Source organism: Dromiciops gliroides, chromosome 4 (genome assembly GCF_019393635.1).
Source record: "Dromiciops gliroides isolate mDroGli1 chromosome 4, mDroGli1.pri, whole genome shotgun sequence".
NCBI classification, from domain to species: Eukaryota; Metazoa; Chordata; class Mammalia; order Microbiotheria; family Microbiotheriidae; genus Dromiciops; species Dromiciops gliroides.
In genome coordinates this window covers 141414827-141486915 of record NC_057864.1, presented here as the reverse complement: position 1 = coordinate 141486915, position 72089 = coordinate 141414827, and the positions used below count along the sequence as shown (strand labels likewise).

Here is a 72089-nt window from a genome sequence, read left to right as displayed (position 1 = left end):
CCTAGCTGCCCCTAATTCAGTTTTTATCATGTGTTAAACTGATAAGAGCAAAAGTATGTTCAGTAATAATAAGAAATATGCTTGGATAAATACAGTGCTAGGTTGTCAAGGGCTTTGAGGAACTCAGTTCCTTAGACAAGGATTGTTTTCTTTTTTGTCTCTGTATCTCCAGTGCCTAACAAAATACCCAGCATAGATTAGGCAGTTAATAAATGTTTATCAGTTAATTGATTGATACTAGGTCTTATTTGGGCAGTGGTGGGCACTAATTGTGCCTGGTCTCCCACTGCTGAGGTGTTTGGGTATTTGTCCACTATATTTATTGCTAGATGCCCATAAATCTCACAATTATTCTAATTGCCCTTTCCTACCCCTAAGCTTCTCTCCTAAGCCATTTTCCTTTATTTTTGGTGTTTAAACAAGAAAAGGAATTATGGAATGATGTGTTGTTTGGCACCAGAAATTTGGAACAAAACTTCTGTATTTTATTCTATGTCTTAATCATGTGAGATTATATTTATAAAGCACTTAACAGGGGCTTGGCACATAATATGCACTATATAAATGCTTCTGTTATCTTTCCCTTTTGTTTTTTTGATGTTATACTTCAAACATATTGTGGTATATATGCTTCTGTCTACCACATCTGGTTTTTAAATTTTTGTTCTAATTTATGACTATCCCCTTTCACATTCCTTTATTTCCAATACTTAGAAAACTTCAGCAGCTCAATTAAAAAGAACTAAATATGTTCCTTCACTTGATTACCTTATTATCCCAGATGCTTTGGAGCCAAGATCCTTGTGAGGCATTTTTCATTTCATTTGAAGTGAGACAGAAGGTGCTAACAAAGAGTGTGCAGAATAAAATTTTTATAAAAGACAGCAGAAAACAAAAGCCAAAAGTATCACATTTACAAATATCAAAAGCAAAGGAGTTGATGGTAAAACACAAACTCTTAAATACTTATTTTGCAGAAATTTGATTAGGAATGTGGTCAGAGAAACCTATAGATAGGGCTGTATATGGAATCAGATGGCCTTTTGTTGGGAGAGATAGGGAGGAATAATTAATAGAGTGCTGCTTTTGGAGTTAGAGTAATAAGTTCAAATCCTACCTCTGACTCTAGATAAGCAACTACAATATTTAAGTCCTTTTCAGAGGCTATAGTGCTATAATATTTGTAAAGTATTTTACAGATTGTAAAGCACTATATAAATGTCAGTTGTCATTATTGTGTTTTCCAGTGCTATATGTTCCACATGTATGTTGGGGTACGTGCTGGTGGTGGTATTGGGGATGAAATTGAAGATCCAGCAGGAGATGAATATGAGATCTATCGAATCATCTTTGATATTACCTTCTTCTTTTTTGTAATTGTCATTCTTCTGGCCATCATACAAGGTATGTGTCCGTATTCTCCCTGTACTTCCTCTACACTGGAGATTATCTTTGAATTTCATCATTAAGAAATATATCATTGGGGACAGCTAGGTGGCGCAGTGGATAAAGCACTGGCCCTGGATTCAGGAGTACCTGAGTTCAAATCTGGCCTCAGACACTTGACACTTACTAGCTGTGTAACCCTGGGCAAGTAAAAGAAAAAAAAAGAAGAAATCTATTAAAACATGCTGGTTTGGGTAATGCTTTTAAGCTATTTCTAGCAGAGTCATCTATATTTCTGCATATTCAATGTAAACAAAATGTATATTATTACCCTTAAAAGGGGTCTATTCAAGGTATATGCACTAGATCAGATATCCTATTCTGTTTTCTCTGCAGATCCTATTTTCTACAGGGATACCTCATCAATATATATTCTGTGGGACCAAGGTCATAAATGTGAGAAAATAGAACTGGAGTTAGGCCACAGAATCCCAACTGCTTTTTCTGATTGGATCAGTTAGTAAAATATAAAGGAGTATGAAAGATTTTTGTGCAGAAATCAGACAACATTCGTTATTGATGGCATAGCTAAAGGAGCTATTATTTTATTTTAAAGTGAGAAGCTGCAGGTATCACTAGTAAAGATTGATGGGTGATAGCTCACTTTGCTTTAAGGCTTTTAATCAGTTTCTGTTCACAACAACCCTTCAGAATAGAACTGAAGTTCTGAGCAGAGGAGGGATTGCCCAAAACAATCCAGTCAGTAGGTGACAGACTCTGGATTTGAACCTGGTTTTTGACTTGTAGTGATCTTTAATCTACTATACCACAATGAATACTGTTTCTCAGTAATAAAATAGGTTATGAAACTGCAACGGTTGTTATCTATAGTCCTTGAAAGCCAACCAGATATGCCAGATTAGAACATAAATTCCCTTCCTGTAACTTCTCATTTTAGATGCGCTTCTAGAAGCTCATTAAACAATTTTATGCTGGTAGAGGCAGCTAGGTGGTTTAGTGGCTAGAGTGCTGGACCTAGAGTCAAGAAGACCAGAGATGAAATGCAGGCTCATTCACTTAATATGAGACCCTAGGCGAGTCACCTAACCTATGTCTGCCTCAGCTTCCTTATCTGTAAAATGAGGCTACAAATAGTACCCACTGTCTGGATTGTTATGAGGATCAAATGAGATAATATTTGTAAAACACTTTGCAAATCTTAAAACACTATATAAATGGTACCTGTTGTTTATTATTATTAGGGTAAAATGCAGTAGAGTACAGGAGAAACTTAATGAAGTGTATCTCCTATAACTTGAAACAGTTCCTTAACATAGTTTCCCTGGTAGAACCAGAAAATATTGTAGTCATGGGTGTGTATGCAGGGTATGCCAGATGTGCCAAAGCACCCCCCTCCCCCTGCAGCCACCATCCACCACCAATTCCTTTCACTGTTGTTGGTGATGCTGCCCAGGAGGTAGAGCACCTCCCCCTCCAGGAACTTATGACCTTTCTCAGGCTGTGGGCACTCTTTGCTAGAGCCATTACTGCCACTCCTGCTTCCTTCTTCCATTCCTGAAGCACTTCCCCTCTGCCACCAACTCCATGCTCTGCTCTAACAACAAGAAGCTCTCTTTGATGCTTGGTCAGTATCTCTACAGCCCTCTTCCAGACTCTCCTCAGAATCATCTCATTGGCTCTGGTGGTCCTGCTACCTAGAGGAGCACAGTACCTGTCATTATCAGGCAGCTTATCTGCCCTCCCCCTAGCACTCAAGAGTCTCCCACAGGAAATTGTAGCCAAGTCAGGAAAGAATCAACCTAGTCACTTTGTTTTCCAGGGCTCAGCTTGTATGAGCCCGAGCTCTGGTTGGTATGGACAAGGAAGATACAAAGGATTTTCTCTTCACCAACAACAACTCTTCTACATATATCCTGGATCCTATCTCGTCCAGTTTTCTCATGTAGATTGTCCCCTCTATCATGCCTATATCTCTCCCTATCTACCGCTTCATTCCCTGCTACTTACAAACAAGCTCAAGTTCTTCCCATCCTTAAAGAACCCTCACCAGACCCTGCCATCCCCATTAACTATCATCCCCCTTCCATTCCTCAGCAAAATTTCTTCAAAAAATGTTTTCAGTCATTGTTTTCATTGCTTTCCTTTAACTCTCTTCTAAACTGTTTGCATTCTGGCTTCCAGTTTTATTCAACTGATACTTCTTTCTCCAGTTACCAGTGATTTAATAATTCATCTTTCTTGACCTCTGTGCAACATTTGACACTGATTACCCATTCTTCGTAGATACATTTTCCTCTCTAAGTTTTTGTGACATTTGTTGTTGTTCAGTTGTTTTTCAGTTGTTTCCTACTGTCCATAACTGCTTTTGGGGTTTTTTTGGCAGACATACTGAAGGGGTTTGCTCATTTTTTACAGATGAGAAACTGAGGCAAACAGGGATAAGTGACTTGCCCAGGGTCACATAGCTAGTAAGTGTTTGAGGCCAGATTTGAACTCATGACGAAGAATTTTCCTGACTCCAGGCCCAGTACTCTATTCATTGTACTACCTAGCTGTCTGACTGCTTGTTCTTACTCTCCTTTCTAGGGTCATCATCCATGTCGCATTCCTAAACTATGTTGTTTCCAAAGTCTCTCTACCCTGACTTGCTTCTTTCAACAGTCTCTCACTTGATGATCTCATAAACTCCCATTGGTTTAATTATCTCCACACACATGCTTCCCAGACTTATATATCCAGTCCAATTTCACTCCCAGATTTTGGTACCACAAGGTTACCTGATAAATATTTTGTTTGTTTTGTATATACCTACCAATTAACATAATGTCTCAGCAATAGAATATGTCTTTTGAGGACAAGAACTTGTACTGTGGCATTTTGTTCTCCTACCTCCAGTGCCTAGCACAGTGCCTGACATAAGATAGCTACTTAATAAATATTTCTTGATTGAATGAATGATTGAAGACAAAAAAGTTAAAATGTTAAATTTGAAAAGGATGTGCCTCTGGTCTCTAGTCCTTAAACTCTACCACCAGATCTTCTTGACAAAATGCAGAGTGTCCAGTTGGATAAAAGATATTTTAGGGGTGAAAAAGACTAAAAAGTCATTGAACCTGTGTTTTAGGGTAAAGGACATAGAGAAGATTTTGATTAAAAGGACCTCTTTTCAAAGTATGTGGGGGTTTTTTAGTAAAGTTTAGTTTTTAAGTTTAAAAAAATCAATTTAGTTAAAAGTTAGTTACCTTAACAACAGCAACAACAATTATATAGCACTTTAGGGTTTGCAAAGTGTTTTTACAGTGATCTCATTTGATCTTCACAACAACCTTGGGAGATAGGTGTTTTAATTATTCCTTTTACAGTTGAAGAAACTGCGGAACAAAACAAGGGAACTAAATATAAAGTGTAGACTTTCTGACTCCAAGGCCAGTGCTCTAACCATTGTGTCACATAGCTAGTTGTCTCTAGGCAATAAAAATAATGGCTGCTATGACTACATATTTAATATGTTTAATAAATTTAAAATTCTCTGGGTATCAACCCTAATGAAATATATTACATATATCTATGGTACTATTAACAAATAACATTTCAGTCACTGACCTTAATGATATCCATTTTTTCTGATTTCTATATTTTCAGAAGTGACTTTGCATTTGATCATTTCTTGATAGGACTTGCAGCTTTAAAACTCATTTAGGGGCAGCTAGGTGGTGCAGTGGATAAAGCACCAACCCTGGATTCAAGAGGACCTGAGTTCAAATCCAGCCTCAGACACTTGACACTTACTAGCTGTGTGACCCTGGGCAAGTCACTTAATCCTCATTGCCCCACAAAACAACAAAAACAACAAAAACACCCAACCTTATTTAATTATTCCTTGTTGATAAAAGTTAAGCATTATCTTTATTTAATGCCAGGTTTAATTATTGATGCCTTTGGTGAATTAAGAGATCAGCAAGAACAAGTTAAAGAAGACATGGAGGTAAGAAATTAGATTGTTGATTCTCTTGACTATAGTTGTAGGTCATTTCTTTCTTATCTTTTCATTAGTGAAAGAAACATGACTATAAGGAAGAGAAAATAGGAAGGAGAGTAAAAGTAATGACTGATATGCCATCTATACATTATGTGCTACCTGTGCCTTGTTCTCTGAAATTCCTAAGTGTAAATTATCCTATAGTAAGTAATGGTTGGGCATGAACAAGAGAAGGTAGATTTTTTTTCAATTACTTGTATTCCAGGACATCATAATTACACTTCATGCTCTTAATGTGAGAGGAAGATATGTAGTCCTGAGCTTCCGAGTTCAAATAAGGACAGTGTGTGGGAAGCTATTGTTAAAAAAAAAAGAAACTTCAGCCATCCTTAAGATTTACATACTTAGATTCCATCAGTCTATCAGTCAAGAGTTTTTAGTGACTGACACAGTGCAGAACAATCTAAATAGTTGTGTATATTGCTCTGGGAGAGGATGATAAAACCAGTTATTTGTTCAGTTTTTGAAATTTATTTCTAATATTGTCCCAAGACTGGGGGGAGCAAAAGAAATAAATTACAGTTGTACAATTTGCTTTGGTCATCCTTATGGGAAAATATGTTCTTCCTTAAAGATGATCATTTTACATTTTTCTTCACATGTTAGAACTATTCAGACTTAGTCTGTGAAATACAGCCTTTCCCCTGTCATGTACTGAATATGCCATATAGCAAAACTCTAAACAAAAGCTATAGTCTCATAGGATGTTTGTTTCTACCTTTTTAGGTAAATTCTCTGACATTTTGAACATTTCTTTTTGTCTTTTAGACTAAGTGCTTCATCTGTGGGATAGGCAATGATTATTTCGATACAGTGCCACATGGTTTTGAAACACACACACTACAGGAACACAACTTGGCTAATTATCTGTAAGTGTACCAGCCACAGACTCTTCTGTTTCTACTGAAATCCAGCAGTTTATTTCTCAGGCTCATCAGGGAGGAAGAGAGACTCTTCTTTGTTTATAGAGTATACATTCTGGCATTGAGTAATTCAGCCCCCCCAAAAATGCTGTTTTTCTCCCTTTGACTATGTTTTGGTTCACTTGAATTTATAGTTACATACATATACATACATATATATGTGTATGCATATGTGCACATGTATGTATAATATCCACACATATATAATACACATACCTATGGTAGTTTGGCTCTTAATTCAAATGATACCTTCTTAGAAAAAGAAATGGAAAAGGGTAGAAACCCTGGTGTCCATTGGCCCACCATCCTGAAAATGCTGGCTTCTCTCCCTATCCTTGAGTATAGAGATTCCCTTTTACTTTGGAAAAACAGTGTGAATCCTGCCATTCATCTTAAATAATGTGAGCCAGAGTTATCGTGGGGGTCGATGAACTATTTTTATGTTAAAAAGGGATCCTCATACCTGAAAAAATGTGGCAAATTCTTTAAAAGAGGAACCAACTGGGCAAATCAGGAAGTGTCACCAAAGTTTTTTCTTTATATGGCTGCATTAAAAAGAAGGTTTGAAGGCATTTGGGAACAGACAAAATTAAAAGAAAAAGCGGAAAAAATGTTATTCTTACCAAGTTTCTGAGCCAATTTTCATATCAAGTAAAAGTGTCTATATGGCTATATTTTGGCATTTGGGAATGTTTATCAACTTTTAAAACACTGAAGACACTAATTAAGGAAAATTTACTTTTTGGGTTTTTTCCCCAGTACCTATTATAATTGGACGAATGCAGTGTGTGTCAATATTTACTTCAATCCATTTCTCTGACATACTTAAAACTGTTTCTGTTTGTAGGTTTTTTCTGATGTATCTCATAAACAAAGATGAAACAGAGCACACAGGACAGGTAGGTAAACATCAGTATATAATAGTAAAGACCGAGGTTGACTTTGTGATTCATCTGTATAGAGCATTCTCAGATGAGGAAACTCCCTCTTTCAATGAGAGTTTGTACTGTCTCTTCAACTTTTAATCTTAGAATGTTACCAAGACCACTGAGAGGTTATGCGACTTGGCCAGGATCACACAGCCAGTCAGGCAGGTCATAAACAAGGCCTTCCTGGCTCCCAAACCTCCCTCCCTCTCTCTCTCTCTCTCTCTCTCTCTCTCTCTCTCTCTCTCTCTCTCTCTCTCTCTCTCTCTTTCTCCTCCCCCCGACTATGCCACACTGGTAGACATGCATTATATACACTAAACTCTCAAAATGGGAACTAAATATGTGTATTAAACATAGAAAGGCTAAATTAGGGACTAATCTGAGCCTCGTTCTATGCTTAAGATAAAATTCATATATCATTGGTAGGGATACATACATCAAGTCCTTTTCCAGTGCTTCAATTTAATGTGAAAGTGACCTTGGGTTCTCAAGAGGTCTAACTGTGGAGCACAAACTAAGAGTTCACTAAGCTGGAAAAACTTCCCATGTAGACCTAGAGAAGGACTCTGTGCTCTTTGTTTGAGGACTATCCTCGATGAGTGCCGATATTCTCATTGTGGCTGAAAGCATGGAACATTAAAGTATGGAAGTTGGTCTTTGGTGTGTGATAGTGGATTGTAGAGACTTTGACTGAAATAGGGTAAACAAATTATTATTGTATGTTCAACTAAAACTGCTCAGGTTATTGAGTTTAGCAATGTCTGCTATGAGAGAATTATACATTTATATCTGATATCTCATGCTGCTTGTCTTTCAAAATACTGATATCATTAATGGGTGAATCAAATTGAAATAATTGAATTGGGGAATGATTGGAAAATATTCAAGATATCTTTTTGTGCCATTTGAAATTTTCCTCACATAAATTTGGATCTCTTCCCTTTGTGCTTCAGTTAGAATTTTAAGTAGTTACGATAAAATAAAGAGGAAAAGTTTAAAAATACACAAAGATTGGTCTAACAAAAGAAGTATTTTATAATAATTAGTTTATGGTCAGGAAGATGGTTCATTGGAGATAATACATTTCTCTTCAGGGATATATATATATGTATATATATATATATATATATATGTTCAGTAGTAAGATGCTTAAAACTAGTTGCCATTTTTTAATTATTTGATGAGATAATGATTATTAAAAACTTGATATACATAAATATTTTATACCCAGGTAAGGAAAATTATTAATGAAATGGGAAATCTCTACCTCCAATTACATGAGATATAGGCAACATAAAACTTGAAGTTTATTTTCGTATCAAACTGCTTTGAGTAATTCAAGTGAAATTGCAATATTAATAAATTCCCTTTAAATTCTTTTAGGAATCTTATGTATGGAAGATGTATCAAGAAAGGTGTTGGGAGTTTTTCCCTGCAGGTGACTGCTTCCGAAAACAATATGAAGACCAGCTCAATTAAAGTCAGAATGTATTCAACTCTTGAAAACAGATTCCTCTCTCTCAAGTCAATTTTGTAGATCACTGAAGTTCTATGCTTTCAGGAATCCCTGAAACTTTCTTTGTGAGGATCTGACTGTACTTTTCCCCCCACCCTGTGTATTTTCTTTGAGAACACAGACTGAAGAACAATCCAAATTCACACACATACACACACAGAAATAGCTCTGGAAGAAAACATCATTCCAGACACTCTCTACAACCATACATAACATATAAACACAGAAAGTTTTCTTCTTCTGAGACTGCCAGAAGACTCTTTGGGCTATGAGACATCCACATTCATTCAGTCTCTTAATTTCATCATCCTGGAAGGAACTATTTATAGTTCACAGAGCACTGGAGCACTGTAATGGATTCTTGTGGACACCAGTCATGATGGGAAATAGTGCCTTACTATATGTGGGTTGAGCTATGCAGAAGATGAGTGCATGAAAAAAAACATCTTTATTTTCTTTATGTCGTCCCTTTCTTCTCATTTAGATTTATTTTGTGAGTTGTTTTGCTTTTCTTTCTTTTTATATTAGTTTTGGTGGGGGAGGGTAACAAAAGAAGTTTGATTGTGCACTTTTTTAACAGATCTATGGTGTGTCTCAGGACAAGCATTGTCGGCGATTCTCATTCAGCTATATTCACTTTGACCCTCCCCATTTGCTCTTGCTCTTTTTTTGGTAATGCTCTGATGCAGCACTGCAACTTTATGAAATCTTTGTATGAAAACAAAAAGACTGCAAAAACACACTTTCAAAAGAAATAATTCATTGCATGTTTATTATGCAAGTTTAAACAAAGAAAAGCTTCAGAAGCAAGTTGATCAACGTGAGAGAATTTTCACAATAATTATATTCATAGTAATAAAGTGTTGTGGGCTTTATTGTACATTTGGAGCCGGTGTCATCAGCCAACAATGTGATATGTTATGAACTTGACAGTAGTTTTGGATTTTTCCCTTTTTTTTGCCACCTGTGATTGGTTGTGGAATAAGGACTTTCTTCGTGTCAGGCCATTTTTAAAAATCAAAGCTGAAGCAATATCCATTCAGGGATTTCATCAGTTGCATCACAGAACATGGATGATGATGATGATGTATACATCATTCCATTTTGAGTCCTTTTAAATTGTAATGCCAATATTTACAAATAAAAAGAAAGATTCAGAATGGAAGCAAGATCATTTTGCTAACATTGGAGCTCTTTTACTACCAAATCTGCCTGTTAATTTTAGAATTGTAAAACTGCTCTGATTAAACTATTTAACTAACTTGGCTCACTCTTCCTTCTCTGTTTCCCATGAAGCAGGGACATACTCTCAAAACTTTTTTTTTTAATGTATTGGGGACTTTGTATTTGGAATGCATTTATAATATTCCTAGATATATTCTGCATTTTAGTCTTTTGATTTGTCACATTCTATTCCTTATAGCTAGGGAGGACCACAGTTAACAAGTCTTTGCTTTGAGTCATGCTCAAGGGATAGATCATTAACATTATTGTCTCATGTGTCTCTTTTTATGTTCCAGTCCATCCATCTGACACAATTATCTCAGACAGTAGAAATAATAGTCTAAAAGGGCAGCATTATTTGACCCTGGAAAGAGCTTCTCATCCCCAATCATGTTCTGTATTACCTGCTTTTCTCTTCTCAGATAATGAGTGGTTATGGGGCCCTTTAGAAGGGCCCCTGCCCCAGTATGTAACAGTATGTGTCCATTTGTTTAGGAGAATTTAATTTGGGAAAGATATAAGTTAAGTGACATGCCAGGGTCACACAGCTAGTAAGTATCTGAAACCTGATTTGAACTCATGTCTTCAGGGCAGCTAGGTGGCACAGTGGATAGAGCACCGGCCCTGGAGTCAGGAGGACCTGAGTTCAAATCTGACCTCAGACACTTAACACTTACTAGCTGTGTGACCCTGGGCAAGTCACTTAACCCCAATTGCCTCACTCAAACAAACAAACAAACAAACAAAAAGAATGAGCCAGGGGGTAGCTAGGTGGTGCAGTGGATAGAGCACCAGCCCTGGAGTCAGGAGGACCTGAGTTCAAATCCAACCTCAGACACTTAACACTTACTAGCTGTGTGAACCTGGGCAAGTCACTTAACCCCAATTGCCTCACCAAAAAAAAATTTTTTTAAATAATAAAAATTTAAAATCATGTTCTAGAAATAGAAATCCCATTCTCAGGAAATGCCTTTTAAACTAGCTATTCCTTTCCTTAATCTACCTTTTTCTTTTGAAGCCCTTGCCTTCAGTCAGTAGCAGTGATGAAAATACCGCCTGTTCCCCAATACCTATAGTTTTGTTGTTATTCAGTTTGTTTTTTTGTTTTGCACAGGACTCCTTAATCTTTAGGAATGCTTTCCAGAAAACAACTTTATAAGACTTTAGAACTCCAATCAAAACATTAGGATCGCAGGTCCTAATGAATTAAGATGAAATATGAAACTCACCCCCTGAGAGAAGTGATAAACTTAAAATGCAGAAAGAAACATACATTTTCACATATCTTTAAGGTAAAAATTTGCTCTCCTGTATTATATACTGAAGAGTTTGTTTTACAGGGTTATTGTTGTGGGTTTTCTTTAAAATTTGTTCCATGGGGAAGTTGTGGGAGAACAGATTAATTCTTTTTAAGACATCCCTGGGTGGAGGGTGGGGGGTGACAAATCCTGCTGCAGATATTTACTAGCTATGACCCTGGACAAGTCACTTAAATTTTCTCAGCCTCAGTTTCCTCATCTGTCAAACTGAGATAATAATAACACCTAACTTAGGAGGTTGCTATGAGGATGAAAAGAAATAATACACAGAAAGTACTTTGCAAACCTCAAAAATGCTCGATAAATGCCAGCAATTTTTAAAAGGAATGCTTTCCATAGTTCTTATTGTTATGTCATTTGCACCCATGTGAATCAGCAGAGATTGGTATTGATGTTCCAATTGGACAGGTATTCAAAGTTGTTGGGTTTTTTAAAAAATCACATCTTGGGTACATGCCCTGGGAAAATAAAAGTTCTTTGTTATTTGGTTAACAAACTGCTATCTCGGTACCCCTTAATAGTAAGTTATCAACCACCACTACATATCTCTTTTTCTTCTGTCCCTTAATGGATTATGTTTCATGTGATAAGCTCCATATATTCTCATCATCATTTTTTGGAGTACAACATCTGCTTTTTTCCCCAGAGGGTCCAACTCTCTATTTTGAGGGGAAAATCTCCTATCTCTTAGTTCCAAGCGTTCAGTGGTCCATCTTTTTCCCTTTCTTCTGAGTCACGTTTTTCTGCAGACTAATCTCCTCAGACAAGCCAAAGTCCTCCTGGATAGCCTTTATTATTTACTTTCATGTTAAAAATCCTCTTCCTCCAAAAAAACAAAAACAAAACATTAGGAGGGGCAGCTAGGTGGCACAGTGGATAGAGCATCGGCCCTGGAGGCAGGAGGACCTGAGTTCAAATCTGACTTCAGACACTTAACACTTACTAGCTATGTGACCCTGGGCAAGTCACTTAACCCCAATTGCCTCACCAAAAACATAAATAAATAATGAAAAAATTAAAATCCTCTTCCTTTTTCAAAGGAACACTTCTTTCTAACTGAAAACCTAGAGATTCAGAGGCATTCATTAAGTCCCTCTACATTCTCTTCTGAAAAGATAATCTTGCCATTGGAGCATTGATGAAATTATTCGACTACAGAAGAAATTTAAATAGAATACACTTTGTGGAAACACTGAAAATTCTTCTAGTTCTCCATATATCCAGGAAGTGAGATCATCAGTCCTTGGTCTTTTTCTACTGGTAGCTCCCCCTGGAGAACTATTGTGCTAAACTGCTTTGGGGTATTTCAACTCTTCTTAAGTGCTTTGATGAACATACTCTCAATTTCTTTCCTTTCTCATACTAAACTTTCCCCTTATTTTAACAACTTGCCTTACTTCCTCCTTGATTCTTTTTCCTCAAACAGGACTATTTACTGATTTGGGGCGAGGGGGGGTGGGGGGAACAATGAGGGTTAAGTGACTTGCCCAGGGTCACAGAGCTAGTAAGTGTCAAGTGTCTGAGGTCAAATTTGAACTCGGGTCCTCCTGAATCCAGGGCCGGTGCTTTATCCACTATGCCACCTAGCTGCCCTTACTGAAATATTTTTGTCCTATCTTTTCCTATCTGTAAGACGCATCTCATCTTTCTTCCTCTTCATCTACTGAAGTTTCTCCCTTCCATCAATGTACAAATCATGATTACCTTGTCAAAGAACTATTTCCTTATCTCCCCAGTTGAAAGTTATTTCTCTGTCCTCCAATTTGTAAAAACTACTTTGCATATACCTCTCCTTTGCACCTATTGCATGCACTTTTGTATCATAGATATTGGTGTACATGTCTTATTTCACCTATTAGGAATACAAGCTCTTTGAGAGAAGTCTGTGTCATGTTTATATCTTTATATCTTCAGTATCTATACCATAGTGCCTTGGGTATAGTAGTTACTTAAATGTTTAATTAATTGAATTAGTATCATCAAAATATTTAATGCCTATTCATAGGGAAAGGCAAAAGAAGAGTCTTTGTAAGTCTGCCATTAATTTCTTACCCTTCAGTGCTACACATGTTGCATGCCTGTATATTTCAGGACTCATACAACAAGGTTTTTTAGCCAAATGAATTAGCTGTCATCTACTTGCTCAGTCATGTAACTGGGAAAATCCTGGAAGAATTACATGTGGGTTTGGTCCTTATGGGTGATTAAAATTATAGTTGTCACTTTACATATCCTCAACCTTACATAGATAACTAAACATACTTTTATATTTGAAAATACCTAAAAGCTCTTAAAATTAATGAATTTATCATGTTTGTAAAAATCTACCCTTGAATATCTGAAAATCCACTGTCTGCTGCCACTCAAGAAAAAGCTATTTTCTATGCTGTACAAAATCAATGATGATCAGATTCTACTGCAGAAGCTCATTCAGAGATTAAAAAGTGGGTACAGTTAGCATCACCAAAGTGAACTTAGAAGTGCATGAGGTGTTTTTACTTCATTAAGAATGGCACAATATATTTGAACTGTCTTTAAATTCTCTTTTTTGCACACATGGTTCCTATCCTAAACTTGTATTCTAAACAAATGCTTATATACCCACTCAAAGGCCAATAACGCAGCAAGTATTTATTAAGCATGTGTAACGATTGGAATAACGCCACCTGCTGGATACTTACTGTAGAGGAGTTCTGCCCACTATGTGCCAGACATTTTACAAGGTTCTTGGTGTACAAATACAAAACCGAAACTGTTCCTGATCTCAAGGAGCTTTTTATTTTTCTGATAGGGAAAAACACACATATATAAGTACTGACAAAATTTACACAAACTAGAGACAAGTTACTTAGAGATTCTGTAAGACTTTCCTCTCTTTGATAGAGACTGTTGTTCCTAATGCTTTCCTTCTGCCCACTCACTACATTCTTTTTGGAAGCCATGTTTACGGTAAGTTCTAGGGGAAAGTAAAATCTCCTTGAGTTAGGTCCCTACAATCCTCACCCAGCAAAACTTTATTCATACAGGTCATTTATTCCTGTTTTTAAAGTCCCACACAAAAGCCACATACATACTTCTGTCCCACTCATAAACAGGGGTAGTCCATGTTCTCTCTTACTGTGGCCCTCTGGGCTACCATTTGAAAAAGTTGAAATGAATATACATTCTGATTTGGTGTGATAGAGAAAGCATTAGGTTTTGAGTCAAGAAGATATGATTTTGAAACCTGCTTCAGATGCTTCCAAGATGTATAACCCTGGGCTAGTCATAACCTTTCTCAGCCAGAATTTCCTGTAAAGTGGTGATAATAATTGCACTTACCTCACAGGGTTTTTGTGAATATCAAAGAGATAACATGTGTAAAGTGATTTATACAGCTTAAAGTGGTGTATTGCTAACTACATGTTATGTTGGTGATGATGATACTATGTGTTGCTCATCATTACCATTTGAGAAAAGAGCACTTGTTGCCCTGTTATCACTTGGGGCCCCTTGAAGAAAGTTAAACAGTGCTGACAGTAGTACTTCTGCCTCACCAACTTATCCTTCTTTCATCATCTCTCAGTATTGGAACACAGCCCTAAATCTATTTATTTATCTAGCCCTAATCTTTTCCCAAATTACAATCACACATTACTATTGCCTGTAGTGTGGTATAGTGGAAAAGACTACCAGAGGTGATATCAAAGGAACTCTTCAAATGTCAGCTCTGCCACTTGCAACTTTTGTCACCCTGGGCAAGTTCCTTATTCACTCTTGGTCTCAGTCTCCTCATGTGCAAAATGAAGGAATTGGAAGAAATAACTGCCAAGGTCCATGCCAATTCTAATCCATCTGGCTGTCTCATCAGAGACTTAAATTTAGCATTCCCAAGAACAAACTCAGAAATATATGCATGAAAGATACAGATATTGTAGGCCATTGATGAGTGTGAAATGAAAGCTAAAAATTCTAATGTTTTATATCATATTTGCTCAACCATCATCTAGTCTGTTGGAAATTATTGTGGAACTCTCCATCATATTGAAGTGCTTTAAGCATGGTCTTACCTTGTGACCTAATTAATACCACTGGGTCTGACTTAATCAGTGCCTTGGAAAACCAACTGAATAAAAATCTGTTTCCCCTTCAAAATAAGTTTCAATTTATTAATATCAGTAGAGAATGACTACTGGAAAAAATAAACAGCAATATTACACTTTTTCTGGATCCTGTTTGAATGTCAAAAGACAAGAAGTGTGTCAGTCATTGGAATCATCACAGAATATTTTGCTACCTCGTATAGGTATTTTACAAATATATTACATGAAGCTGAGAAACCATGATTATTTGATTTAAGTAAGTGTATAAATGACAGAGAAGAGAAAAATGTCTTGCTTTAGAGAATAACATGTAATGCACTACAGAGTTTGAGGCAAAAAATATTTATTTTCCTTTCTTTTGTTCATATTTTAAAATTTTCTGAGGAAGTTTTTCATTTGCCTCTTCTTAGGTCCATTTTACATTTCTTGGCTCGAAAGCCTTAGATAAACTCAAATTTTATTTGCCATGTGCCAAAATACCTTCCTCTACATGAATCAATTAATCAACAAGTATTTATTAAGTGTGTTTTATGTGCCAGACACTGTGCTAGGCACTGGGGATCCAGAGACACAAGTGAAGCATTGAATACCTTCAATAAGCTTCTATTCTTTCAGGATTTGGCATTTTTGGGGGGGAAGGAACAGAGACATAGCAACTGTGGGGATCAATAATGGTTTTGTTTGTGGAATCAAGATGGCAGAGGGAAAGGAAACATTTTTGTCTAGCTCACCAGCATATCTCTGCCAGAATAGCCTAAAATATGCGTCAGACTGAATTCTGATCAGGATAGCCAAGAAAAAGTCACAGAGAGTCATTTTTCCAGCCCAGATCATCTTAGGAACACAGAGAGGTGTGTGTGTATGCATTGGGAAAAGGCCTGGCCAGAAGCAAAGAACTGCAGTATTGGCAGGGGTCATTGCAGCACTCAGGTATAGTAGGAGTGCTGAGAGTGGACACCAGGGAAGAAAATATTGGGGAAGAAATAAATCCCAGGGGATCTCCAAACTACTGCTGTGATCAGTAAAGGGTACCATCTGGCAGCTCTTTCACCCATTACTCTGTTCCAATTCATAGTTTCATGTCAGAGAGGAGCAATAATAAATGAGCAGGGCTCTACCTATATACAGAGCAAGGAACAAGTTTCAAAAATTTAGCCATGTGGCTCTGAATCCAAGAGTAGAGTGGGGACTTGGTTCCATTTTTTTAGCCCTGTACATATGCCTTCAGTGGAATAACCAGATCAGGAGACCAAAACCAAAGGAGAACCAGCAATTCAGTCACTCTGAACGTACAGGAACTTCTTGTGGGATAAAAATGATGGAGTCCAGCAACAGCCCATTGAAACAACCACCTACAAGCCAATAGACCCCAATCTGGGTCAGAAACTTGAAGAATTCAGACCAGGAGGGCAGTGAAGACACTTCTCTCTGGATCACAATTTGGAAGCATAATTTGATAGCTTGTAGGTCCCCAGACTGATTTGTAAAAGCCACAGAAGGACACAAAAAGATGGAAACTCAGACCAGACAATCCACACTCTGAACAGGAGTCAGCAGAGTTCAACAACACTAACTAAAAGTCCAAAGTCAAGAAGGAGACTGAAAGAATAAGACTAAAAAGAACCTGAGCATAAAAGGCTACCATGGCAATAGGAAAGCTCCTGGAAAGACTTATATGAACTGGTGCTGAGTGAAGTGAGTAGAACCAAGAGAAAATTATATGCAGTAACAGCAAGATTGTGTAATGATTAACTATGAGGGACTTGGATTTTCTTAGCAATATAATGATCCTAGGCAATTTCAAAGGACTAATGATGGAAAATCCTATCCACATCTAGAGAAAGCACTATGGAGTCTGAATGAAAATCAAGGCATACTATTTTTATTTTGGGGGGGGTTGTTTGTTTTTTCTTTCTCATAGTTTTCCTTTTTGTTCTGATTTTTCTTTCACAAAATGACTAATCTGGAAATATGTTTAATATGATTGTGTTGTATAACCTATATCAGATTGCTTGTTTCTTGGAGAGGAAGGAGAAAAGGAAGGGAGGGAGAAAAATTTGGAACTCAAAATCTTGCAAAAATGAATGTTGAGAAAGCAGAGTCAAGATGGCAGAGAGAAGCCAGGAAGTTGCCTGAGCTTTCCCATGTTTCCCTCAAAAATATTAAATCAAGCCTCTAAATGGATTCTGAAACTACAGAACCTACAAAAAGACAGAGAAAGACAATTTGAACTTGAGATAATTTAGAAGACTTCAGGAAAGGTCAGTTTCACTTGGGCAAAAGGGGAGCACAGCACAACTCAGTGCAGTGCACCACAGAGGGGATTTGGGCAAGTCAGCAAGAGGCTCTTGGTTGCATCACAGCAACTGAGGCCCCTTGGTCCTGGTTCAGCAGGCTGGTAGCACAGCAGTCCAGTTGTGAGACCCACCAGGAGCAGCTGAGAGGGCAAACTGCCAGCTAGAGAACCACCCACAGGACAAGTGCAACTAAGCCAAGCCATCCCAGCACAGAGAGGGATGTTAGCACAGGGAGCAAGCCCAGGGATGTTAGAAATCCACAAGCCACAGAAGCCTCAGAGCAGAAAGCCAGTGACCCAGCCCCTATTCCCCAGAACAAGAAGCTTGAAACTGGCCCCTTTGCCCCAGGAGCAGACCTCAACTTTAAAAGTTAAAAAAAAAAAAGCCACAATATAAGTAAGAAACAGAAGAGGGCCCTTACCATTGAGAGCTTCTGTGTTGACAGGGAAGACCAAAACACAAACAGAGATGAGAACAATACTCTCAAATGCCTACATGTGAAGCCTCAAGAGGGAAGATGAATTGGTCTCAAGACCAAAAAGCCTTCTCAGAAGAGCTCAAAAAGGATTTTAAAAATCAAATGAGGGGCAGCTAGGTGGCGCAGTGGATAAAGCACCAGCCCTGGATTCAGGAGTACCTGAGTTCAAATCCGGCCTCAGACACTTGACACTTACTAGCTGTGTGACCCTGGGCAAGTCACTTAACCCCCATTGCCCTGAAAAAAAAAATCAAATGAGAGGTAGAAGAAAAAATGGGGAAAGAAATGAGAGAAATAAAAGCTACACAAGAAAATTGTGAAAAAATAATCAACAGCTTGGAAAGGAAGCACAAAAATTGAAGAAAACAATTCCTAACAAACAAAAAAAATAAAACAATTCCTTAAAAAATACATTTGGCCAGATTTAAAAGGAGGTGCAAAAGTTTACTGAAGAAAATAATGCCTTAAAAAATTGAATTGGGCAGATGGAAGCTAATGACTCCATGAGACACCAGGAATCAGTCAAATAGAATCAAAAGAATGAAAAAAATAGAAGAAAATGTGAAATACCTCATTGAAAAGACAACTGACCTGGAAAATAGATCCAGGAGAGGTAATTTGAGAATTATTGGACTACCTGAGAGCCACGCTCAGAAAAAAAGTCTAGATACCATATTCCAGGAAATTATCAAGGAGAATTGACCTCATATTGTAGAATCAGAGGATAAAATAGTCATTGAAAGAATCCATCAATTACCTCCTGAAAGAGACCCCCACAAGGAAAACTCCAAGAAATACTGTAGCCAAATTCCAGAATCAGATGAAGGAGAAAATACTGCAAGCAGCCAGAAAGAAACAATTTAAATATCATGGAGCCACAGTCAGGATTGTACAGGACCTGGCAGCTTCAACATTAAAGGATCACAAGACTTGGAATATGATATACTGGAAGGCAAAGGAGCTTGGATTGCAACCAATAATCAACTACCAAGCAAAAGTGAGCATTCTCTTTCAGGGGAAAATAAGGACATTCAATGAAATTGGGGGCTTTCAAGGTTTCCTGATGAAAAGATCAGAACTGAACAGAAAATTTGACCTTCAAATACAAGACTCAAGAGAAGTATAAAAAGCTAAACAGGAAAAAAAGTTATTCAATAAGGTTAAACAGTTTACATCCCTCCATGAGAGGATAATATTTATAACTTGAGAATTGTATCTCTATTTGGGCAGATAAAAGGAGCACTTTGATGTGTTGATATAAAGAAAAAGTGTGAAAAAGGAGTATATGGGGAGAAGAGGAAAGGGAAGGTGGAATGGGGTTAATTACATCATTTGAAGAGGTGCAAAAACCTGTTACAATAGAGGGAAAGAAGGGAGGGGTGAGCATTGTTTCAACCTTATTCTTATTAGATTTGGTTCAAAAAGGGAATAACATAAATGCTCATTTGGATAAATAAATTAAGCTTACCCTTTAGGGAAGTAAAATGGTAAGGGGAAAAGGGGGATACTTATAGAAGGGAGGGCAGAAGCAGGGGAGGAAAAGGCAAAGAAAAGGGAGGGGGGCTGATAGAATGCAGGGCAGATTGGGCGAGGCAAAGGTCAGAAGCAAAATGATGGTGAGCAGGAATAGGGTGAAAGAAGAAAAAAAGTACAAAGGGGGAAAAATGATGGAGGGAAGTAGTAATCATAACTGAATGTGAATGGGATGAACAGAAGCAGATATCAGTGTGGATTAAAAAACAGAATCCTACAATATGTTGTTTACAAGAAACACATTTGAAGCAGAGAGATACAGAGTAAAGGTAAAAGGTTGGAGCAGAATATATTATACTTCAGCTGAAGTCAAAAAGCAGGGGTAGCAATCCTTATCTCAGACAAAGCAAAAGCAAAAATAGATCCAGTTAAAAGAAATAAGGAAGGAAACTACATCTTGCTAAAAGGTACCATAGATAATGAAATAATATCAATACTAAACATATATGCACCAAGTAGTATTGCATTCAAATTCTTAGAGAAGTTAAATGAGTTACAAGAGTTATAAATAGACAGCAAAACTATACTAGTGGGGGAATCTTAATGTTCCCCTCTCAGAACTAAATAAATGTAACCACAAAATAAATAAGAAAGAAGTTAATGAGGTGAATAGAATTTTAGAAAAGTTAGATATGATAGACATCTGGAGAAAATTGAATGGGGATAGCAAGTAATATACCTTTTTTCTCAGTGGTACATTCCACATACACAAAAATTGACCATGTATTAGGGCACAAAAACCTCACAGTCAAATGAGAAAGACAGAAAGAGTAAATGTATCCTTCTTAGATAATGGTGCAATAAAAATTACATGTAATAAAGAGCAATGGAAAGATAGACCTAAAATTAATTGGAAACTAAAAATGAATGTTGAAAACTATCTTTATATGTAACTGGGGAAAAACAAAATACTATTAAGTGAAAAAAATAGGAAAGCTCCTGACACTAACAGAAAAGAAGACAATGACTTTAAAATATCTACAAGCAGAGCCTCATAAAAAACGCAGAATGAACACAAAGCCAAAGGGAATTCTTACAAAAATTAAGGAAAGAGATGAAAAAGAGGAAAAAATTTTAAAAACCAAATTAGAATGACAGAAGAAAAAATGAAGAAAGAAATGAAAGCTGTACAAGAATGTTAGGAAAAGAGAACTAACAGCTTGGGAAAAGAGGTACAAAACTTTACCCAAGAAAATAACTCTGTTAAAATTAGAATTGGCTAAGTGGAAGTTAACGACTCTATGAGACATCAAGAATTGATCAAAACTGAAAAACTTTTTCCTATCTCATAGGAAAAACAACTGACCCAAAAAACAGACCAAGGCAAGATAACCTAAGAATTGTTGTACTACCAGAAAGCCATGAGCAGTAAGAATCTAGACAGCTTATTTCAAGAAATTATCAAGTAAAACTGCCCAAATATCTTAGAATTGGAAGGCAAAGTAGAACTTGAAAGAATCCACTAATTACCTCCTAAAAGAAACCCTAAAATGAAAACTCCCAGAAATATTATAGTTAAAATTCTTAACTCCCAGGTAAGGAGAAAATATTGCAAACATCACAAAAGAAAGAATTCAAGTATTATGGGGTCAATTCAGGATCACCAAACATTTAACAACCACTACTATAAAGAAATGGAAGACTCAGGACATGATATTTCAGAAGGCGAAGGATGTAGGATTACATCCTATACAGCAGGATTGAGTATACTCCTATGGGGAGGGGGAGGGGGGTTGGGGGAGATGAATATTAATGAAATAGAGTACATTCAAGCATTTCTTTTCTTTCTTTTTTTTTTCTTTGGTGACACAACTGGGGTTAAGTGACTTGCCCAGGGTCACACAGCTAGTAAGTGTCTGAGGCTGGATTTGAACTCAGATCCTCCTGACTCTAGGGTTGGTGCTCTATCCACTGTGCCACCTAGCTGCCCCCATTCAAGCATTTCTGATGAAAAGACTAGAGCTAAGTATAAAATTTGACATAAAACACTGGGGACAAGAGAAGTACAAAAAGGTAAACAGTGAAAAATCAGGAGAACAAAGGATGAACAACAAGGGTTCTGCATGAAGTCTCTACACAGGGAGAAGGACTTTCAGAGCAAATGTTATGAGTTAAATCTTGTCACACATATTTCTTTTTTTTTTCTTTCTTTCTTTTTTTTGGTGAGGCAATTGGGGTTAAGTGACTTGCCCAGGGTCACACAGCTAGTAAGTGTGTAAAGTGTCTGAGGCCGGATTTGAACTCAGGTCCTCCTGAATCCAGGGCCGGTGCTCTATTCACTGAGCCGCCTAGCTGCCCCTACACATATTTCTTAAATATGTTCCTCACTAAAAATTATGGTGGTCTAAGTTTAAGGTTACCCTCAAATGGAGGGTGTATTTGTTGGAAGTAGTGAACTAGGTTTTTAGGAAAATGTCTGAGACCCAACCTGCCAATTTGAGAAGTTGAGGAATAATGCTGCTGCTGCTGCTCCTCTGCAAAAGAGGTGGGAGTGGGGGACAGAAGGCAGCACTTTAACTTCACTCATACACACAGTTGGATACAGAAAATAAACTTACCCAGTAGGAAACTAGGAAGGAAATGGGTTAAGAGAAAGCAGGGGTGGTGTTCATAAGATAGCATATTAAGGGAGGAACAGACTCTTAAGGAGGAGATAGGGGAGATAGGGTTAAAAGAGAGAGAGAGAAGTATAAATGATTAGGATAAAGTGAAATATACAGAAATCATAACTGTGAATATGAATGGAATGAATTTACACATAAAATGGAAGAGGATAAAAGAACGAATTATAATCCAGTATCTAACATATTGTTTACATGAATCAAATTTGAAACAAATACCGCTAAAGCATAGATTAAAAATTAATTGGAGGGGCAGCTAGGTGGCACAGTGGATAGAGCACCAGCCTTGGATTCAGGAGTACCTGAGTTCAAATCTGGCCTCAGACACTTAACACTTACTTAGCTGTGTGACCCTGGGCAAGTCACTTAACCCCAATTGCCTCACTAAAAAAAAAAAAATGATGCTGAGTCAAAAAATTAATTGGAAGCTAAACATCTTAATCCTAAAGAACAAGCAGGTCAAAGAACAAATCATAGAAACAGTAATTTCATTAAAGATAATGACAGGATAGTACCAAAATTTGTAGGATGCAGCCAAAGCAGTACTTAGGGGAAAATTTATATCTCTAAACATATATCAATAAAAGAAAAAGAGAAGATCAACAAATCTAACACGCAACTAAACAAGAAAAGCTAGAAAAACACACATTAAAACCCCTTAATTAAACATCAAAATAAAATGCTGAAAATCAAAGGAGATTAACAAAATTTAAGGTAAAAATAGAAATAATAAAACGAGGGGCTGTTTTTTGAGGAAAAGTAACAAGAAAATTGATAAACTTGGCTAATTTGATTTTAAAAAAGAAAGAAAACAAAATTATTAGTTTCAAAACAAAAAGGTAAATTCACAACAAATGAAGATAAAATATAAGTAATTTACTATGAGCTATTTTGCCCAATATGACAACAAAATTGATTTTTCTAAGTTAAATAGATGAATATTTACAAAAATGTAAATTGCCTAGGTTAACAGAAGAACAAATAAAGTCCTTAAATAATCCTAAAATGAACAACCCATAAATGAACTCTCAAAGGAAAAAAAAATCAAGACCAGATGGATTTATAAGTGAATTCTACCAAATATCCAAACAATTAATTCTATTGCTATATGAATTGTTTGCAAAAATAGATAAAGAAAGAGTCCTACCAAATTACTTCTATGACGCAAATATGATCTGGATATCTAAATGAGGGAGAGTCAAAACAGAGAAATAAAACTATAGAACAATTTCTCTAATGAATATAGATGCAAAGATTTTAAATAAAATACTATCAAGAAGACTACAACAATATATGACAGATTTATATCAGGAATGCAGGTTTGGTTCAATATTGGGGAAACCATAAGCATAATTGATCATTTTAATAAAAACAACAAAAAATCCAATGAAACAACAAAAATAAAAATGATATCATATGATTGTTTCAACAGATGCAGAAAAAGCTGTTGAAAAAGTTCAACACTCATTCCAGTTAAAATACTGGAAATCAGTGGAATAAATGAAACTTTCTCCAAATACATAAGTAGCAACTACATAACACAAAAAGCAACCATTATCTCTAATAGTGATAAACTCGAGCTGTTTCAATAAGATTAGGAATGAAGCAAGGATGTCCGTCATCACCATTGCTATACAATATTGTACTAGAAATCCTAGCTATAGCAATATTACAAGAAAAAGAAATTGAAGGAATAAACATAGGTAACAAGGAAATAAAACTATCACTTTTTACAGATGGTATGATGATTTACTTAGGAACTCTAAAATCAAATTTAAAAAACTAATAAAAACACTTAACAACTTCAGCAAAGTTACAAGGTATGAAATAACCCACACAAGTAAATAGCATTTTTATATATTACCAATTAATCCAACAGGAAAAGACAGAGAAATTCCATTCAAGATAACTACAGACAGTATAAATACTTGGGAGTCTACTTGCTGACATACATAGGAACTGTATGAACACAATTACAAAACACTCTATAAATACAAATAAAGAAAGATCTAAATAATTAGAGAAATATTAATTGCCCATGGTTAGGTTGATCCAATATTTTAAATGACAATACCATATATTGAATTTACATATTAATTGCTCTACCAAAGAATTATTTTATGGAGTTAGAGAAAAAGTAATAACAAAATTCATCTGCAGTATTAAAGAATATCAAGGGAATCAATGAAAAAAATTAAGAAGGGGACATAGCAGCATCAGATCTTAAACTATACTACAAATCTGGAATTCTCAAGACAATTTGTCACTGGGTATGAAATAGAGATTGATTAGTGGAATAGTTTAGGTACATAATATTAAGAAGCAAATGAGCACATTAACTTAGTTTTTTATAAACCTCCAATCTCAGCTAATGGGGCAAGAACAGACTATTCAACAAAAACTATTAGGAAAACTATAAAATAATCTGGCAGAAACACAGCATCCATCAACATCTAACACATTATACCAAAATCAGCTCAAAATATACACATGACTTAGACATAATGGGTGACATAAGGACATTTTTGGAGAATGAAAGAAATGACCTGTCAGATCTACAACAAAGGAAAAAGATATAACCAAACAAGAGATAGATTCACAGCAGGTAAAATGGATAATTTTGATTATATGAAATTAAAAAGTGTTTTTTACCCCACAAGCCAGTGCAGCAAAAATTAGAAGAAAAGCATGGAACTGGGAAAAAATGTTTGCACCAAGTCTCTCTAGTAAAGGTCTACTTTCTAAAATATATAGGGAACTGAGTCAAACTTAAAATAATAAAAGTCATTCTCCAATCAATAGATGGTTAAATAATATGAACAGGCAGTTTTTACAGGAATAAATCCAATCTCTTAATAGCCACACCAAAAAGGCTCTAAATCATTTTTATAATGTAATGACTAAAGAAATATGAATTAAAATAACTCTGAGATCCTTCCTCACACCCATAATATTGCCTAAGATTACCTAAAAAAAAGAGGGGGCAGCTAGGTGGTGCAGTCAATAAAGCACCAGCCCTGAATTCAGGAAGACCTGAATTCAAATCTGGCCTCAGACACTTGATACTTACTAGCTGTGTGACCCTGGACAAGTCGCTTAACCTTCATTGCCCCGCACAAAAAATAAATAAATAAATAAATGAATTACCTAAACAAGGAAAATGACAAATGCTGGAGTATATTTGAGAAAATACACTTAAAAAAAGGGGGGGGGCAGCTAGGTGCTGCAGTGGATAGAGCACTGGCCCTGGAGTCAGGAGGACCTGAGTTCAAATCTGGCCTCAGACACTTAACACTTACTAGCTGTGTGACCCTGGGCAAGTCACTTAACCCCAATTGCCTCACTTAAAAAAAAAAAGAAAAGAAAAGAAAATACATACATTAATGCACTGTTGGTGGGGCTGTGAACTAGTCCAATCATTATGAAAAACAATTTGGAACTATTCCCAAAGGCCTATAAAATTGTGCATATTCTTTGACCCAATAACACCACTTCTAGGTCTAAACCCTTAAGAGAGGAAAATGTCCCAATGTACAAAAACATTTGTAGCAGCTCTTTTAGTGGTGGCAAAGAATTAGAAACTGAGAGATGCCCATTTATTGGAGAGTAGCTTAATAAGATGTGGTATATGGATGTGGTGGAATACTATTGTACAGTAAGAAATGATGAAGGAGATGGTTTCTGAAAAATCTGGGAATAAATGTATGAACTGATACTAAGTGAAGCAATCAGAATCTAGAGAAACATTTATATAGTAACAGAAATATTGTAAAAATAATCAACCCTGAAAGACAGTAACTCTGATCAACACAATGAGCAACCACAGTTTTCTTTTCTTTCTTTTTTTTTTTTTTTGTGGGGCAATGAGGGTTAAGTGACTTGCCCAGGGTCACAGAGCTAGTAAGTGTCAAGTGTCTGAGGCCAGATTTGAACTCAGGTCCTCCTGAATCCAGGGCTGGTGCTTTATCTACTGCGCCACCTAGCTGCCCCCAACCACAGTTTTAAAAGTATCATAATGAAACCTACTATGTAGCTCCAAATATAAGATTCATGGATTCAAAGTACATATTGAATCATATCTTTTTCTTGCCTTTTTGCGGGGTGGGGGGTATGGCTAATGCAGAAATTAGTTTCATATAACTATACACATTTGTAATAGGATTTCTTTTTTTCCCCCCAGTGGCTGAGATGGGTAGTGATAATTTAGAACTAAAAATAAAATTAAAGAAATTTAAATGACATATTTTTTTAAAAGAAAGGCTTTGTGAAAAAAAAAAGTGGTATTTGACCAGACCTTTGAAGGAAACCAGGGGTTCTAATTAGTTAATCAAATCTATCAAGAAGCATTTTTTTTTTAGCACATTCTACATTCCAGGCACGATGCTATGTTAGAGATAGAGACAAGAACTTAAAAGTCCCTTCTCTCAATGAACTTATATCATAGAAGACAATATGTTGATGTATAGAACCAAAAAGTTACAGATTTATAACTAGAAGAAAACTTGGAGGCCATTGAGCTCAAATCCTCATTTTGCAAATGACACTTAGACTGAGAGAGGCTAACTGACCTTTTGTTGTTTAGTCATTTACTTTCAACATTATAGGGAGGAAACTAAATATGGGCAAATAAATATACAAGCCAAAATGTGATTAAGAGCATGGGAAAAAATAAAAGTTAAATTAAAAAATAAAGAGCACAGGAAAGATTTAGGGAAGGTCTTTTTTTTTCTTTCTAAATAAATTTTCTGCGTATATGATCTATCTTCTCTAGTAGATTGAAACTCTTTGAAGACAGACTAACAGACTATCTTGTTTTTGGTTTTGTATCCCCAGAGTTTGGCCTAGTGCCTGGTACAAAGTATATGATTAATAAATGCTTAAGCAATTGAACTGCTGAATTGGACTGTAAGCGTATGGGAAAACAATGCTTTGAAATCTCCTTGGTATTCTTCCATGAATGATTCAGGGGTAAAACATTGCTACAATGCCCAGGTGCCTGGTAGGTATTATTATTATACATGGATTGCAATCTATGGAAAAAGATTCCAATAATCTGTATGTATACTGAGATTTACTCTTTCCTTTGGTACATGAGGGAAGTTTTAAGAGCCTTTCTATTTACTTTTCATTTTATTTGGCTCCTGGAACTGAAAGCCCCTCACTTGTTCTTCTGGACTCCTGTGATTTCACATTCAAATTATATATATATATATATATATATATATATATATATATATATATATATATATATATATATATATATATATGCCTTCTAGTGTATCTGCCCAAATCAAATGTAAAACTATTGTTTTAAAAGCCCCCTGATGAGAATTTAGAGCAGGAAGGTGATCACATCTTTAGATACACTAAAAGCTTGGTATAATGCAGATGCCTCCCAAGACAGTCTTTTTATTTGGTTTTTTATTTTCTCTTGCAAACCTGCTTTTCTTGTTTACCATCTCCACCTGGATTTCAAACAGACACCTCAAACTGAGCAAGTACCAAGACTGAATTTCTTGGTCTTTGTTGGATGCAGTAAAGAGAATCCTGATATTCAATCCTTAATCATTTTCTCTATTTACATCTAAATATTATGACATTTTCTCTTGGGAGTGGTTTAATTATTCTATATATTTAATTATCTTCTAGTTTAGATTAATGAAGACTGTTTTATGTAGACTAGTTTGGTTTCTTTTCTTTTTCTTTTCTTTCTTTTTTTTGGCAGGACAATAAGGATTAAGTAACTTGCCCAAGGTCACACAGCTAATGTCAGCGTCTGAAGCTGGATTTGAACTCAGGTCCTCCTGAATCCAGGGCTGATGCTTTATCCACTGTGCCACCTAGCAACCCCCAGTCTGGTTTCTTTTTAAGGGATGAAGGAGTCCGATCTCGAGATTTTATTGGTCCAAAGTTGAAGCGTAAAAAGCCCAGCCTATGGGTAGTTGGTCCTCTTTAGGTTTGACAGGATTCCTGCGGTCATTAGAGTCAATCTTTCTCTGAATGGGGCTTCAGCTGTGGTGGGAGTGGAGACAAAGGGGAGCAGCATCTACTTGTATCCCTTTTAAAAACTGTCATCTTCAAGCAAATTAATTTTTATTGAATTTTATATGGTCCATGAGTATTTCATTACATTCCAATACCAAGAATAAACTGCTGAACTGAGCTGAAGTAGACCTGGCCCAGAATACATTGTATCGTCTCATTTTGTATCACATACACTTAACATAAACACATATACACTTTATTTTTTTGGGGGGGAGGGTTCTGGACCTGTGATTTCACCTTTATTAGAAGCACCCTGTGAGGAAAACCTCTACCACTGATGTATAACTACAATTTATAGTCTTAGAGAATTTTCTGAAACACTGAAAGATTAAGTGACACAGTAACACAGCCTGTATATGTCAGAAGCAAGACCTAAATGCACCCCCATCTCTTCCTAACTCCAAATCCATTTCTCTACCAGCTCTGGTGCCAGGGATATAAAGAGTTATGACACATAACCTACTTTCAACATTATAGGGAGAAAACTAAATATGGGCAAATAAATATACAAGCCAAAATGTGATTAAGAGCATGGGAAAAAATAAAAGTTAAATTAAAAAAAAAAGAGCACAGGAAAGATTTAGGGAAGGTCTTTTTTTTCTTTCTAAATAAATTTTTTTCCCATATGACGGGCAAGTTGTAGGAAGATTCCTAGATAATGTGAATGCGTAGTGGACTTAGTCAAGATGACTTTATTTCACTACTCGTGATTAGGAGCATATATCAATGGCAGGATCTATCCAGGGTCTGTCTACTTCTGGGATTTGAGCCACACTATTGCTGCTTGCTTCTAAACTTGCTCCTTTCTCAGTAGCTGCCTAGGGCCTCCCTAACTGGGAAGACCACCCTCTTATTACCCTCTCCTCACCCCTTGTAGAGGTTTCCTTCTCAGTCCATTCTGGATCTGTCACCCAGAACTGGGTTGTGGGCAACAAAGCTGTCACTTGGTATGTGCCCCAACTGAAGCACCCCAGTATGGGTCTGGTGGTACCCTGGTATGGATCTGGGACCTCCTCTTGTTCAACCTCTTCCTGGGTGCTGGAGTGCTTTGTCTGCAGTGTGCTCCTGGCCTAATTCTCAATGTCTGAAGACCTCCCTAGGTCTGTCTCCCTCCATTAATTTGGGCTCAGCAAATCAGTCCCTGTGACTCTTTTTTCTGGAATTCCCCATTAGGATTCAGTCTGATGCATTTTCTAGGTCAATTTGGGGAAGTTTTGGGGAGGGGAGTTTTAATGTGGTATTTCCTATAACTCTACCATATTGGCTCCTGAGTAGACTCAAACTTAAAGTAGTTTCTATATGGCATTTGTTGCCACTAAGTTCACTTCTGAATTCAGTAAAAACAATGAACAAATTGGTATTGCTCCCTCTTGTCTGGGTCAAACAAGTTGGACAAGACATTAAGACATCACTCCTCACCATCTGGCTTCAAACAAATCTCTGGCTCCCAGAACTCTGGTGCCTCACCATACTGATCTTTTGAAGTTCAAAAAGTCATAGCCATATCTAATATGCCTTCCCCTAAAAGTAGGAAGAATGGATAAAATACAGATAGGAGTTACAGCTGGAATGTTATCTTCCCAAGCTGCTCCATTGTAGCCTCTCAGGAGATTTAATGTCCTTCACGTTAATGCATATTCCTGCAAATATGAGGAAGCTGGATAAGTATCATATCTTAAGCATTTCTAGGCTATGTTCCCAATAGCTTATTATGGTTCTTTTCCAATATGAATCAACATTAAGCCCTCACTAAGTCACCAACTTTGTTTCATGAAATCAACTTTCAAGAAGACTGTAGCTTAATTGTATCCCAAGGCAGTTGATGTTCTATCCATCGTGATAAACAGCCAATCCACCCTTGTGTTCTATATGAAACTACAGAAGCAGCCAACTCTATTACATCATAAGCCAGGATTCAAGGTAACATCAAACCCTAGATTTGTCAAATTTAATTAAGTTTTGAGCTAGAGTCTACAAAGACCATTCCCCCAACCAGGTGAGTATGACAAACAAGATTCTAACTGCACAGAAATGATTCAGCATCAATTAGGATGACAACAACAAACAGATGGTAACAGAAAAGCAATCCCAGGAGTATGTGGATTTTCAAACTCTAGTTAGTACAAATAGGAATCTTTAGGATAGAGGGAATAACTTCTATTTTTTTAATTTCAAAAGGTTTTACTGATGCCCTTTCATGCACCCCTGTCATGTCTAATATACGCTATCTCCTGTGCCATGAAACTCTCCTTGTAACAAAAAAACAAAAAAAAAAACCCAAAACCAGGTAAAATCAATCAACAGTGAACTCCTTTGATAGTCCATATAATGTTCTGCTTCTGTAGTCTTCAACTTCCCTACAGAGCAAAGAAAATTGTGTTTTATCCTCTGTTCCAAAGAAATAACTTTAAAATGGAAGTTGACAGACACTTCCTTGTTTGATAAGAAATTCTAATGAGCAGTTTAACTGAGAAGGAAGGAAATGAGAACTTATTAAACGCCTACTATGTGTCAGGCACTGTGAAGTCAGGTCTTCCTGACTTCAGGCTCATTGCCCTATCCACTGCACCACTGGGCTAGGAGGAAGTGTTGGTTAGTAGTTTATCTTGAACCATGGAATTGGGTCAGGAGATGTTGTAGCTAAGAATGAGTGACAATTTAGGTATGTTTTTAAGACTATTAACTAGACCCCTACACCCATCCAATTGCGGTTCTACATGCTGAATGGATGTGCCCTTCTAAGATTTGAGTCATAGAATCCTAGGAATAGAAGTTGTCCTGAGCTCATTGGGATGTGAGATTCTATTTTTTAGAGATTCATGTGGGTACAAATAATACTGCCAGAAGGAACCCACTTGGGCAAGAAATTGAATAGGGGGTATATTCATCATTGCTGCCCATTTTGAGGAACTGGCAGATGAAAATTCAGATCTTTGAAAAATCATGGCAAATAGGAGAGATGTCTCAGGTTGAAGGGAAGTAAATGTTGCTGCAACTTTCAAAAAAGGGGAAAGGATCTCAATTCCTAGCAAATTTCTGGAACATATTATAAAAAGGAAGGTTAGTGAATCGGAAGCAGTGATCTTGAAGAGTTAGTCTAGCTTCATCAAGAATTGGGGGGGGGGGCAGCTATGTGACGCAGTGGATAGAGCACCGGCCCTGGAGTCAGGAGGACCTGAGTTCAAATCCGGCCTCAGATACTTAACACTTACTAGCTGTGTGACCCTGGGCAAGTCACTTAACCCCAATTGCCTCACTAAAAAAAAAAAAAAATGGGCCAGGGGGCAGCTAGGTGGTGCAGTGGATAAAGCACCAGCCCTGGATTCAGGAGGACCTGAGTTCAAATTCAGCCTCAGACACTTGACACTTACTAGCTGTGTGACCCTGGGCAAGTCACTTAATCCTCATTGCCCTGCCCCCCAGAAAATGGGGGGGAAAAAAAGAATGGGCCAGACTAAACTCATTTTTTCTTTTCTTTTTTTTTTTTTTTGGTAGGGGGTGGGGGTAGAGGGATGGTTTACTAGACTTGAAGGTAGACCAGAAGAATGTTGTAGATATACATTGCCTACATTTTAACAACGTATCAGACAAACTCTATCATGATATTCTTGAGGAAAAGTTAGAAGGATTTGGGTTAGATGGTACTGTAGTGACATGGACTAAATTCTATATAATGGGAAGGGTGAAAGGAATAAGTATTTATTTAGCATCTACTATGTGTCAGGCAGGCAGCTAGGTGGTGCAGTGAGTGGATAGAGTACTGGCCTGGGGTCAGGAGGACCCTACTTCAAATCTGGCCTCAGACACTACTAGCTTGTGTGACCCTGGGCAAGTCACTTAACCCCAATTGCCTCAAACATCTGGGACCATTTCCAGTTGTCATGATGTCTATCTTGCCACTGGATTGAGATGGCTCTGGAGGAGAGAGTGAAGCTGGTAACTTTGCACAGCCCTGCCTCCTTTAAATCCAATTCACTTCAAAGTCATGACATCACCTCCCAATGTCATGGTCCTCTTCAAGAATGAAGGACAAAAACCAACAACAACTATGTGTCAGGCACTGTGCCAAGTGCTTTTTAAAAAACTATCTCATTTGAATATCTGAAAAGCTATGAATGTTTCTACAAGTAAGAACACTGTATGGAAATTAATAAGATGGAATCTGATGGGGATCAGGGCAAATACAAATTCTTGGGTTTGAAGAATGAGTGCCACAAGTACAAGGTGAGGGAGACATCAGCAGCTTAGAAAAAGATCTGCGGGCTTTAATTTGCTCGCTAGGAGTAAGCAGGGTGCTATGAAATCGAAAAAGTTAATTCAACCTTCTTAGGTTGTGTCAGAGACAGCTTGTGGTGGAGTAGATAGTGGTCTGGACTGGCAGTCAGGAAGAACTGTGTTCAACTCCAGCCTGACACTTACTAGCTGGGTGATCATGGGCAAAGTCCCTTAATCTCTATTTGCCTCAGTTTCCTCAGCTGTGAAATGTAGATAATAAACAGCAACTACCTTGCAGGGTTGTTGGGAGGATTAAATGAGATATTTTTTTTAATGTGCTTAGCAGAATTCCTGGCACATAGAAGGCACGTATAAATGCTTACTCCTTTCTAGATAGAAGAAGTAGGCATATGAAAGTCCCACCAGACTCTGGTCCTGATCAGACCACATCTGAATGCTGTGTTTCATATTGGATGCCTATAACCTAAGAATTCCTTCTACAGCACACCAGACAAGTGGCTGCCCTTTGCTTAATAAATGCCAGTCAAGACTGCTCCTTTAAGAGGGGTACTGAAAAGCTACGGAACGTACAGGGGCCAACCAGGTAAGTGAGGAGGGGAAGGTCATGTCCCATGAAACAAGGATTAAGCTTGTTCTGCTTGACTCCATTGGGAAGAACTAGGATTTTTAAAGCCTTTTGTTCCTTTCTAGTGTTCTTTCACCTCACTCTCCTCCATATACCCCATGATCCAGTGACACTGGCCTCACCACATAAAATACTCTATCTCTTGAATTGGAACATTTTTACTAGCGCTCCCCCATGCCTGGAACTAGTCTCTCCTTCCCTCTCCCTCCTGATTTCCCTGGCTTTTTTAACATCTCAGATAAAATGTCATCTGCTGCAGGAAACCTTCCCCAATCTTCCTTAAGTGCCTTCTCTCAGAGATTATCTCCATTGCATATATTTTGTATTACATATATGCATATTTGTATACACACAGACATATCTATATCTATCTACCTATATCTGATTTTTACATGTTTGGGGTTTTTTTTGTTTTTTTGTTTTGTATTTTGTCTCCCTCGTTGTACTATAAGCTCCTTGAGAGGGGGGGAGTGTTTCTTGCTTTCCTTGTATGCCCAGTACATAACAACACAGTGCCCAGAGTCAGCTCTTAAATGCTTGTTGACTTGGGATGGAAATTACAAAGAGGTGAATTTAGGCTTGATGAAAAAAAAAAAAAGACCTTGCTAACAAAAGGGGAATGTGCTGCCTTGGGAGATTGGGACTTTCCTAAAACATACCTCTGACAATGTCTCTGTCTGTCTCTCTGTCTCCCTGTCTCTATCTCTCTGTCTCTGTCTCTGTCTTTGTCTCTGTCTCTGTCTCTGTCTCTGTCTCTCTGTCTCTCTCTCTCACACACACACACAAATAAATATACTTCAGTGCCTCTCTATTACCTCTAAGATCAAATATCAACTCCTGTGGCCCTTCCCTATCTTTCCACTTTTCTTACATATTAATAATTACATATTATTGTGTCCGTTACAGGATGTACACACCTAAGAAGTAGGGGGAGAGTGAATTCTATAGCAGGAAAGTCAGTTGGCTACTACCTGATCCAGGGGACAGAGATAACTGCAGAAGTCATGACTACCACCCCTCATTCAAGCTTTCCCCACCCCCCAAAGGGAACTTTCCATTGTCAGGTGGTCACCTATCTATCCTTTCTTCCATTGGAGGAGAAAGATGCCTCTAAGCCATCTCCTCCCCTTGAGGTAAAGTCTTTGACTTCCCTCTTGATCACTTTCTCCAGCACCCAAATAAAAGACTATTTTATTCTAATTGGACTTTGTGTAACAGTTGTAATTCTTTAAAGACAAATACCTAAGGACCTCCACACCACCTTTTTTTCCCCTGTGACACAGGATTGTTTTTGCTTTGTATCCCCAGTGTCTACCTAGCACAGTGCCTGGTTGGGCTCTGTAGCAAACACTTAATAAATTCTGGTTAATTGACTGATAGTTGATAGTCTTAGAGCAAGCAGCAAAAACTCACTTGTTAGGAATGTTGTACAGGGGTTTCTTATTCAAATACGGGTTGACTAGACAGTTTCTAAAGTCCCCTCCAAGTAGATGAAGAAACTGGGGTCCCGACAGGTGAGGTAACTTGCCTAATGTCACAGAGATAATAAGTGAGAGCAGGAATCTAAACCCAATAGTTCATACACATTTTCTGTAATAATTTGTAAATTGTGTTCTCAATGCTTCTGTAATTAGTTTCCTTAACACAGCAATAGATTTTGGCCCCTCTCTTTGTTCTACCTTTGCTCCCATTGTGGCTTATATCTTCTTATTCCCCCTAAATGAATAATATTACAGTAATAGCTAACAATTACATAACATTTTGTGGTTCATGGAGCACTTTACGTGTGTTTTCTCTTTCGATTTTCATAACAAGCTTAGGAGGTAAGTATTATTTTTATCCCCATTTTACAAATAAGAATCTGAGACTCAGAGGTTAAGTGACTTGTCCCAAATCTCCCATCTAATTAGTGTTAGTGGCAGAATTTGAACTCAGGTCTTTCCAACTCCAAGTCCTGTGCTTTCACCATGCCCCACTACAGGCTGGTAGGTCAGTCAGTTGGTCAAATAGGATTTGTTAAGTTCCTACTCTGTGCCAGACTCTGTGCTAAGCAATGAGGAGGCAAAGAAAGGCCAAGACAAATAAACAAAAAACAACAGTCCTTGTTCTCAAGGATCTCCCAGTCTACTGGGGGAGACACGCAAACTACTGTGCATAAACGAGACAAATCCAGAATCAATTGAGGGTCATCTCAGAATGAAGGCATGAATCTCAAGGAGTACTGGGTAAGGAGTCTTGCTTACTATTCAGTAAATCAATCAACAAACATTTATGAAGTATTTTGTTAAATTCTGGGGGGGATACAAACAAACAAAAAACATGCTCTCTCTTCTCAACAACTTGAACCATATTCAGGGATGCAACTGCTCAGTGTTAAGTAGGTGGGAGATTTGCCTCCCCCCTTTTCCATATGCATATTTATCACAAATGCCTGCATGAAGCAGGTTAAGTTAATGCTAATACACTTTACTTCTATTGTTTCATTTCCTTCTCTGTGTGAAAGTAATAAGAGCACCCCACTGATTCACCGAGGATTGTTTCAAGCTTTACACACACTGAGTGACACTTGGGCCTTGCCTTACACACACTGAGTGACACTTGGGCAATCACTTTAACTTAAGAGTCCTATGCAACAAAGACTGAAAGACACAGAAGAATTGTAGTTCTGCTTTTGATAGAAGTTCCTCATTGAAAGCAATCTGAACTAATGAAATCACCAGGCCTGGTTTTTAGAATCCTCAGTGCTTAGCTCAATGCCTTGTACATAGTTACTGTGTAGTGAATGCTTGGCATTGAAAATGTAGCCCAGTGTTGCCACTCCAAAATGCACCACACTGATGTGTGGAACTAAATGTTATGAGGTTTGGCACAGGCTCTGATCCCATAAGAGGGCATCCCTGTGGGAAGATACTGGGGAACTGCTTCTGAGAGGCAGGATAACTGGTTTGTGCCAGGACATCCTGTGTTGGAACAAACAGGCTGTTTGTGCCAGGCTGTGCTCAGTCAGGTTGTGTTAAAAAGACACTCCCAGACAGTTCCAGCTTCATTGCCATTGCGGGGTCATGGAGACAGGGAATTCCTGACCATAGGTAGATGCCATGTTATCTGATGTGGGCATGCACCAAACCTCCACTACCTAAGGGACTATGGTACTCTTTTCATAGTGAATTCTGGAGAAAGACACTGTAATAAGGAATCGATATCAGAGTCCATGGAGAATCCTCTGTATCTTGGGAACTGTTAGACATGCAGGGTAGAGCAGCACGTCAGTTGTTGTTCTTTGTTTTGGCGGGCTTGTGCACCCTTTTCTCGATTTCTCTCCCTAAGGGATTGTGGAGCCAGTGGCTGTAGATGCTAACGGGAGGGAGCTGTAGCTGTGCTGAGAGACTTCTGGTGGTCTGAGATATGATTGGTGAGAGCTTTCTTCTTCCCTGTTGCTGAATGAGGGAAAGATGCTGCCCTACTTACTGGCTGAGCAGCTCCAGCCAGCCTCTAACAAGAAGTGTGTGTGTGTGTGTGGGGGGGCAACGAAGTAATGGTTCCCTCTTCCCCCACCCCTGGGAGAATACAAATGTTTTAGATCGCTCTGAGGTTGTATTTATTAGCCAGCTCAAAGTTGACTTACAGAAGAGTATAAACACAGAGAGATTGAATAAACTAAAACACTCCACCCCAATCCTCTAGGCTTGAGAAGATAAGTTCCTCAAGGTGAAGTCAAGCTAGGGAGGGAAGAGGAACATCTTCCAGGTCCCTTTTGGTTCCCTCAACAGTGCCTATCTGGGATTCCATTTCTCTTTCCAGAAACTTTGGGGTGGGGACTTTCCAGTGTCTTGTTTAGATAGGGGTGTGTGTGTGTGTGTGTGTGTGTGTGTGTGTGTGTGAGGGAGGGAGGCCCTAGAGTCAAAGGTGTGGAGTTCTCCACCCAACTCTCCTGTTCTATATTGCCTGATACTAATCTTGGGAGTGTGAGGGCCAAAATTTGATATACAGAGTGTTAATTGGGTGACTTGCCTAAATATTGGGGTCCTGGAAATATGAGGGACCTTTTAGGTTCACCCTTCCCTCTGAACTGCCCTTTTTAGATATTTCTCCCAGGCCAATAAGAAAGGAGCCTTACAACTTTAATTCACAAAAGGATCAGATTTTATTACTTGGGAATTAATTAAACAACAAAGGTAAAACTAATAAAATCAAAGATAAGGAAATAGGAAAAAAAGAAATATAAATAAATACTCTTAACTCTAAACTTAGCCTATGCAATCTCCAGATCCTTTCCAATTAAACTAATTCAAAGGAATTTAGGGTTTTCTGTAATTAACTCACCACCACCTGGAAAGTCTGCTGTTGCTCCCGCCACCTGAAGGAGAGAGGACTGAGAGCGAGAGAGAGGTGCGAGAGCGTGAGAGCGCAAGAGAGAGAGAGAGAGAGAGCGAGAGAGAGCGAGAGAGCGAGAGAGAGAGAGAGAGAGAGAGAGAGAGAGCGAGAGAGAGAGAGAGAGAGAGAGAGCGAGAGCGAGAGCGAGAGAGAGAGAGAGAGAGAGAGAGAGAGAGAGAGAACGCGAGAGAGCGAGAGAGCGAGAGACAGAGAGAGAGAGACAGAGAGAGAGAGAGAGAGAGAGAGAGAGAGAGAGAGAGCGAGCAAGCTAGCATTCCGGAAGTCCCTCTGCCTCCCCTCATGGAGCGTTCAATCTTCCTCCCCCAAAAGGGGAGGTCCTTCAAAAACTGCCTATGGAGAGCTCTCCTTAGTAGTATACATGACTTCAGGGTGGGCCAGGTATGGCCCCTCCCAAATGAGTCAGCTAAAAACTGCAATAATAATTTTATCACAAATAATTTTTACCACAGGAGGTGGTAGTGCCTAGGGTGTTCTATGCTACTTTCTAGGAGTGTCTGAAAAGTGGGGCTTTACTGACCAGAGTGTGTAGAAAGTGAAGCAAGGCAGTTTTATTGAGGGGAGATCCTCATAATAAGGGGGCAGTCAGGGAAGGAGGACACAGGGAAGTCAGCTGGGGTGAGGGAAGAAATTAAAATTCCCCAAATGGGTGAAGCAGACTGGGTTTTTATTGGGTTTTTATCTGGCTCAAATAGGACCAGGCACTGGGAATAGGAAGGGTGGAACATGGACCTGGGGTATAGATCAAGCTTCTTAATTGGTGTGGATTCATGTTGGGGCGGGTTATTGGGGTGACTATCTTAGGGGAAAGGGCTTTGAGTTGTTACTGATGGTCTTACTCTGTGGTAGAAACTTCTCTTTTTATTTTTATTTTTTAAATAAGATTGATTATGTAGAAGCTGTGGAGGGGAGGGAGTTTCCAAGGTTTCTTTCTCTATTTTTCTGTCCCCTCTCCTCCAACATTGTACAAGTCACAGCTACACTAACGCATTTACTATAGAAAATTAAAAGGGATAGATAAAGGAGCCATTGTATTCATTAAGGGAGAAATGTGACAGTATATGATTTCATTTCTGAACAGGGTTTTTTTTTTTCTTTTGCCATGCTGAGAATTATTTGGAAAGATTTTCACAGTAAATTATGAAATTGCTATATCTGAAGAGAATGGAAAGAGACAAATGACAATGGGGAAGAACTGAAATCAAATTGCCTTCTTGGTATTTTCACTGTAATATCCTCAGCTGGCTGACTGCAGCACAGTATCCGCTGGAAAATCAATTTGAGGCAATGCAAGCCTTCGCTGGCCCCATGGGATTGCTTGTGGTCCTTGCAGATTGAAGAATCTTTCTCTCACCCACCAATACATTCGGTGGGCAGCCAGGTCCTGGAAGATAAACACCTGGTATTGTGTTTGTATATATTCTGCATATACATATTTATGCACATATTAATAGAAGAGCTTCCTGTTTCCTTGGAGCCTAGAACAGTGCCTGGTACATAGTACTACTCAATAAATGCCTGTTGATTGATTTCAAAATACCCATCACCGCAGGGGAAAATTTTTAAGTGATTAAAAAGTCACTGATATTATACTATGGATGTTGCAATTTTACACCATAAGGATAATTCAGAAAAAAAAGTGAGAAAGAAGAAGGCAAGTGAATTAAAGTCCCCATTATTTTACAATAAAGGGAAGTGGCATTCTATAGTGGGTAAAGTCGATCTTGACAGGACTTAGGTTTAAGTCCTGCCTCTGACATGGTGGGGGGGGGGGGTGGAGGAGGAAAATGCCTGAAGAATTGGGAGGAAGGGCTTTTAGGTGTTACTGATGGTGCTGCTCTGATAAGGTGGCTGAGGGCATTTGAGTTTTCCATGAGTTATGTGATCTTGGGAAAGTCATTAAATAGCTTCCCAGGAAACTAACTCTCTATGGCTATAAATTGCAGATGAGTTGATTTATATCTCAGTGGAGGGAATTTCTATACCTGAAGATCCCTACACTAATGAAATGTTTCACCCATTATTTCCCAAAGCAAGTATAGTCATAATATATGCTGACTTCAGCCTAGGAGGAAACTATTACTAATTGTCCCCTACCCCCACCTGTTGTAGAGTTCTGGACTGAAGAAGGACCTCAGGAAATTATCCAGAACAATCTTCTGCCTTCAGATAAATGACTGTTTTCAACATCTGGGGCAGACACTGGCCTATTCTCTCTCCAGAGATTCTAAGGAATTGAATTTCCATAACCTCTCTTGGGTGCCTGCAGAAGGGGTGAGTGCTCAGTTGAGATACAGATACATTCTCACCTAGTTGTCTTTCCTTTTTCCTAATAGGCCTACTATCCAGACTTATTGAGGTGATAGAGGGTGCAGAAGGAGGAGGAGAGGGGGGTTCCTTTCTCTCAAAATCCATCATCAGTCCACGCCTGGCTTTGTTTCTTTTTATTAGTGCTTTTTTAGCTCTTTCAAATGGAAAACCACAGATTAAATTAATTTCCTAAACCCCTTTCAGTGGTGGCAGTCCATAGTTTTAGTCCTTCCCTTTGTTGGCTCTAGTCTTGTCTACCCCTGAGATTAGGTAACCAGGCATGCACAGGTCATAACTAATTCTGCATTTTGTATGGGGCCTATTGCAATGAGAACAGAAAGTAGATATTTATTCTAATCTCAATGAGAAGATTACTGTTCTTGCCTTTTGTCAGTTTCTTAATATGTTCTATGAAGCTTTTCCACAGAGCAGTTCTTGGCTGAGTTGTGTCATATTTTGATTAAATTTTACTATTAAATGAAGTTCTTCCTTTTTTTTTAATTTGGAGAGAGAGAGAGAGAGAGAGGCAGTCTAGAATAGCAAAGAGATGGCCTTCAAGCTAGAAAAACCTGAGTTCATATCCTGCCACTGACACAGACTGGCTCTGTGACCCTGGAAAGTCAATTAACCTCTCTGTGCTTTGGGTAACTATTTGGTACTTTCAGTTATAGAGAGGATGCTGACTTGCATTAGAAGTTTTCTCAGTTATCAGTTCCTTCTCATTTAAATCACAGATTCATTCCTTATTCCACCCCTGCCACCCATCCCTGCCTACTGCTTTGTTTATATTTTGGAGACCCATGGAGCGATACAAAGGGGTCACAGATATTGAAAATAATACACGTGAAAAATCCTGAATAAAAGAAATCCATAATAAAAAAGAAAGGAGCTAGAGAATGGGGGAAGGTGTCCCAATGAAAAGCAGATGTTATTCATGAAATATTGTGGTTCAGTCATTTCAGTTGTGTCCAACTCTTTGTGACCCCATTTGGAATTTCCTTGGCAAAGATACTGGAATGGTTTACCATTTCTTTCTCCAGCTCATCTTACAGAAGAGACAAACAGTTAAGTGACTTTCTCAGGACCACACAGCTAAAAGTGTCTGAGGTCAGATTTGAACTCAGGAAGATGAATCTTCCTGACTTCAGGCTCTGCACTCTATCCACTGTGCCACCTAGCTGTAAATGTCAATGTGACTGGCCTCCCAACAAAGGATATTGAGTCATTCAGGTGCTATCTCAATGCATTTTCCTTGTCTGTATCTACCCACTCCAATAGATTATAGTAAGTTTATCCACAAATTGCAGAATGAATTGACCCCCAACATCTAAGCATGATTGGCACAGGCTGGCTTCCCTTCAACTTGATGATTAACTAGTTTGTTTTTAGGAGAGTTCTCCTGCTTCCCTCCCTCTTACTGTCTCAGCAACAGGAAATATTGAGGGTCCATTTCCCTTTCTTAGGAATTGCTCATCTAGTAATTAAGGATAAACATAAATAATGGGAAGGAGAGAATTAAGGGCTCTCCAATATATAATTCAAAGCAATATAGTTTGTTTGCATAAGCAAATTAATTCCATTGGCCAGGGGTCAACCCTATTTTCATTAGTTCCAGGGGACCATAAAAAAAAAGTAATTTCAATTCTGAAACTCTGTCCCAGCAAATAAACACTTGCATGCTCTTCCTAGACCTAGTCAAATAATGGAGTTTGAGTGTATAAGAATCACTTCATGCCCAGTGTTTGCAGAGCACTTACTCTACCCAGAATCTAAATAGAAGGATGTAGATGAAATTAGTACATCCCTAAAGGAATTTGTAGGAGTTTGTAAGAGTTTGACAGGGTATAGCTACTGGTTGCTTATTGGCAAAAACATCAATCTGTTTACTTTCCACTCTCTGTCTGACAGGCCTGAGCTACTAGGACAAGAAGCAAATATCCATGCAAAGTGAATCACTATAGGTTGCTTTCCTGAGGAGAAGGAAGTATGTATTCTATTTAGCCAAAGGTTACAATTTTGTATCTGGACTGAGAATTCTTTTTCAAGGAGAATTATGAGTAATTCTTTTTGTTGTTGTTGTTTTAAAGGTAATCTGGTATCTGTGAGTTCAGAAATAACAAACACTAAAGAAAAATGCATGGGGTGAAAATAAGGGACTGCCATTATCATGTATATTTATACTATCTTTGTGAGCAAATTTCAAACTCCTTGTTATGTCATTCAAAGTCCCTACTGTTCTAGGCTTATCTTATATTACTCAATTCCATGTGTTCTATGTTTCAACTAAACTGAACTATACTCTTCCTCCCAAACATATACTACACTGATAGAAGAAAACCCAGTTCTTGCTGAAGAGGGGAATAAAAAAGTTGGGTTTTATTGTATGCCCAAAGATAAGAAGAAAAATTATTTTATGGATCTTTGGTCATCTTGTCCTACTAAATTCAGAATGAAAATATACAGACAATCCTGAAGTTAACCACTTTTACAATCACTCAATCAATTTCAATTAACCATTTGTGTAATCTCAATCAATATATGAAATGATAAATCCACAAAGGTATTCAAAATAGCCATATTTTGTGATTTTATGTGTGTGGGGTTTTTTTTTTTTGCCTTTATCAGAGGAAGCTATTTCTCCTAATGATACAGGCAAGAGATAGTAATTCTATGGTCCTCTCTGCCTTGATGTTTTGTTGTGTCAGAGTAAGAAAGAGGCTAATGACCTCGTTTGGTGCAGCAAATAGTGACTTCTTATTCCAACACCAATTATTGACATTAGTCAAGTTATGTCTATAATCATAACAGCTTACATTAATATAATGCCTTACAAGTGATAAAGCTTCATTTCTTTGTTTTTTGTTTTTTATGGCAGGGCAATGAAGGTTAAGTGACTTGCCCAGGGTCACACAGATATAAAAGCAAAAAGCTATAAATAGATATCAATAAATAAACATTCATTAAACATCTACTTTGTGCCAGGCACTGTACTAAGCAATGGATGTTTCAACCACCGATATGGTTTCCATTTAACATTTATCAAGTGCTTACTCAATGATGCTAAGTGTGTGATTGGGGTTATGTGAAGTATAGAAAGGATGAACCAGATTGTGAAGGGCTCTTTTTCATCATAGATGTAATAGGAGCTCTTGGAATAGGAAATTGACATAGTAATGCTTATGTTGATATTTGGCAATGATTGGCAGCTATGTAGAAGATAATTTGGAGAAAGACTAAAGTCAAGGAGATAACTATTGAAGTTGTTTAGGTGAGAGATCCCTGATGGAGGTTAGAGAAAAGCCTTGCAAGTACGGAAAAGGGAACAGATGTGACAATTGACAAGATTTGGTAATTCACCATCATGGGACTATGGGGACTATTGGGGTAGATTGAATGTGTAAAACTGGGTAAAAGGACAATAATACTCCAAATAGAAAGAAGTTAGGACAGAGATTCTTTTTTTTTTTTTTTTAGGCTGACAGATTCTTAATGTGGGGTCCATGAACTTTTTTTTTAAGTGGGGCAATAAGGGTTAAGTGACTTGCCCAGGGTCACACAGCTAGTAAGTGTCAAGTGTCTGAGGTCAGATTTGAACTCAGGTCCTCCTGACTCCAGGGCCAGTGCTCTATCCACTGAGCCACCTAGCTGCCCCGGGTCCATGAACTTCTGTAAATATCTTGATAATAGTTCAATATAATTGAAACAATGTGATTGGTTTCCTTTCTAACCCCATTTATTTTGCACATTTAATAATAGCACCAATGGTCCCCCGGGTTACCATGAAGATAAAATGAGACCTTTGTAAAAAAAACCTTTGCAAAACTTTAAAGTACTATGTAAAGGTTGCTATTATAATTATTAGCTCTTAGAAATTGAGATCAACATGAGAAAGGAAAGCAGGAACCCACGCCAGAATCCCAAAATATAGCCATACATAAAGAAAACAAAAATGATCCTGCAAAACCAAATAAGATAAGAGAAAGAGGAGATAAGATTACTTCAACAGTCTAGAGAGGAGACTGTGGTTAGCAGTGCATGGTACAGATTGAGTTAAGGAGGGCTGAGAACAATTAAGAAATCACCTAGGACCCAGCAGGAACAATTTCTTGGTGGGTAGAAAGGAAAATGCAAGTGATTACAAGTGAATGAAATGTGAGGGGACAAAGGCAGAGCAGAGTTTTTCCATAGGAGTTGGACCACGATGGGACATATGGGATGAGAATTTAAGGAGATGGCAGGGTCTGGTGACATTTGAGGAGGGGAGGCAGCAAAGAGATGGAATAGAAAAAGATAGGAATGATTAAAGCTGCAGACTTCTGTAGGAGATGGAATCAAGGACAGAAGGAGAGAGGTTGGCCTGAGCAAGAAGGACCTTTCTCCTTCAGAAGCTGGCCAAGGTTTTCCTTTCTATTTCTTACTTGTAGTTTCAAACATATCCCTGCCCTTTTAAATGAAAAGGGCCTGGTAGTGTGCTCATTGTTACCTTCTTGGCTCTTACAATGCCGTGTTCCCAGTTGTGTTTTTTTCATTCCTGGCTGCCGATTTCTCCCCCTGCCTTTTTTTTTTTTTTGCCCTATCTTCAAGGACATTAAAGAGCATATTTATTACAAAAAAGGTTCTTGCTTTGCTAACCTTTCTTCAGGTTGAACCTTTGCTCTTGGGCATGTGCTACTTATTTGAAGCCATTTTAGAACAAGGAACACCCCACCCCATCCCCTGAAGATGCCACACAGCCCCCTGCTGAGGGGGAACAAGAGCTTTCTCCATGCTAAGTAGGTAGGTCTTTCACATATAAGAACTAGCTAGGCAGATCCAAGAGGCTCAGAATGTTGTCAGTTTAATTTTTGAAGAGCATCTTTATAAGCAAGTTGAGTAGTGAATAGACTAGTCCTGGCTGTCCCAAAGTGGATCTATTCTTGGCATAGACAAAGTGAGGGAGCTATTCATTGTAGAAATGTAACTGTAGCCCCATGAGAAAACCAAGGTAAAGCTTTGAGTTGAGGTAGGGTAGAGAAGTGTCTCAAGCATATCAGAGTAGAGGCCAATTACCCATAAGACCAAAGGAGTCCCACATTTAAGCAGTCATCTTAGAAATCAGAACTTAACCATAAAGTAATTTTTTTTTATTTCTAGAATATCTTATTTCAGTCTCCTCAGTGTTAGGATGGATATCAACAGGAATGCCACAATTAGTATCCCAGATATAGTAAGCCAGAGTGCTCTTATGTCCAGGACTGAACCTGTAGAAGAAATGATTGTTTAGAACTTGTGCTGGTACCAATTAAAAGGTTCTTATAAATGAATGGTAATGACTTAAGACAGTCCTCTAGTTGTTCATGTTAAGAGTGTGTGTAACTAAATCCTACAGATGCAAATCACATCCTCAGATATGTCTAGGAATGGGAAGGGAAACATTAAAAAAAACCCTGAATTATGACTAAACGTCATGTTCTTTCGCTGCCTTCTGTGTTTAAGACTTCATTACTACTCGAATCTTTGTCTTTCAAAACAGAGGGGCATAGTAGAGTAAGGGGTCCAGGTAGAATTTGACTAGACAGATTACTTATCTGAATCTAAAGAGTGAAAAACTGTTCATTAAAGTACTTACCATGGGCAAGGCACAGTGCCATGCCCTAGACACATGAATGTTATCAAGAATACAAATCTAAGTCTAGGTTTTCAGAGCAAGAAAAAATTAGAGGAAGATACACTGGAGTTGACCCTTACCTGACTGATAAGAGCTCTCAGCAACTTGAAGGAAAAATATAGGCCCCTTGCTAGAAACACTTGAAGTCTTGTTCCAAGGTTGGGACTCAGAGCTCCTCCGTTTTCCTAAGGGGAGGAGGGGGTAGAACAAGAAAAATATTCATATAGTGTTTGGTCTAGCAAGTGCCTAGGAGGCCCAGTTAGATAATAGCACAGAGGGTTAAAAGAAAGTGTTGCCCCTAAACACTAAGTAGGGTGGGGCACCCAGGAAGCAAAGCAGAGTTATATAAGGTGACACACAAGTACAGGCAGATAACACATTTCTGTTGACCATAAGTGCTGCTGTCACCTGTTGGATATACATAGATTTACATCTCGTGTTATTACTGAGAAGGTATGTTACCCAGACACCAAATAGAGATCTTTGATTTTGGCTGTCGGTCATTTGACAGGTTCAATAAAAGATTCATGGCCTATTTAAGGCAAGAACTAGATCTAGGCTCTATTGCTTTAAATAAGAGTTTGAAGCAGTGAGGGTCAGGAGATAGGTCTAGACACTTACTTCCCACAGGGCAGGTTATTGTGCAGGAATCTGGTCCTGAGCGCCAACAGACAGAAGCACTGCAGTGTAGATATACCTAGAGAGATCCGTTGTTACCCCACTTACCACTTGAAGCCAGTCTTTTTGGTCTTCTATTACTGATAGAGATAAGAGTTGCTAAAGGAGGCTTCTTAGACATATTGAGATGCCTTAGCCTATTAGTTTTTGGAGGACCTAAATTATCTAAGTTTGAAGAGAGAAATAAGCCCTTTTAAGTACCTACTATTTGCCAAGGACTGGGCTAGGTTAAAGAATTTATGTTTAGAAATATGCTTTTAAGGACAGCTAGGTGGCGCAGTGGATAGAGCACCGACCCTGGAGTTGGGAGGACCCGAGTTCAAATCCAACCTCAGACACGGGACACTTACTAGCTGTGTGACCCTGGGCAAGTCACTTAACCCCAATTGCCTCACAAAAAACAAACAAAAAAAAGAAATATGCTTTTAGGTTTTATACTGTAATAGAGATAAGCTCTCCAATTAGTATAAACCATTGGTGTAAGCTAAGCTATTATAGATCTCTACACCTCAGCTATTTGTCTATGTATTATCTACCCCTCTCTCTCTCTCTCTCTCTCTCTCTCTCTCTCTCTCTATATATATATATATATATATATACACACACACACACACACACACACACAAACACATACATATATGTATATATCCAGAGAAAATTGGCTAATGGGGCAGAATAGGAAGAATCCTTTGCTAATCAGAGCCTTTTATTTAGTTGCAATTGGCAAGTTGTCAATATGCTTTTTTTTTTTTTTTGCAGGGCAATGGGGATCACACAGCTATTAAGTGTCAAGATGTCTGAGGCAAGATTTGAACTCGGGTCCTCCTGAATCCAGGGCTGGTGATTTATGCACTGTGCCACCTAGCTGCCACCAATCTTGAAAGGTAAAGTGTGAGGTTAATTCTGAGAGTTAGCTATGCTTTAGATTCAAGGCCACATGCAAGGAATAATGACATCCTACCGGTCCTGTGAGTGCCTTCTTAGAAGCAGAATCCACAAAGGTGAAGGTATAGATGATGAAACGCTTGTAGTGAGAAGGAAACTGCAGTGTTGAAGTTCCTGGCATGGATACCATCTTTGTCCAATAGTTATCTCCTGCAAAGGGGCATCTGAAGAAGATGCCCAAGTATCAGGGTAGGTCCTTTCCGCCCCCCCCCCCCATCCCCATTTTCCAGGCTGAAGAAGTCTTCAAGCAGCCACTTACCCCTCCACTAGGATGGGCCATTGGGTTGGATGCAGAGGATTGGAATTTGGGGTTGCCCAACAATGGTGCAGAAGCAGAACCAGGTTTGGATCTGTTCTATGTAGGATCCGAACCTCCACAGGAATTGGATCTCGAAGTAGCTTTGTTAGCGGGTATTCAGTGGCCACAAAGTACGAACTATAGTCCTCTTCTGTAAGAGTCAGAACTTGGTTTGGTAAAGAGAAGTCAAGTCTTATAGTGGATAGAATGTTGGACTTGGAGTCAAGATAACCCAAGTTCAAATCCTGCTTCAGAAACTTTCTAGCTATAGGAACATGGGCAAATCATTTAACATCTCAGCCTTAGCTTCTCAATCTTTAAATAAGGGGAAAACAGCACTTACCTTTTAGGTTGTTGTGAGAATCAGATGAGATGCATATGGAAAGTGCTTTGCAAACTTTAATGGTTGACATAAATGAGACTAAAGAACCAAGAATCATCGTTACAAAATGCTTTGATCAAGGTACCCAAAGCCAAAAGCTTAATGCAAAAAGGGTGGATTGTTTTGTGAAACAGGAGTTTATCTTGCAAATAGGTTATCCGAGTTGTAGGATAACTCATGCCCCAGCCTGGACTCAGAGCTTCTAGATTCTGCAGGTAGGAGAAACAAAACCTATGTTGCCCAAGAGGGTGACCTTACCTTTAGCAATATGCAGTTCCAGAGCCAGAGGCCCTGGCTTGGTAACAGGAAGTGGCGGGGGGAGGGTGAAGACCTGGATACTAGCTGGGAGAATGTTGCCTCTTATCAAGTAGTTACAGCTGATATGAAGCCTAGATGGATGAAGAGAGGCTTTAGCCAGTGATGGACAACTCTTTGCTATGGCATCATCTATAAATGTTCTGAAAATGGATTCCCTTCAGAGAGGATTCATTTATTTCCCTATCCCTCAAAGGGTAACGGTTATGATTACAGAGAGGGGTGGGCAGACGTACTCAAATTAATTACGTCAGTAAGAGCATATTCATATTTGTGGAGAAAGAAAAGTGGATGCTAGGCACCAAAGATCATACCTGAAGATGCTGTCCCTAGTGATTGACCCACGTGTCCAGTTTCTCACATCCCTGGATGCCAATAGCTCATTCTCATATATTGCCTGCTTACCAGTCATCTGAAATTGATGGGTAAAGCCATTTACTCACTTCAAAAGGTCACTGGTTAGTCTGTCAGAATTTGCTATGAAACCTTTTTATTTCTTCCATCCCTTTAGGTAGTTTCTTTCCTTGTATTCTTTTGTGTAAGTCTTATTTAAAAGATATGCAAGCTAAAGGCAAGGGAAGGTCTTGTTTGAACACAACCAGCTGGAAATAGCCTAAGAATGTTAGACACAAAATAGCAAGAACAGAAATAACTAATGAGCAGATACCCAACTCGGTCAGCATTGCTTCATAATTTGATTAAAAAAAAAAGACCATAAAGGGAAAAGCCAAGCAGATGTGACTGTTTGTCAGTCCTTAGAATGTATGCTTTTGATTTCTCTTTATTTTGGTAGTGTTTGGATTCAGAAAACCTGTCCCAAGAGATGTTCTACAGCACGGTTTTCCTAGTCTCTATTTGCTATACTTAGTACTTTAGAAGCAAAGGTGACCATAAGAAGACTTTAGGGCTACATACTTTTGTTTTTGCTCCGATTCAGGACTTCTGGTGCTCTTCATTGAAGTACTCCCACCTAGCCTACAGTGCTAGCCTGGTCACATCTTTACCCTCTCACCTGTACAATGGTACCACAGGCAGAGAGTGGGAACTGGAACAGGACAAAGGCATCAGTTTTTTCCACTGGATCACATTTAGCATCCAGTCCAGAAACCAGATGTACTGAATCCAAAAGCAATGATGGCAGAGTCATGTTCTGAGAAACAGCAACACGTAATTGGCCATCTGGGGTACACTGGGCAGTCACTGAAAACAAAAGGGCAAAAACTTAAGTCAGAGATCCATTCTTCTTGGTCTAACCAGAGGGATAGAACCTAAAATAACTGATGATTTTGTATGTCTTCTTCCTTCCCAAGTTAGCTAATGAACTAGTTTGAGAGAATGCGGTGGTTAAGATGTCACATAGCTATATCACATATGGTTTGTTTATATATGTATATATTTATACACACACACACACACACATTTTTAAAAAATTATTCTCCCCCTAATTACATGTCAAGAATTTTAGGCATTCATTTTTACAATATTGAGTTCCAAATTTTTCTCCCTCACCCCTGAGAATAAGCAGTTTCATATAGGTTATTCATATGCTATCATAGAAAACATTTCCATATTAGTTACAGTTGTGAAAGAAAAGACAGATCAAAAAGGGAAAAAAAAACACAGAAAAGAATAAAGTGAAAAAAGTATGTTTTGATCTGCATTCAGAGTCCATCAGTTCTTTATCTGGATCATACACATATATATTTTAATGACCTACTGCTTGCCTCCTTCAATCTTTGTTAAGAGAGATAGGTGTATATGAAAGGGATATTAAAACACACACACACACACACACACACACACACACAAAACCAACTCCCCCCCCCCCCCCCCCCGCCAAAAAAAAAAAAACCAACCCCACAACAACAAAGATACAGAAATTAAACAAAATCAGATTGTGGGGTTTTTTGTTTGTTTTCTTCAAAAACAGGAGATTAACTCCTTGAGGGGAGTCTCCGCAGCATACTCTGATTCGATATAGTACAGATTACCACCTAAACCAATCTGAAATACCACAGACACACGTTCATTCTACTTTATAAGATATATAAGCCTAGATTAGCATTTTAGTTAGGTCATGGTACTTGTCAGTAACTTACAGGGAGGTCCACTTCATAAAGACTTTAAGTTCTTATTATATGCCAAGCACTGGGAATACAAATTGAAGAGAACAGGACATTCTTTGTCACTCCAAGAAGGGAAAGGAGAAAGAAACTAACAATAAGCACTCATTGTTCAGAATCAAATAACAAGGCTAAGAAGTAGCTCATGTCATCAGATATGATATGTATCATATGGAGCTGACGGTTGTTTTATACCATTTCCCATCCCCTAACAAGTATTCTGCCACAAGTCAAGTGGGATAAGTTACAAGCATTCTACTCTCCCTGGTTGTAACCAGTGAACAAAACAAGGGGGGGCAGGGGAAAGAAAGAAAACAAAAGTCACCACTTGCCTGTGTTTCCATAGTAGCAAGGATTGACTTCATCTTCAGAGTTATAGCAGCAGCCTAGGTTCTCACAGTCTCCTCTGGTGATGGATGGAACAGCACAGGACAGCCTGTCCTCGGTTTTGACATCACATAGGGAAGGACCTGGAGCATCTAGGGCTGGTTTCAGAGAGAAGGGAACTTACACAGGTCTGAACTTTAAAGCATATTAGAAGGAATGTTTAGAACAATTAGTCTTAAGTTGTTTACAGGGTTATTTTCTATTGTTCTTTCGTTTGGCGGACACCCTATATGAAAACCCTGTAATCAATTGATATGAAGGCACTGGTGCCCCACAGCACACAAAAGTAGAGTCTGCCTCCTGCAAGTGCAAGAATGTACCAAAATTCAGCCAGCAAAACAGAGATAAGGGTGGGGAAAGACATATACTCCCCAACAGTCTAGACAGGTCGTTTTGACCTTTCTGCCATATCTATACAGGGGTCGATTATCTTGGATACTTGAGAACTAAAGATCATATTGTACCCTCCAATATCGATGTGTTATCTCTCGTGGAGTAAAATTATTGGCTCTTATCCTCAAGACAAGACTTCCTGGATCCCCAGCTGATGTGTTTTTAATCATTAAGAGCAGAAGGGAACAAATACAGTACGCTTTTCATACCACCACAAGCAGAATTGTAGTCGTCTTTGTCTCTAAACACAAATCCTACAAAACTTTACCTGGAAGAATGAATGAACACTTGAGCACCTTCACCTTGTGAACAGTCTTACTTCCATCAACATCTAGGCCTGAGACCCCAAGAGGCATTATGTAATAGGCATCCTGGAGACAGGCAGGACAGAACAGGAAATAAATAGCAGCAATGTTGTGAATGCAAAGAACATTAAGGCCCCCACTCTAGGCTGGTCCTACTCACCCATTTGGTAACATAACATCCAGAATAGGAAGCTTCAAGCTGGATGGACTCAGGTGAGCTGTAGATGATCCAAGTCCCACAGGTTGAATCGTTCTGTAGTGCGTGCAGCATCCCTTTCTCATCTGAAAAGGGATCAATTCAAAAAGTAAGCATGCCAATGCCTTAATAGAAGGGGTTTCCAAGTGTTCCAAGGACAGAAGGGTTAGAACAGGGAGAGATGTAGAACATCATGACAATTCCTTAAGGTGTGTTTAGAGTTGGGAAATTCATCTGTTTCTTTTAGCGTTTTAAAGTACCCTGAAAATTTGAAGAGGAAGGGATAGTAAAGGAAGGAGAAAAGAAGACTAGTAGAGTCAGTTTTGTTATCAGAAGGAAAGAGTGTTTTTTGTTTAATCATCCTTACCCCAAACTATCAGTCCAGGGTTCTTTCCATACTGACTCAGAAGAGGAAGTGTAAACTGAAAACTCCTTAGTCCACAATATAGCGTGCCAGGCTGATCCACATCTTCTATCTCTCCCAGATTCCCCCAAACAAAAGGTAAGAGAACAAAAAGCAAAACCCACAGCATTTTGGCACTAGTCTACTACAGCTCTCTTCTCACTCCTCACTCTTCCTTACCTTCAGAAGGGCCTTTTGTACCCAGATGAGGGGCCATGCTTCAGGTGCACAACTCAATAGAAATCAGCTGGGAAACCCCTGGAGCCTCTCATTTTGTAAGATCCATGACTGCCTCCCCAGGTTTTGCAGCTGGGTTTGGCCAGATGCTTCACAGTCTATATTCCAGGAATGTGTCAGAACATGGGGAAATTCTCTACTTCCTATTGAGAAGGACTTTCCTAATACTGCTTAGTGTAAGCATTTATTCTACTAAGATTCTGATGAGAAGTCACTCATTTCACCTTTAAGCTAAATCACTCCACCTGTACCTGCTGAAATGTCTTTCCAAGTCTAGATGGATCTCTGTTAAATCACCCTTAGATTTGTAGTAGCCTTTCATGAACAATCCCTGCTCATTTGGAATTTGGGTTTGAAATTCTAAGTAAGATTTAAGCTATTTTCCTCCTTTGGAAACATTTCTTACCCCCAAGAGAGAATGCTCCAGAGACATTCTTTGCTGGGTAAGGTCAAACCTTTGTGTTTGTTCATACAAGATATTGGATGATCAACTTTGCTTTACTGTGTTTCCTTGAAGGATCTGGGGTAGAAGTATGGTGAGGGTTAAGACTAGTATTGCTGGTGACAGCTAGGTAGTGCAGTGGATAGAGCACTGGGCCTGGAGTCAGGAGGACCTGAGTTCAAATCTGTCCTCAGACACTTAACACTTACTAGCTGTGTGACCCTGGGTAAGTCACTTAACCCCAATTGCCTCACTTAAAAAAAAAAAAAAAGACCAGTATTGCCTAGTCTACAAAGTCCTCCATTCTTTCCCTAGCTTTGAATTTAGTCCTAGTAGATTAATTGTTTTTTCAGATTTAGGTCCCTGTTTCTTATGATTTAGATATAAGATCTAAAGACATGAACATAATTTTGCTTAGTCACACAATAGTGATTTATAGTCAATCAGTCAACAGGCCCTTCTTATTGAGTACCTGATATGTGCTCTAAGGAGGCAAAGACAAATATTGGAAAATGCCTACTCTCAAAGAACTTACATTCTATCCTGGAAGACAACATACACATATGCAGATAGATATGGAATGAATAGAAACAGAATAGTACAAAGTAGTTAAATAATGGGCAGCCAGGTGGTGCAGTGGATAAAGTGCCCAGCCTAGAGTCATGTAAACTCTTCTCTTTTAGTTCAAATCTGGCTTCAGACACTTATTAGATCTGTGACCATGGGTAAGTCACTTAATAACCCTGTTTGCCTCAGTCTTCTCATCTGTAATATGAGCTAGAGAAGTAAATGGCAAACAACTCTATTATTTTTGGGAAGAAAACCCCAAATGGGGAGAGGGTGAAAGGAAAGAGAGAATAGAATAGAGCGGGAAATAAGATGGAGGGAAATATAGTTAGCAGTCATAAGTGTGAAAAGGATGAAGGGAAATACAGTTAGCAATAGTAACTGTGAAAAAATTTTTGAAGCAAATTTCTTTGAAAAAGGCCTCATTTCTCAAACACATTGAGAACTGAGCCAAATTTATAGAAATAAGAGCCATTCTCCAATTGAGAAATTATCCAAAATATGAAGTTTTCAGATTAAGTAATCAAAGCTATAGATTTCATATAGATATGTATCATATAGATATCATATAGATATATCTCACATAGGTATAAAAATGCTCTAAATTACTATTGATTAGAGAAATGCAACCTAAAACATTTCTGAGGTACTACCTCATACCTATTAGATTGACTAACAGGAGAGAAAAGGAAGATGCCAAATATTGGAGGGGATGTGGGAAAAATAAGACATTAATGCACTGTTGGTGGAGTTGTGAACTTATTCAAACATTCTGTAAGGCAATTTGGAACTATCCTCAAAAGGGCTATAAAACCATGCAAACCCTTTGACCTAACAATACCACTACTAGGTCTGTATCCAAAAAGAGATAAAAACAAAAAGTAAAAGGACCTGTAAGTACAAAAATATTTATAGCAACTCTTTTCAGGTGGCAAAGAATTGGAAATTGAGGGGAAGCCCATCAATTGGGGAATGACTGAACAAATTGTGGTGTGTTGATTGTGATAGAATACTATTGTAGTATATTATGGATTGATAAGCAGGATGCTCTCAGAAAACCTGAAAAGACTTACATAAGCTGATGCAAAGTGAAATAGGTACTGTGTACAAAGTAATCGCAATATTGTAAGATGATCAGCTGTGATTGGCTTAGCTATTCTCAGCAATACAATGATCTAAGACAGTTGTGAAAGACTTATGGTAAAAAATGCTATCCATCCCCAGACAAAGAACTGATGGTGTCTGAATACAGATTGAAGCATCCTTTTTTTTTTTTTTAAACCAAACTTTATTTTTCTTGAAGGTTTTTTGTCTGTCTTCTTTCACAACATGAATAATATGGAAATATGTTTTGCATGACTACACATGTATAACCTATATCAGCTTTTTCCTTTTCAATGAGGGGGGTGGGGAGAGAGGAAGGGAGAGAACTTGGAACTCAGAGTTTTAAAAATGAATGCTAAAACTTGCTTTTGTATGTAATTGGGGAGAAAATAAAATAACATTAAAAAAAAGAAAACTCCCAATGAGGTCACAAAGAGTCAGAGGTGACTGAACAAATAGTTCAATACAAAGAAGTTAGGGATAGAGAGCACTAGCAGCTGTGGGATCAGGAAAAGGCTTTGTGTGGAAGGTTGTACTTGAGCTGCATCTTGACAGAAGAGAGGGATTCTGTGAGGTAGTGATAAAGAAGTATATTTGGGGGGATTGAAAGGCATAGAGATGGGAGAGTGCCTTGTGTGGGGAACAGGAGACAGTTTGTTAGATCATAGAATGTGGGAAAGGGAGTAATGCATAATGAGGCTGGAAAGATAGGGTGGGGCTGGGTTGTGAAGGGCTTTAAAAGCTAAACACATAGGGGGTGGCTAGGTGGTGTAGTGGATAAAGCACTGGCCCTCAATTCAGGAGTTCCTGAGTTCAAATCTGGCCTCAGACACTTGACACTTATTAGCTGTGTGACCTTGGGCAAGTCACTTAACCCCCACTGCCCTGCAAAAAAAAAAAAAAAGTTACACACAATTTATATTTTATCTTAATGGCAATAGGGAGCCACTGAAATTTGTCGAGTAGGGAAGAGACCTGGTCAGATCTGTACTTAAGGACAATCACCTGGGAAGCTGTATGGAGGAAGGCCTGGAGGCAGGGAGACAAATGAGGAGGCAGCAGTTGCAATAGTCTAGGTAAGAAGTGGTCATAGCCTAAAAAAAGGGGGTATATGGTAGAAAACAGAGGTTAGATATGAGGGATTTTATGGAGGTTGGCCTTAGTTGTTTCTCTTAGGTCACTGTGCCATACTCAGTCATTCAAGAAGATATTGGGGCAGTTATGTGGCACAGTAGATAGTGGCCCTGCAGTCAGGAGATCCTGAGTTCAAATCTCACCTCAGACACTTACTAGCTATGTGACCCTGAGCAAGTCACTTACCTCCAATTGAATTAATCTGCAGTTGTTTCCAGTCATCCTGGTCTATATCTTGCCACTGGACTCAGATGGCTCTGGAGGAGAGAATGAGGTTGGTGATCTTGCATAGCCCTCCCTCACTTAAATCCAATTCAGTGCAAGTCATGACATCACCTCCCAATGTCATGGTCCTCTTCAAGAATGAAGGACAAACAACAACAACAACAGCAAGGAAAGAATGATGAGAGTACATCTTAAATCTATGAGAGAATAGTGCCATGGTAGAAAACAGCCTTGAACTATCATAAAATGTCTCTTTGGGTGACTGTTGAAGACAGAATGCAGAGCCGAAGGGTCCATTAGACGAATTAAAGAATAATAAGTTTCTAAGGTTAGCAATGACTTTAGGGGTCATTTGATCTACCTCCAACCTAAAGCATTAATCCTTTTCAACAAAATCCTGTGCAAGTGGGTCAGAAAACTTCCAGTGACATGAAATTCTTTTTTTTTTTTAAATGTAGTCTGCTTCATATTGAAATAACTCTAACTTTAGAAAAATCTATCTTGGTTTGAGCTGAAATCTGCTTCTCTGAAACTTTTTAGTTCTCCATCCTACAATCACATAGAAAAATCTGATCCCTCTTCTTTGGGACCATTTAGATATTTGAACATTGCTATTCTCTTCCGCAGGCTCAACTTTGTCCTCATCCTTATATAATATTTATGATGGAGTAAAAGAATACTGGTCTTGGATTTTGAGGTCCAAGATTGGGATACTCAGCTTTGGACACCTCTAAGGCTTTGCTAAAGTTATTTAACCTCTGTGGAATTCAATTTCCTCACCTGAAGCAGCTGGACTGTGGGATTTCCAATATCTCTTCCAAATGTAAACCTATGATTTAGTGGTTCAGTTTTATAATGTTCCCTTACCCCAGTCATATTACTTAGATCTGAACACATTACTGCAGATGCAGTTCTCCCAGGACAGAATACCTTTTTCATTCTGGATACTAATCTATTGTGACATTTCTTATGCATTTTTGTTTATTTATACTTATATATTACATTTATATGACTAATAATCTTATCCAAAATTTCTGGGAAAAATACCTAGATGCTTTAAGCAGGTCAGTTAGTTATATTCAATGAGCAAAGTTAAAAGGTTTTTTTTTAAAAAATTTCTTCTTTTAAAGTTTTTTTTTAGTTACATGTAAAGATAGTTTTCAACATTTGTTATAAGAATTTTAGTTCCAAAATTTTCTCCCTCCCTTCCTTCCCTCCCTCCCCCAAGACAGAAAGTAATCCGATATAGGTTACATATGTACGATCACATCAAAAATTAAAAGTCTTACAGCATTTATTAAAATACTTTGTGCCAGTTATTGTGCTAGGTACTGGTAATATAAATAAAAACAAAACAAACAAAAACAACCCCTGACCTTAAGGTGCTTAAATTTTAATGGTGAAGACTACCTATAAAATAATAATAGTTAAAAAAACCCAGAAAAGGCAGGGAGGGAAAGGAAGAAGTAAAGGAGAAGTCATGGAAAGTGTGATCTCATGGGAAATTAAGAGATGGCTTGGCTGGGCACAATTAGAAAGGGAACCCCCAGAGGCCAGGAAGGCAATTCTGAGGTAAGATGTCCAGGGCTGAAGTGATCTTCCAGGATGAATAGATTTGGGGGGCATGGTAGAAAAGTCCAGAGGAGAACAATCTGGTGGGGAATGTGAAGTTTGAGCAAACATGATGATCCCTTTTCCAATACACCAGGAATAGGGGTGGCTAGGTGGCGCAGTGGATTAAGCACCGGCCCTGGATTCAGGAGTACCTGAGTTCAAATCCGGCCTCAGACACTTGACACTTACTAGCTGTGTGACCCTGGGCAAGTCACTTAACCCCCATTGCCCCGCAAAAAAACAAACAAAAAAACCCAATACACCAGGAATTACTCTTCCATCAAATCGGTTGCCCCCTGGACTCTCATTCTTTCTCTAAGAATGTTCATTTTAGTTAATCTGAAGTTAGCTTTCTCAACTCCATTGATGTAGATTCTTTACCTTCCTGCTCTTTTTAGACTAATTTTCACCTAATTATAGTTCTGTCCATAGACCAATTATGTGGGTGAGAAAGAGAGGCAGTTGATATAGTAGATCACGACACTGGTCTTGGGGTGAGAAAACCTGGCTTCAAATCCTGCCCTAGAAAATATTGACTGGGCAAATTGTTCAACCTCTCTGGACCCCTGTGAAATGGGGTGGATAACCTTAACTTCCCAGGATTGTTGTGAGGTTCAATTGACAGAATATACATAAAGCACATGGAAAACCTTAAAGAGTGATGTTAGCCAATATACTGTTCATGTATCAGAGGCAGGACTGACTCTACTACTGGTCCTCTAATCACTGCACCACCCTGCCTAAAGTAGGATTATAGCCTTAGAAATAGAAGGAAGCTCAGGGGTCATCTTGTCCACTTCCTTCCACTAAAGAACGAGCAGATATAGGCCAGGGGTGTACTGGAGTCAGTTCTAATGGGTTTAAGAAAAGATTATTCAATCTTTATTGTGAGCAGTTTCACCTCTGGCATGAGTCTTCTAGACTAGGCCTTCAAAATCAGGGCTTAATTTATTATTTTGTTGGTTATCTAGACATAAGAAAGTGTTAAATCATGTACATTAAACTTGAAAGGGGGCAGCTAGGTGGTGCAGTGGATAGAGCACCAGCCCTGGAGTCAGGAAGACCTGAGTTCAAATCCGGCCTCAGACACTTAACACTTACTAGCTGTGTGACCCTGGGCAAGTCACTTAACCCCAATTGCCTCACTAAAAACAAACAAACAAACAAACAAGCTTGAAAGTATGTGCATAAATCATCCTGTAGCTCCCAGAGCCCAAGTGTTAAACCCTTCCCAGCACACCCCTGAAATAGGCTCTGGGACTTGCTCAAGATACAATTGCAGATACAATTGCAGGCTTTGGGTAACTTTCAAGTCAATTCAACACTTGGGTGATAAGCAATTAAGCACCTAATGTGTACTACATACTCAGCTAGGTGTGTGTGTGTGTGGTAGATTCTGGATGTGGAAATGTAGAGTTTTATCTAAGATATAGTCCCTGCCCTCATTGAATTCACATTCTAATAGGGATATAAGGTACAATTTGTTGTTTACTTGTTTTTTTCAGTCGTGTCTAACTCTTTGTGACCCCTTTTGAGGTTTTCTTGGCAAAGATACTGGTGTGGTTTTCCATTTCCTTCTCCAGCTCATTTTACTGATATGGAAACTGAGGTAAACAGCATCACACAATTAGTAAGTGTCTGAGGCCAGTTTTAAACCCAGGAAGATGAGTCTTCCTGACTCCAATCTGGGTACTCTATCCACTGTGTGACCTGCCTGTCCATAAGACACAATAGAGATAATTTAATACATTATAGAACACGATAAAAGCATTAAGAAGAGGCAAAAAAAAAATGTTATCTGAGGTCTGATGGCAGAGTGGGAAGCTCATTATTGAGAGGAAGTGTGATATAATGGAAAGAACCCAATACTATGAATCAGGAGAAACCTGGGTTCATATCCTGTCTCTGGTGCTTACTGGTTAGTGGCAGCACCATTGACAAGCTGCTTAACTTTGTACCTTGGCTCTCTGCACCATTAAAAAAAAATTTTTTTTTTAAGTGAGGCAATTGGGGTTAAGTGACTTGCCCAGGGTCACACAGCTAGTAAGTTTTAAGTGTCTGAGGCCGGATTTGAACTCAGGTACTCCTGACTCCAAGGCCAGTACTCTATCCACTGCACTATCTAGCTGCCCCACTCTACACCATTTTTAATAAAATGGAGATAATGATACTTGTATTTCCTTCACAGGATGATTCCAGGGATTAGATTAGCTAATATAGATAAAGCACTTTGGAAACCTTAAATCTTGTATAAATGTGAATGTTTATTCCTGACTAGGGTGGATGAATGAGGTGAAGATTGGAAACCTGTGCAGAAGTATGCTAGTATGCTACCATTGAGGTGGGGAGTCTGAGGCATAGCTGACATCTAAATCATGTCCTCACTGATGAAAATGTATATTTACTGTAAAAAGTATAAAGTGAACTTAAAAAGAGATAGGAGCATCACTGATAGGTGCCAGCATGTCTGCATGGCAGACCAGGCCACAGTGCCCATTACAGAGCAGCAAGGAGAGGTCAAATGTTTTATTCCCCTTGAAAACCTTGCTGTGGCTAGGATTAAATGATTTCTCGCTTGCTCCTGTGTTAAATCCTCTGAGAATATTGGCACTCGAACATGAAACTCAATATCAGGACCAAAAATATATCTTTTAAACAATCTGAAGAACTCTAGGCTTAACAGATGATATGGGTGGCCCCCATTATCTTTAAAGTAAAAAGCTGTTTGGATTCTGGGATGCTCTCAAGTGCTTTTATCTCAGACTCACCTAATCCTTTTTGGAACGTTTCTTTTACGATTACATACAAACAGGGTCCAAAATATGACAGGTTCTGGGGTCATGATAAATCCCATAATCTTAACAAGATCCCAGTGTGATAGGTGAGAACATTTATCCTTCATTTATAGGTAGATTTAAAGGTTTTGTTCACCGTCACTCAATAGTATATTGGAGAATTACAGATAGTGATTCATTTATTCAATAACATTTATTAAGTGCTGATTTTGTACAAGGCATTTTGCTAGGCTCTGAGAATGGGGTTCTTCCCCACAAAGAGCTTCAAATCCAATTCATATCAACAAACAGATCACCATAATACACAATTTTATGTGATCAGTATATTAAATATCCATAACAACATTGTAGTGTCAGGCTCAAGATGTAGGTAGGAATGACATTCTCCAACCTGAGTGATCAAGGGAGGCTTCATAATGCCAAAGGCTTTTGGTTGGGTTTTGCAAGATGGATATTACCTAAAAATTCAATGGATAAAGATGGAGAAGGAAAATATTCCAGGCTTGAGGACAGCCTATGAGCATGTTCAGGTAACAGAAATTGCTACAGAACATGAATGTGAAAAGTCACATAAAAAGGTTAGAAAAGAATGCTATGTGATACTTTGAAAAGACAATTTGGCATCTATAATGAAGGTAGAAAAAAGGTAATACCAAATTTGTCAATTGGAACACAGTGAAAAATCTTAATAAACTAGAAGTTTCTCTAGAAACAGAATGATCCAGATGGAAGGCAAGAATTAAGAAGTGGAAGATTGAATAATAAATACTTTTTTAAAAGTCAATAAGCATTTATTAAATGCTTACTATGTGTCAGTCACTGTGCTAAACATTGGGGATACAGAGAAAGACAAAAATTAAGTCCCTGACCTCAAGAAACTCACATTCTAGAGGAGACAATATGCAAACAACTATATACAAATAAGACATATACAATGAAATTGGGAGGTAATCCCAAAAGGAAGACATCAGCAGTGGACAGGACTGGGAAACACCTCTTAGAGAAAGTAGGATTTGAGCTGAGTCTTTTAAAGGAAGCCAGGGAAGTCATGAGAGAGCATTCTAGGCATGGGGAACACAGAGTAAAGATAAAAGAAGATAGAGTGTCCTATTCAAGGAACTACAAGTGTGGCTAGAAGGGAGGGAGGGACAGGAAAGAGAACAATGAAGGGAGGGGAAGGGAGAGGAAGAGATGAAGGAAGGGAGGTTGGAGTTAGTGAAGGGGTTTGAATTTCTGGCTAAGGAGACTGGACTTTATTCAATAGGGAGTCACTGATGGTTGTTAAGAGAGTGTTAGCATGATTAAAACTGTGTACAAGGTTTTCCATAGTTGTATTCAGTATATCCTGAAGCATTTCTTTGAGATTGGAGAAAAGTACATTCTTGAGGAATGTCAGCTCTGCTTTCTAAAAATCTTACACAGTCCAGAGAGACCCTAACACTCAGAAACTGCACCCAAATACTTGAAAAGACAGATTTCTTCCTTATTTTAGCTTAATCTTTTCATTCAAAATAGAGGTCGGGGGTTAATCATTAAAGTCTTTTGAGATTACTGCTCATCCAATTTCTGTCAAGATCAATTATAAAAAGTCCTTAATCAAAGTAATACAATTTGAGGGAAAGTTTTGGTCACCTTTGTTGTTGGCTCTATGTCAGACTCTTGGAGCAGATACATGATATACAACTTCTAACTTCAGATTTATGCTATCCAGTGGCATCCCAACTCTACAGAATGCCCCCTTGGTCCTTAATATTTGCTCTGTTTATCAGCATTCACAGTTCATAGAAGATACAAAATGATTGTTCCTACTGGTTGTTGAAGTGAGAGATCTTTGGAGGAATGAACATATCAAATTTTGGAGCATTTATCCTACAAAAGATAGGATAAAGGGTAAGTTTCATTAGTATGAATCCAGTCATTTCTGTCTGTATACAAAGGTACTTATCTCTTTATGTTGGTATCTCTGTAGGTATTTATCATATCAACCAGAAATCTCTCTTGAGGTTGGTAAGATAAGTATTGAGATAGACTCATTTTTGACTTGGGATATTGATTTCATGGTGATCCAACATTCGCAAATGTGACCTTCCTTTCCAGAAAGATGTGCAGTATCTATTGACTGGCTATTGTAACAGGTAAATAGGTCCTCAGTGAAAGAAACCCTAGAGTGTGAGAAAATAATATTGAAAACCGCACCAGAAAAAAATGTGAGGATAATTATATGACTCTAGGTGTTAATCAGTAATTAGGGAGCAATGTCAGAGCGTCCAGATGTACTCAGCATGTGTTAGAAACAAGCAAACTTGTCTTCTAGAGAAAGATGTCAAACTTAATTTAGTGTCAGCCTTTTAAATGACTTCCTTTTCTACTGGCTTGAATTCATTGACAAACCTGGGTCATTTAGCAGGGTGTGCCCTGTGGAGATAACAAATAGGGATCTCATTGTTTGATATGGTGTGGAGTAGAAAACTGAGAACTGGAGTTAGTTCTAGGTGGTGCAATGGATAGAGCTCTGCCACTTGCTAGCCATGTGATATTGGTCAAGATACTAAATTTTTTTTTAAATATCTCAGTTTTCTTCTCCATAAAATGAATATAATACTGATTAACTGTGATTTCTATAGCTAGTTTATGTTTGCAAAGTGATATTATATATGTACACACATAAGTATCTATTTCTATATTTCAAATCAAACTTGACCCTTAATCTTCACAGTTCTGTGAGATATGTGCTATTATTATCTTCCTTTTTCATATGAGGTAGCAGAGTCTGAGAAAAGTTGAGAGACTTGCCCTAGGACACAGAGGTAGGATTTAGACTCAGGTTTTGTTTTTTTTTTTTTTTTATTCTAGGCTAGTACTCTGATAATGAGTGAAGGAGAAGCCTTATATAGCACCTACTATGCTCCAGGCACTGTGGTAAGATCTTTAGAAATATCTCATTTGACCCTTACAACTCTGGGAGGTGGGTTTAATGCTACAGGAAGAAAAAAAAAATGGATTTTTAACGAAATAGGCAACTTTCAAGTATTCCTAATGAAAAGATCAGAGCTGCATAGAAACTTTGAATTTCAAATGTGGGAGTCAAGAGAAACAAAAAGGAAAACATGAATACACAATGACAATTGACTAAACAAGGATAAACTGCTTATATTCTAAGATAGGGACATGGTCCATGTGTCTTCTCTGAGTCCTATGATCATCAGGGGTCACAGAAGGAATTTCATTTGACAAGGTTTAAAAATGTTTCTATTTGTCTTTTTTTCTTGAAAGAAGAATGGAAAGAGAAAGGAAGAGCAATATATTGGGTGGGGGAGGGAAAGAAAGGTTAGGGGAAATTATCTCCCTTAAGTGTTACAAGTAGACATCTATACAAACACAGTAAAGGGACTGTGGGGAGCAGCTGATAATTCAACCTTACTTTCATCTGAACTGATAAGAAGAAAGAAGAATATACACACACAGAGCTGAGTACAAAAATACATTTAATTCAGTAGTGAAATAGAAAGGAAGAGGGAGATTCAGAGGAAAGGATGATTAAGGGAAGAATGAGTTCTAAGCAAAAAAAAAAAACCTCTAAGAAGGTAAAAAATATTTATAGCTCTTTTGAGGTGGCAAAGAATAGGAATCTAAGGGACTGCTGATAAATTAGAGAAAGGATGAACCAGTTATAGGAAATAAATGTAATGGAATACTATTGTGCTATAAAGAATCATGAAGGGGGTAGTTTCAGAGAAACCTGGGAAGTCTTGTATGAACTGATGTAAAGTGAAGTGAACAGAACTAGGAGAACACTGTCTACAATGACAACAATATGATTAAGGCAACAACTTAGAAAGAACTAGAAACTCTTATCTTACCAACCACATTTCTAGAAGATTAAGGATGAAACATGGAACCTACCTGATGATAGAAAGGCAAAGGACTCAGAGTGAAGAATGATACTTTTTTTTAAACGTTTGGCCAATATAGAATTTTGTTTTGATTATCTGTGTATATTTATAACAGGGTTTGTTTTTATTTAGTTCTCAAGGCAAAGGGTTGGAGTGGGGAGAAAGTAAATTTTGCTGATTGAAAAAAACAAAATATAATAATAAAAAAATGTTAAATAGCATAGGCCCAAGTCCAGAACACTGGGGCCTTTCACTGGAGATGTCCTATAAAGCTGCTATATTAAACCATTAACAACTATTCTGAACCTGGTCTTTAAAGCAGTTTTGAATTTCTCTACTAAAATTGTCTACTTCTTACCTTTTCATCTCCTCAAGAATAGTATGAAATACTTTATCAGAAGCTTTGCTAAAGTCTGTATGAATTCTATCTACAGCATTCTACTGATCTATTATTCTAATAACCGAATTAAAAATGGAAATAAAGTTAGTCTGACATTACTAATTGTGTAACCTTGGATAAGATACTTAATCTTTGGTCCTCACTTCTGTTCTTGATGAAGACATGTTGGCTCTTTGGGAATCACTGCTTCCTTTTCTAGATGTCCATCAACTATCTTAGTGATTTTTTTTTCAATTAAATTCAATAAATAATTATTAAATATCTAATATGTGTCAGGCACTATGCTAAGCACTGGGGATACAAAAAAGAGGCAAAAGACAGTCATTACCTTTTAAGGAGCTTACAGTCTAATGGTGGAGACAGTATGCACACAAATAATTACAAAATAAGCCATATATATAGGATAGACTTTTTTTTTTGGGTGGGACAATGAGGGTTAAGTGACTTGCCCAGGGTCACATAGCTAGTAAGTGTCAAGTGTCTGAGGTCAGATTTGAACTCAGGTCCTCCTGAATCCAGGGCCTGTGCTTTATCCCCTGTACCACCTAGCTGCCCTGCTAAACAGCATAAATTACAAGGATAAACAGGATATAATTACAAGATGGAAAGCAATGGAATTAAGAGGGGTTAGGGAAGGCTTCCTGAAGGTATGATTTTTATTTGGGACTTAAAGCAAACCAGGGAAGTCATCCATCAGAGCAGAGGTTGGGGAGAGCATTTCAGGCATGGAAGACAACCAGAGAAAATGCCCAGAGCCAAGAAATGAAATGTCTTGTCTACAGAGCAGCCAGGAGTCCAGTGTCACTGGATCAAAGAATGTGTGTTGGGGAGTAAGGTATTAGAAGACCAGAGGGGCGGGAATATAGCTAGATCATGAAGGACTTTGAATACTAAACAGAGCATTTTGTATTTGATCCTGGAGGCAACAACAAACCACTGGAGTTTATTGAGTAGGGGAGTGATGAGATCAGCCATGTGCTGTAGAAAAATCACTTTAGTAGTTGAATAGAGATTGAAGTGGAGAGGCCAGGCAGGCAGACCTACCAGCAAGGTGATTACAGTAATGAAGGTATGAATGAGGTGACAAGGACCTGCACTGGGGTAGTGGCAGTGTCAGAGTCAAGAATGGGGTGTGTTTGAGAGATGCTACAAAGGTGAAATTAAGAGGCCTTGGCAACAGCTTGGATATGGAGGATAAGAGATAGTGAGGAATCCAGGATGACTCTTTTTTTGTTGTTGGGTTTTTTTTTTTTTTTTTGCGGGGCAATGGGGGTTAAGTGACTTGCCCAGGGTCACACAGCTAGTAAGTGTCAAGTGTCTGAGGCCGGATTTGAACTCAGGTACTTCTGAATCCAGGGCTGGTGCTTTATCCACTACGCCACCTAGTTGCTCCCCCAGGATGACTCTTAGGCTACAAACCTGAGTGACTAGGAGGATGCTCTTCCCCTCCACAGTAATAGGAAAGGGAGATGGTGTTTGGGGAAAGATGAGTTCTATATTGGATGCATGGAGTGTAAGATGTCTACTTGGACATCCAGTTCAAGATGTCTGAAAGGCAGTTGAAGATGCTGGATTGGAGTTTGGCGGAGATGTTGGAGCAAGAAAGGTAGATTTAAAAAGCATTAGCGTTAAGATGGTAATTAGATTGATGAGAGCTGATGAGATGCCCAAGTGAAAAAGTACAGAGGGAGAAGAGATGAGGACCCAAGACACAACCCTGAGAAACATCTATGGTTAGAAGGCATGATTTAGACATGATTTCTTCTGGAATTTTGCCAGAAATCCAAGACAACATTCTCATTAAAGTTTGTAGATTCTGTTCCTTCCCCTACCCCTTCTTTTGGAAACTGGAACATTTGCTCTACTTTTATCATGCTATTTCTCAAAGATATTTGGCCTATTGTTTCGTGTTAATATTCACTTTACTTGGCTAAAATCTGACTGGTGGAATGATAGAATTAAGGGAAAACATTTTTGAAATTCTTCAGATAAGAAGCCAAATGTAAGTTTGAACTTCCCAAAGTGATTTAGTTATTTGTGGAAGGATTCCCCTATTGTAAACTCTGTAGGCATATGAATTTCCCCTCTCAGTCAGCCCATTGTGAACACTCTACATGTAGTTTAATCTATAACTAGGCAATTTGCCTATTGCAAGATAGCAATATGTAAAATAATTTATTTCTTTGTAATTTTCTCCACAAACGCTTGCCAGGAACTCCAATCCAGAGTTTAGGGTTATTTTTATGCACTTGAACCTATGCTTAAGCATAATAAAACCTAGGTTTTTACTTCTTAATTTCTGCATTGTGATAGATTTGTTATGGCAACAATAACCTAGCACATGAAATCAAAGAGGAGATATTTCTCCCATAACAGGGCACACAGTGCCTCTTTCATTCCTGATTATCTTTTGGATATTACTGTCTCAATCAGACAGCATTTATTAAGTGCCTACTATGTGCCAGGCACTGTGCTAAGTGCTGGGGATATGAAGAAAAGCAAAGATGCTTTACATAACATTACATTTTATCCTCAAAATAACCCCACAAGGTGGGTTTTATTATAATCCCTATTTCATAGATGAGATGAAGTCAGGCTAAATGATCTATTCTTGATTCCTATCTTCAATATGGCTCTTTAAAAAAAATCTAATTTGGTTGGAGAGTTCCCTATGCAACCACATTAATCTCATTAGTTTTCTGAAAAACTCCAATTTTCCCTTCACTTTAGAATTGTTTATTTTTGTATCTTCATAATTTTACTTTTGAGAGACTCCCATCCCTCCAAAGCTGGCTTTCTCTGTAGCAATGCAGTCCATGGGATCTTGTCTAGTTTTTAATCCTTTGAAATCTGCTTTACCAAAATCCAAAGTGCATGCCAAATAATGAGCTTCCCTAATAATTTTTTGTTACAAAATTAGATGAGAACGCTCAATTCCTATGCCTTCCCTCAAGGATTGCCATCATTTCCTCCTTAACCAACAGTCTCTTCCTGTAAATGAGAATCAGATGCAGAATAGACTATCTTCTTGTTGCCTCCTCAAACTCTGGAAAGATCAAATGATCATTAAGGCAAGTCGAGAAGTTATTAGTTGCTCTGGTAGATGTCTATATAATTTGTCTCTTATCAGTACTATAAAATATGTCTGTATCAAGTTTATTTCCTGAGTTTATCTACTTCCTCTTTCAGTCCAGGTGGTCTGTATTATACTGCAATAATAAAATATCCCTGTTCCTCCTTCCATTGATCTTCACCTAAGTGTTCTTTAAGGCATTCTAAATAAGCATGGAACCGATATCTATTGATGATGATTCTTTAACTAGTGTATAATCTATTTAAAACATTTTGGTTCATTTCACTTTAGAACTATTGAAAAGTTGATTCCTTCTCCTTCTCTCCCAGTGTTTGAAACAAAAGAAGCCACTTAAAGTTTGGACAGCTTAATTCCGCTTACTCACACCTGCCTAGGTCCAAACTGCTCTAATGCATTCCTTATGCCTTTCCTCTCTTCCTTTTTTTCCTTTCCTTTTATTCACTCTCCTTGTATCTTCCATAGTTGGAAAAATTTAGTTCTGATGAATCAATCAGTCATTCGATAACCATTTATTAAGCTCCCGCTGTGTTACAGGCATTGTGCTAAGTGCTGACAATACAAAGAAAGGCAAGACAGTCCCTGCCCTCAAGGAGCTCATAATCTAATGAGGGAAGAAAACACATAAAAAGAAACTAAAAGGTATTGGGGGAAGGTCCCAGTTAAGGGGTATGATGAAGGCCAGAGGAGTGCAGCCAGGTAGGAAAGAATGAGATGGATGTTCTAGATACCTTCCCAATATGGAGCATCAGGGAGGAGATCCATTATGTCTACCCTCCACTACTTCCAATCAGGGAGGTTGCAGGGACACGGGGTACTGAGGTGATCATATAGGATGATCAGATTTTGGAGAGAATGATGAAATCCAGAGGAGTGCAGCCAGATGGGAAATGATCAGTCAAGAAGTATTTTATGAAGTATCTACTATGAGCCAGTTATTGTGCTAAGTGTAGGAGAAGCAATTCTTTGCCTCTACCTTACTATGACCAAACCAATTTATTCCCTCTCCCTCCTCCTCCCCATCCCCCCTCTACATTCCTCTACAAAGATGGAGGGAGGTATATTGTTATATCTCTTGGGAAGAGCTTTCTAACAATTAGAACTTCCCCTAAATGGAACGGATTATGAAGTAGAGTATGCTGTTTCTGCTGGCCTTCCAGGAATGTTGCAAAGGAGAGCACCAGGGTGCCTTCTAACCCGGGGTTCTATGATTCTGTGGCTCCATTCTAATTTGGCAACATATCCAAAGACATAAGAACCTGACTTTGCATGATAAGATTCTGTGCTTTAGAGAAACCCCAGCATATGATAAGATGGAAGCTGACTCAGCCACATTTCCTACCCATTAGTACTGCTTGAGAATGTAGATCAGCTGTTTCCTCATTTTCTACTGAAAGAAAACATCTGCCCCCATCTCCCTTCCTTTGGTATACACCAAGTTAGTCTATTGCATGAAATTCTCCAGATCTGATGAGAACATTTTCAAGGACAAATTTGGGTAACAGCTGGAGGCAGAATGGGAGCAGAGATCCGAATTGGCTAAGGTATTGGCTAATGAATGGATACAATCTGTAGGAGACATGAAGGGTCACGCTTATTAAAATCCTGCTCATTGATGTTAGAGTGACTGAAAGCTTAGTAGGATTTATCAGAGGGTGTATTAAAATTGCCATTTGTGAAAAATGAACATTACAATACATTTTAGAAAGGCTTAAGCAATCATCTTTTTAATAACATAGGACGGTTCTCATAAATACTCTCAATTGTTTTCTTCAAGCGTAAAATGAGGAACATGCCAGACTTATCAAATCTCACTTTTTACACCTATGGTTAAGATAGCCGGTCATTTCACCCATGCCCCTGTGCTCCAACAACTCACATTGCAATGAAACTACCTGTGTCCTTCCCTTCATTCCAAGACACAGGCTGGTCCTGGGGATATAGAGAGCTAATTGCTTGTTAAGGGTGAGTGTGGTACAACGAGAACTGACCTTGGAGTCTGAGAAACTGGGCTTTAGTTTTTTCACTTTCCTCATCTAAAAAATGAGAGGTTCAGACACAGGGGCATGAAAACTGATTGTCAAGTTTTCTGTGTGAGCATTTACACCTTGGAAATCCCTTAAAAATGATTTATTGCGGGGCAGCTAGGTGGTGCAGTGAATAAAGCACTGGCCTTGGATTCAGGAGGACCTAAGTTCAAATCCAGACTCAGACACTTGACACTTACTAGCTGTGTGACCCTGGGCAAGTCACTTAACCCCCATTGCCCTTAAAAAAACAAACAAACAACCCCCCCCAAAACAAAACAAACAAACAAAAGATTTATTGCAACCCCCCCCCCCAAATAAAAAACAAAAAAACCCAGGGGGCAGCTAGGTGGTGCAGTGAATAAAGCACTGGCCCTGGATTCAGGAAGTTTAAATCCGGCCTCAGACACTTAACACTTACTAGCTGTGTGACCATGGGCAAGTCACTTAACTCTCATTGCCCAGCAAAACCAAAACCAAAATGATTTATTGCTTTGTTGATTGTGTAGACTTAAGAAAGCATTGGGAAAAGTGTTAATAAAGTAGATTAAAATTTTAAAGTGTGAGGATTTGTTGTTTGAGAGATGGTTATTAAAAATTTACCAGGGGCAGCTAGGTGGCACAGTGGATAAAGCACCGGCCCAGAATTCAGGAGTTCCTGAGTTCAAATCCGGCCTCAGACACTTGACACTTACTAGCTGTGTGACCCTGGGCAAGTCACTTAACCCCCATTGCCCTGCAAAAAAAAAAAAAATTACCAGCCCATCACTGAATTTGAACTAGATAATGTTTAAGGTCCCTTCCGTTCTATGTTTCTATTAGTCACTTAACCAGTTTGAGGCTCAGTTTCTTTATGTATGGAAATGAAATCAATAACATTTGCCTCACTTACATCATAGGGTTAACATGATGACCTTTTTTTTTTGGCTGACAATGGGGGTTAAGTGACTTGCCCAGGGTCACACAACTGGTAAGTGTCTAGTGTCTGAGATGGATTTGAACTCAGGTCCTCCTGAATCCAGGGCCAGTGCTTTATCCACTGCGCCACCTAGCTGCCCCCACATGATGACCTATTTGAAAGTACTTTTTAATTAAAGGATATTAGAGTTGGAAGGGACTCCCACATTGTAGATAGAAATGAAGAAACTCAAGCTCACCCAGGGTACCTGAGTTGTTTATGGTAACACAGTTCTTGTGTCAGAGATCTGAGATTTAACTCCAAAGCTAATGTTCTTTCCACCACATCATGAAACAGTGCACTTAATAATCAGAATGCTATATAAATTCAAGCATATACATTTATGTAGTGGTTTTATTGACATAGATAGCCAGTGTGGTATATAGTCAAAGATGTGCTGATGAATGTTTAACAGCTAACTCTCCAGAAAAAACAAAAAACCAAACAAAAACGTTTAAAAACTGACTCTGGGGGAAAAAGTTTGCAGATGACACATTTTAAAGTTTAACCTGCCTTATTAATGTTTTCTCCATCTCTTTCTGCATTTGTCAATTTCTTACATGTAAATACTCCTGTTGAAAATTTAACAATTGACTCCAGTTTGAACTGGCTCTGGCTCCAGCTCACCCCTGGGTATAGTGGATAAAACACTAACCTTGGAATCAGAAAGATCTGACTTCAAGCCTTACTTCCAATACATATTTGCTATGGGAACCTGGGCAAGTTTACCTAACCTGTCAGTTAAGGCAACTGAGATAATGCTGTAAATTGTATAACAGTTATGAATTTGCTTTGGTGAAGGAATTTTCTTAAAAACAGTTTCCTTCACTCTCAAAATCACAGATCCTTGGTGAGTGGGTCGGGGAATGTGCCCATCGATTCAAAACTTGGGACTCAAGAAGAAATGAGGTCAAAGCATAGAGCTTGTTTATTCTTTCGAAAGAAGGTGCACATGCAGCTAGGACATGTGACACATAAAAGCAATGTCAAGCAGTTTTTATACTTTTTTTTGCAAACAATCACAATGCTCAGCACAGGATGTGGCAATAAAGTTGAGACCAGATGTTCAGCGACACATTTCTTTTTCAGAGCAGGATCCTCTTGACCCTAGGGTCCCAACAATAGGTTATTCTTTTATTCTTCAACTGGTCAAACCTTTGATTTCTTTGATTTCCCAGCATAGCTGAAGGTAAATTTTAAGCCTGTCATCCTTCTAAAATTAACATGACTACAAAACAATGCTGAAGTACCTGAGTGACTCTTCCTGTTATTTGAGTTGAACATCTTTAGAGATAGGGGTGGGGGGAGATGGGGGTCAGTGGGAATTATGAGATCTGAACATGATTCCTCTCATTGGTGAACATCCATTTATTCAACAAGTATTTATTAAGCACATAGTGTGCCTGGCCTAGAAGTCAGGAGGATCCCAGTTCAAATCTGGCCTCAGACACTTATTACCTTTGTGACCCTGGGGACGTCACTTAACTCTCTGTGCCTCAGTTTCCTCATCTCAAAATGAGCTGGAGAAGGAAATGGCAAACTACTTTGGTATCT

The 72089-nt window shown here is 38.4% G+C and overlaps 2 protein-coding genes across 2 annotated transcripts in view; one reads left to right on the top strand and one right to left on the bottom strand.

Annotated features, from left to right (window-relative positions):
- Positions 1-10591, top strand: part of RYR2 (ryanodine receptor 2) — a 758695-nt gene extending 748104 nt beyond the window's left edge. The window contains 5 exon segments of the mRNA XM_044000528.1: positions 1248-1404; positions 5328-5392; positions 6215-6315; positions 7217-7268; positions 8682-10591. Coding sequence (XP_043856463.1) covers positions 1248-1404; positions 5328-5392; positions 6215-6315; positions 7217-7268; positions 8682-8777 — 471 coding nt within the window. The 3' untranslated portion in view covers positions 8778-10591.
- A 34524-nt stretch (positions 10592-45115) lies between these two features.
- ZP4 (zona pellucida glycoprotein 4) lies at positions 45116-52178 on the bottom strand. The gene is made up of 12 exons (XM_043964645.1): positions 52013-52178; positions 51610-51731; positions 51413-51515; positions 50697-50849; positions 49254-49441; positions 48556-48653; positions 48185-48315; positions 47506-47695; positions 47263-47410; positions 46245-46320; positions 45704-45808; positions 45116-45216 (listed from the first exon to the last, which is right to left on the bottom strand). The coding sequence occupies exons 1-12, from the start codon at positions 52176-52178 to the stop codon at positions 45116-45118; spliced, it is 1581 nt and encodes a 526-aa protein (XP_043820580.1).
- Positions 52179-72089: the final 19911 nt, after the last annotated feature.

What these genes read in the sequence shown, in the direction of transcription:
- ZP4 (XM_043964645.1), bottom strand. Translation starts at nt 52,178, where the DNA reads ATGCTGTGGGTTTTGCTTTTTGTTCTCTTACCTTTTGTTTGGGGGAAT. An exon ending in ACTAGGGACAGCATCTTCAG is followed by an intron (nt 48,316 to 48,555) that starts GTATGATCTTTG and finishes TCATCCATCTAG; the next exon opens with GCTTCATATCAGCTGTAACT. An exon ending in AGAAGGCACTCACAGGACCG is followed by an intron (nt 46,321 to 47,262) that starts GTAGGATGTCAT and finishes GGATCTCTCTAG; the next exon opens with GTATATCTACACTGCAGTGC.